This window comes from Thalia democratica, chromosome 2 (genome assembly GCF_965202585.1).
Source record: "Thalia democratica chromosome 2, ktThaDemo2.hap1.1, whole genome shotgun sequence".
NCBI lineage: Eukaryota > Metazoa > Chordata > Thaliacea > Salpida > Salpidae > Thalia > Thalia democratica.
Window position 1 is genome coordinate 45,958,341 of NC_139166.1, and position 60,948 is coordinate 46,019,288.

Here is a 60,948-nt window from a genome sequence, read left to right on the forward strand (position 1 = left end):
TATAACCTTTTTACAAAAAATTGTCATAAAAAATATTATTGCTAAAAGTTTTTTCAATAAAACTATATGTATTTATTATGTATTTCCCTTTTCGCTTAAATATTAAAAAAATAATTGTAAAGCAACATCTAAAAAATACTAAAATTAAGTTGATACATTTTTTACTTAATCAATAATTTTCTTAAAATTCCCTTACTTAATTTATATTAAGGGAAGTAAAATATAGCTATGATGAAACACGTCTAGTCAGATATTAACTACTTTTGTTTTATACGTTTTTTTAAGCTAGAAAAAAGCGGTAAAAATTATTACCTAATATGACAAACAATAAAACTGGTAGTAAAAATATGTAGAGACAGTAACTATTAGAATTTAAGTAGAAGTTTTTTATGCATTAACTAAGTAGAAACAAACTTTTTTACTAAGCTGATTTATAACTTAATTTATTTAAATACAATCGCAAAAAATAGCAGAGTCTTTAAAAATTAATGCCAATACTTTATTATTAAAACCTTGATACCAAATCACTGATAATTAACTCATAGTTTAAAAAAATCCTCTTAAAACAAAGCATTTATAATTTTTTCTGAAAATCATTTCTAAAACTAAATAAAACAATTCGCATTTTTTATTACAAGATAAAATATCATTAAAACCTACTTTAATCTAAACTGGAAATAAATATTAATATTTGTTGTTTTTTCAATTTCTAATAAAAAAGAATACTTTAATGTTTGATAAGTTCAAGGTCATAGTCATCAAGATCAAAGACTAAATTAAAAACAATCATAGAACCCTTTTAATCTAAAGTATTAATTATCTTTTGATATTTAAAACAAATTTAATCCTATAAAAAAGAAACGTTTGTTTATTCCTATTACAAAAACTTACATTTTTCTTGGAAAAAAATTATTCATAAAAAGCTAAACTGTATTTTCAATAAATTTATCATTATGTTAACATATTGAAAAACGTATAAACTAAGTTTAAAACAAACTACCTATTTTTAATAAATATAAGAGTTCGTTTTATGTAAAATTATAAAATAAAATTCGATTTTTACTTTTTATAGTTTTATTTTTCTAGTTGCAATCCGCCATTTTATTAAATAAAATGGAGTTTAATAATAAAAGATGTAGATTTTTGACTGGGCTAACTTAAAACTTTTTACACGTTGTATTTAGAAAATATTTATGATAAAAACACAAGAAAAAAGTATGATAAATAACAATCTTTTTTAAATTCTCAGCAAAAAAACTATATAAGTTAGAAAATAACTGTTTGATCGGTTTTTTTTTGAAAAAGTACAAAGCTGACGAACAAATAATCAAACCAAACTAAAAAAAGCTATTGCTTAATCAAAATATATTTAAACTCTTTAAAAAAAAAAATTCAGATAACCAACTCTACAATCTACATCTAAGCAGACTAGTGCATCAAGTATTAAGAAGCCACCTACACTTTCTAACTTCACGCTCAGAGGCAGCTTACTTTGACGGCAAGCTAAAATATTTAGATCAGCCATCAATGGCTTTTTTTTCACTTGGTGTTCAAACCAGACTGCTCGTTATAAATCTCTATTCATTTTCTGTTGTGCACTGGAGTAGGATGTTTCTCGCGCCGCTTGCCAGTACTTTCTCTCTAGTGCCTCAAGCGACTGAAAGACGCTTAAATGTTGTTGCAAAGGCTGATGTGAAAAGATTAAAGCACAGTCACTTTTGCAATGCGTCTGCTTTTTATTTCCTGTTGTAATGTGAAAATACCATATATTTTTTATTCAGCCTAAAAAAAAATTAAAAACATATGTTAACAATCAATACTTATTAAAAAAAAAATGTTTGTAAACTTTTAAATAGAAAATAAAATACAAATAAAATACTGCACTTATAGATAGTACGGTATAATAAAAATTCTTTCAAACAAAAGCATAGTTTAGCTTTTACCGATTAAAAACGTTTTTATCAATTTCAATAAGAGTTTCTAAAGTTATTTTGTCCTTAAGTTTATTTATTTATCAGTATTTTTTTAATATATAATAGTTATATACTTTTAAAATTTAAACTTTATTTATATACTAAATAGTTAAACATTTTCAATCTAATAAAACAACATTTATTTTTTGTTGTTTTTTAGTACTAAAAATTTCTATAAAATCAATAACTTTGTTTATCATACAATGCAGAGATTACATATGCTACCTTTTGAATTTTAAAATTACAACATAAAGTTTTAGGAAGATATATCTGATAAGCAATAGCTCATAATGATAATTTCCTAAACTATAAATTTATCGTTTGCAAAATAAACGGTAATAAAAAGTAATTGAAACAAATCGGTAACACAGTTCTAGTATACTTTATTGAACATTACTTTGGTTCCCAAAGTTTTTTACCAGTTTGATGCAATGAAGTTTAGTTTTATAAAGTTCGCAAACTTCAGCAGTTTGGCAAATAAACAAAGAGGAAACATCTGCTTCGTAGATTTGTGCGTATTTGCAGTTTTGTTACTTGCACAGTTTTTTTATAAAAAACTACTTTATCAATTTTGTATACATTTTAAAGCTTTATAAAAAAAACATCTTTTTTATGAAACAATAAAAAGACTTATGGCTAGAGTTGAACAGTATAAAAATTAACAGGTATAAATTACTACTTTATTTGTATTATATTTTTTATTTAAATGCATCCATTCAGTAGTCTTATTTAGTTTATAATAATAGCGGATGTATATTATAAATTTAAAATAACGTTCTTTGCAGTTGAGATAAATAGATCGTAAATGGATTAAATTCCTAAATTTATCCTTTTATTCGTTTTACAAAGCACAAATGTAGTTAATTTCCGTATAGCAGATCTAATCTGTCGTTAAACTTTTCTCAAGTGTTTTAAACAAATTTAATTTATTGATTTTGAAATTTACATGTTTGCCAATTATGTAACAAAACTTATTTTCTATGATCTCTATGACCGATCGTAGTAAAATATTCTTACTACTAAACAAAGTTATTGATTTCAATATTCTAAAATTAGCTATATAAAGACTCTAAAATTATTTAGTTTATAACAGAAAAATATCTCATTTATTATATTACAAATATAAAATGAAGAGTTAAACTGTAGGACTTTTTATGTTTCTTTAATATTTGTTTTTACGTACTAAAATAGAATTAAATACTTATTGGTCTGGATAAACAAACTTTGAAACATTAGAAATAGTTTTTACAAAAGAAATATTTCTATTATAGAAAATAAACCAAGGTAAAAACCTAAGAAGGCTTACTTTTTACGTTTTTTAAAGTAAACTTTAAAATATTTTTAATAAGATTCAAAATATGACCAAACAAATTTTTAGTATTTTGTTTTTATCTGTAAAGTTCAAATAAAACATAAAAAATGATTTTAACGATACGAATTTACCTCTCAACTTCGAAAAAAAAGGCTTTTTTAACTAATTTACGCATAAAACAAAATTTATAGAAAAGTGTTTTTAATCTACATTTGAATTAATTTATTAAGGGCGACCATTAATAAATAATTAAGTTCATAAAAAAAGTAAACTAGGCTAAAACAAAAAGAATATAACAAAATAACATGATCTGTTAATAAAGTTTAATCAATGTACGAGACAATAACAATTAACAAAAGTTTTTCCATATAATTTAGAACACAACTAAAACTATTTTAAACATTAAAAGTACAGAAAATAAACTATATTTTTTATTAACTAATTAAGCATCATACAATTTATATAACTGACGAAAATTTATTAAGATATTTACAAGTAAATTAAACAACTAGATGCAAACAGAAGCGATATAAAATTTTGATACATTAAAAAAAGTGAGAAAAATTGGTACTAATAACGCACGTGTGATAGTTTATATAGCGTGAAAAATATCTGAAAAACTTCGGTCAATACCGCCATTTTAATTTACTAGTTTCTTACGAAAACCTACACATCAAAACTATTATGACATCACAAAACTACGTGCACGATAAGCGTGACGATCAAAGAGACAACTTATACTGAACTTTAACATATATATATTTATATAAGTATGTTTATTTCTAATTCAAAATTATTTTTTTAAATGAAACATATGTTTCATGCAAAAAAGTTTTCAACCAACTGAATTGAAATTTACACTTAAAACGTACGAATTCCACAAAAACAAATTGTAACGTAACTATGATTTTTATTTAAAATTTTTCTGAAGTGGGCTCAGTAAAATATATTTTGTTAATTAAATTCAAATGCATATATATATAACTATTTTTTTTGTAAAAGAAAGATCAATAAAACTAATTAAACTCCAACAAAATAAAAAAAAACATTCAAACGATGTCATATGCTGATAACTTTGCTTAATGCGGCCACCAATAGTTCCGCTTGATTGTATTCTGTGAAAAAATATTAATGATTATTTTTATTCAAGTAGAAAAGTAAACTACTAACTTACTTTAAAGCTACAGATTAAACGTAATACGTTTAAATGACAATGTAAAGTTATATTACCTATGATTATCATAGAACATATGTTATTAATGTTATAATACACATAAAATTATTTTTTTTCCATTATTTGTTTAGAAAAAAGTATTTCATGTATGATACTTCGCATTTTTCAAAAAAAAGGGTGTCAAAATAACTTTCATTAACTGAGAATTCAAAATACAAATAAATTCATAATAAAAACTGAGAATTTTTGTAAAGAAATACAGTTAATTTGTATCGAGAAAAAATTGCAAACAATAATTTTATATTGATACTATTTGGATTAATAAATAAACTATAAGGTAAAAACGTAAATAAGTTAGGTCAGTAAACATTTTACACTGACTTAACTTTTTGCATAGATAAACACTTTCTATTTTGAAGATTTTAAAAGTTAATCAAATAATAGTGGATAAAAAAAGCTAAGTTTTAAAAAAAGTTATACTTAAAGTTAAAATAATGATTTCTAAATATTTACACTGGAAGTTTTTTATTTACCTTTTATTGTAAAAATTGTTGAATTATAGAAGAAAAAATAATCGTCTGAGGATCGTTGCATACCATTACATGAACGTATTTAAGAAAAACAAAAACTTTTCTGAAGTGTAGACAAAAAGCAGGCTAGAAACATTTTGTAAACATATGCTTGTTGTTTATAAAGTCTGTGCTACAAATTTAACAACAGCAATAAAAAGGTAGAAATGTAAGAGAAAACATCAAACTAGTACGGTATTGTTTTATTTTTGATTGAATGATGTCTAACATATTATTTCAATAAGCTAAAGAGTTTTATAAATAAAATGAACTTAAATTTTTTATTAAATTTTAGTAACAATATATATAAACTGTAATACAGTACTGATTTTAGCATGTAAACACTTATCAAAATAATAAGTTATTACAAGTAAATTATCCTGCAAAAAAAAAGTTAGAAATATAATGTGTATTTCTAAACTAAATTAAATTTTAAATTGCCATTCTTTAATATGGAGGACAATTTAACACAATAGATATTTTAGAATGGCTATAATATATACTTAGAAAAGTTTTAATTTTTTTAAATTTAATATTTGCCCGCATACTTTAATGCTTAATTAAAAAACTGATTTTTCAGGCCATTTGATTTAATCAATATAACTGTATATAGCTATGGTGTACGACTCGATAAGCGAAAGGTTCCTTTGTTCACCAGGTCCTTAGACCAAACTTTTTGAGCACTTTTTTTATCGTTCAATAAACAATATATATATATATATATATATATATATTGTGGATAATAACTTTACTGAAAACCATCCATATTGTAAAGTTTTTAACAGGAAGACACTAAAAGTGTCCTACTCCTGCATGCCAAACATGAAACAACTTATAATGGCACACAATCGAAAGATGTTAGACACGCAGTACAAAGAGAGGCGAATGTGTGACTGCAAAAAACAAAAATGCCCGGTAAATGGAAGTTGCCTAATAGAAAATATTATATATAAAGCGACAGTCATAACTGATAACCAGACTAAGTTTTATGTAGGCTCGACTGGACTATCGTTCAAGAATCGCTACACAAAGCTAAAGTACAGCTTCAAACACGAAAAACATAAAAATACGACAACTTTATCGCAGTACATTTGGAAACTAAAAAATAACGAAGTTAATTTTAAAATTCAGTGGGAAATATTAACAAGAACAAAAATAAATACAGTTTAAAAAACGGATGTAAATTGTGCAATGCGGAAAAAATCGAAATTTTAAAAGTCAAAAGATCTGAATCTCTAAACAAAAGAAACGAATTACAAACTGGCTGCATACATTATCGAAAGCAATTTATCTAAAAACTCTGTTAATAATTTTGTCTAAAATCAACTATCTATTATTACGTAATACCTAATTTTGTATAATTTTATTGCTGTACTTACAAGTTTGCTTTTCATTGAATAAAACTTGGCTGAGGACGCGTATTAAACGCAGAAACAGCTGTACCAAGCAAAAGTTTATTTTGTGTATGTTATTTCTATATATATATATAGATAACTTTTTTTTTAGACTTCCAATAAATTTCAGAAAAAGCAAATGTATTTAGAAAAAAGTTGAGCACATAGTTTTTAACCCAACTCAATTAAAATAACGTGTACAAGTTTTAAAAAATGTTTTATAACTATTAAATGACTTAACTTACTACATAGCTTTAGTAAAAATATTGAAAAGTTGTAAATACAATAAAAAAACACAGAATAACTCAAACAAGTTAATTTAAAACGAAAAACCTTTAATTTCTATCAGGTATACATTGTTATTCTACAGTTAAATTTTACAAATATTTTTGATTTTTCATCAAATTAGTCAATAGTAGCAATTTTTTTGGATATGCATAGTAGCACTATTTGACCTGACAAGATTCGTTTACTGTTATACAAAACTTTCTAAAAAAAGTTATAGATGTACTAATAAAACGCTAATAAGCATAACTTCACCGTACAGTACAAATTACAACTTTGTAATTATACATGATAATTAAAAAAAATTAAAACTGTAAATACCAAAGTTTTAAACCCCTTTTTACAATTAAATAAGTATTTACAAATATTCAATCTACAGGAAAACAGCTAACAACAAGTTGAGTTACTTCAGAAACAAAATTAGCTACTTTTCAGTTTTCATTCAAGTACTTTAAAAAAGTGCTTCCACTGACTATTATGAATATTACTGACTATTATGAATAAAGTAGTTGTAAAATTTTTAACAATCACAGCAACTACATCAAAACCAATTTACGAGTTGTGTGACATAATTTAAAATGAGTAAAATCGTTATAATAATAAAAAGATATTTATAAGAAATAAACAAAATATACAAAAAAAAAAACTAACCAAAACACCTACGATTCACGCAATTAATACCTTAATCAAAAATTAAGGGTTATTGAAGACTTTTATTATTATTTCAACTAAACTTATCTTCATAATTTACTTAACGATGTTTATACTAAATAATGTAAACTGTTTATTTTAAATTAAATTCATATTAGTTTGTTAAAGACGGAGAATAATGCAAAATCGCATTTAAAGGAAGTTTAGATAAACACAAAAAATTATAAATATACCACAAATTAAAAGTATTTGATAAACTAACAGTAAAAATATTAGTTTAAAGAGCAAGCTTCACATAAAACGAGGCTAATTGATATGCAAACACTCAAATATCTTATCTTTTGCATTGATATAAGTCAGATAGATTTCAAGTGCTCTCACGTAACGACACTACATTGAAAACGAAATTTAATTGACAAATATAAGAATAACTACTTAGTAACTCAAATTGTAAAAAATTAATAAAAACAAAAAATAAATTACGAAACTTATTTAAAAAATTAATTAATTCACTAACTACTAGCGGTAAATTAACCAAACTACTTAGAAACTAAACTAAATAAAATTCATGTTTAATACTTTCAAGTATCAATTTTTTCAAACACTAGCTGATTTAAGTAATCTGAGTATGCTATTACAAAAAAACGGTTGTATACATTTATATACTTGATAAGTTTTTTTCCAAGATAATAGCTTGAGAAAAAAACTATAAACTTTCAAAAAAACTAAAAATTAATTCACAAAATTCACGAAATGAATATTCAGAAACATTTATGTAATTGATGGAAGTTGATATTTAAGTTTCATGATTACCTATTACAAATAAACACAAAACTGTATATGAAAAACTAAAAAGTATTTTAACGTTAAATGTAACTACCTATTTTATAAATTCAGTGTAGTCAAAATGACATATTACAACCAAGTCAATATTTTAAATACGAATACATAGCGTTTTTACATCAAAATAACATTTTGATTTTAAGATACTTCTTACAAAAAGTTTTCCATTTAGTGAAAGTAAAACCTTTAAAACTAATAAAGTCAGAAAAATTAAAAAAAAAATTGAAATACATTGTTAAGGTCAGGTTACAAAACAAGAAAATGGCGATAAGCCATAGTAATGCAAGATACGTGACAAAATAATTTTGAGAGAAAATTACTTGAAAATGTTAGCACGCATCTTAGGCAAGTCGCCAATTAAAAGTTTTAGTTTATTTACAAAAAATTAAAGTCTGCAATACTGTTTTCCAATACTAAATCCGTAGATTTTACAAGCAGTTTGAAGCTTCTGAGCTAATGAACACAAATTTAGTCGCAAAACATTCATTCGTACACAAATTATTTATTAGTAAACATCTATAACAGATCGTCAATAAAGATACCTGTAAAAACAAAAACAATAAACAAAAAAGTCTATCGGTTTTATACTTAAATAAACCTATCAAATTAAGTAATGCGCAAATTTAAACATTTACAAACTTAGTTTCAAGAAATAACTTGAAATATAAAGTTTTCTTTATCATTACTCAAAATATACTAACAACAATTTAGCAGTCGTTTGGTTAAAATAAATAAACGTTAAAAATTGTAAATTATTGCATTTTACAAAATTAATAAACGTAATTTATTCGTTGGAAATTGATTAGATATTGAGCATAACTTAAGTTGTTTTAATAAAAACACACTTTTTACAATACATTTGTAAATTAATAAAAACATGTAGTTTAAAATTCTTCAAAAAACTTGATTGTAAGTTTTTTATTGATGCTTTTTTATGATCTTTGAAAAAACTGATCGAGACAAAAAATAAACAAAGTTTGGCTAGCGTCTACAAAACAACGCATTAGATGTCGGTGTACTTTAAATACTTCTAAATGAGTTATGACTTCATTTTTTAAAACTGACTTGAAAAAAAGGAAAAATTTACTGCAAATTTACAACAACTGTAAAGAACTTTAAAATTTACTTTTTAAATGTATGAAACATGCAATAACTTTGTCAACAACAAAACTAACTTTGTTTTTTGCCACAAAAGTCTCTAAGAGTACTTCAATAGTTGGTGTTTGTTAATGTTAGTACTTAGTTTTGGAAGTTAAAAAATTAGAGGCGAAAAACAACAATCAAAAAAAAAAAACTTGTATTATGCTGATTTTTGATAAAATTATAAATAAAACAACCTGTATTTATAAAAAATCACAAAACTAAATTGTGCTTACTGACAATAGTTATATCTTAGTATTAACAAGTTTTAAAATAAGTCTTTATAGCATTACTATATTTAAAAAGTAGTAAAAATATACGATCCTATCACAAAAAGTTTTATCATCTCTACAGCAAAGTCAGAATACACGAACTATTTTCAAGTCATCTTAAACCATTTAAAAACTAAATCTAATAGTTTTAAACATCCTAAAAAATAAGGTTTCATGGAGTAGTAAAATTTACTACAGTACTAACCATACAAAAGAAGCAGTAAATCAAACAAGACCGTGCGAACAGCATAGTAATGACGTAAGAGTTTTAGTCGCACAAGTTATTTCAAATATTTTGTAAATCGCCTGAACAGCCATTTTCAAGCGAAATAATAAGTTAACTTGAATGTTTTTTTAATCGTTAAATAGTTTATTACTATTTTTAAAAAGTTTTTCACTATAAAACATTTTAAAATAACATTTATAAAAAAAAAAGCTTAAAATAAAATGTTTTTATATAAACTTTAAACAAACTACTACAATAAGAAGGCTTTCAAATAGTTTTTCTAAACATTTTTTTATAGAACATAACATGTACGTAAGCTAGCATACGTACTATAGTTATTGTTTTTTTTTTCGCGTTCGTTAAGCTAAGCAATAAAAATTTCAACAAATTGAAGATTAGTTTATGACAATAAAAAACTGCATGATCAAAAAAAAATGTTTTATATTAACAAAAGCTTTACGCTCTTCTAACTAGCTTTGCTTGTTTAGGTCTTTTAGAATTAAATGTTCTATTGCGTTGTACTGAAGAAAAACAAAATAAACAAATGTTTTACCGCTAGTTAGTTTAAAATAAAAACTTTTAATCAACTTTTGCATGCATAACGTCTTTAGATGGAATAGTTTTTATAAGTAAAAAACGCAATGCGTTTTTAATAAGGAGTATTTTCAGACAGTTTAAAAATTAAAAACTATGTAAAAAATTAAATATAGTCCCTTTAATTAATATAAATATACATGAAGTAGTAAAAATCGATGCTTATATATACATGGCAAGATAGTTATCATAGAGGTGGGTGGCCTTTTTAAATGTCAATCTGAATTATTTGCGCCAAGTAAGAAGTAGTAAGTGACTTTATGTTGATTTATTTCATTAACTACATAATAACGGAATAGTTATGTTAAAAAAAAAGAATATTAAAAAAAAATTTTTTTTTTAAACTTTGTTGTCGAAAAAACATTTTCTAGCCTAATTTTATGTAAAAAAGACTATTGTATATACGTTTAATTACCTAAATGTTACAAGTTTATAGCGTTAATTTTTAAAGTCATCTGATTGCAATTTCTTTAATGATATGAAATATTTGGAAGTAATAAAATCAATAGTCTTAAAACTAATTATTATTTTAAACATTTTTAAAAATTAATACAACAAATGTTTAACATGCGTTTGACTGAAATTATAAGTAACTAAAAACTGTCTTAAGCTTAATAAAACAACAAACTTTATTTAGATGCGTAAAGTTTAACATATGAACTTAATTTTCAGAGAAACTACTAGGCGTCGATATTTGTAGAACCTATCAATAAAAACTAAACGTCAGTAAAATAGTCATGAACAGTATTTTTTATCTCTTGTAGTTAAAAACAACTGTATGTTTAAAATATTTTTGTTAAAACAGGTACTTTAAAACAGTATGTTTAACGATTTTTCTTGTTAGTTTATTAATCACAATTTATAAATACAACAACAAAAACAACTTCTACAGCATAATATTTCTTGATTTTTCATGTTTAAACACAATAAAACAATTAGAGTTGTCTACTGAGTTATTATATCTACACACTTTGAATCATAGTCAAGAGTGCGAAGTTAAAGGTAGCTTCAAACTTTGGCTTTGAAACAATTTTCAGCGAGCCTAACTGCCATTTAATAAGTGAAAAAAGTTAATAATATAAGTATTCAGTTCTAATATAAAAACAAAAACATATACAAAAACAATAAAAGCTAAATACAAACTTAAGACAAAAGCCTTATTTGGAAACTACTAAATAAGGAATAATTTCAATACTTTGTCTACAAATAAAGCTAGTCCTACAATTTCAGTTAAAAAAATAAACCTTATGACTTAAAGTTTAACTTCTCAAAGTTGACGCTAAGGTGCGATAAAGTATGCAAACGGTATAAACATTAAAATTTTTAGTTTCGCTTACTAACACACACTAAACAAGTCAACTGAGCAACACATATTGCTGAAGTTAAGTACAAAACATATTAAGTACTGAATCAATTTACACTTTGTTTTCTTATCAAATATGTTTTGAGTAAACATTACAGATATACTTCAAAAAAATACGCCGCTACTTGAACTTGGTAGAATTGCCGCGCTTCAATGAATTTTATGAATTCGTGCACTACTTATCAACTGACTTCTGATGAGTTTTCAAGAATCTTCACCATTTCTAGTCAAACTAGCTTTGTTGAATGTGAGATATTGAAAACTTACCAACACATAAACTTAATTTTACGTTAAAAATAAATGGTAAAATATATAGAATGTTTAATATATATTTTTTTAATTTAAATAACTCAAGTCTTATATGCACAGTACTACTTGAAAACATAATTTTGTAACTTGAACAACTACATAAATATCAAGTGTTTATAAAAACAGTTTCATTGTTGTTGTTTAATGTTTACCTCAGCTATCAAAGTTATATGTACACATATATATTTCTAATACTCTAGCGAGTTCATAAACTTGGTATAAAAACAAAGGTTTTGTTTAAAAAATTAAGCAATGTAAGATTTTTCAAGTAACAAATTTTTAACCTTAAATACCCCTAGAACATAAACTGTAACATGATGAAACTCTCTACAATTACATTTAAAGTAAGATTTAAAAACGACAAAAATATACTGCAATTACAAACAAAGTCTTAAAAGTATTGGGAATATGAAAACCGGGCAACGTCATACAAACGCAACCATAGATAAATATTTAAAATTATAATCAATTGAATACCATCGTGACGCAGATTACAAGAGATTCACAACAGCTACTGAAAGTTATTTGCTATGTATTGTATTACAGCGTATCTACAGAACCGCATAAGAAACTGATTTAAGAAGTAAAAAATGAAAAAACTTGTTTGAAACAAAAAAATATTTATGTTTATTTTTTATAGTGAATGTGACTAACTAACTACAATGTAAAAAAATTATAAATATTTATTTATCGGTAAATGTAGTTAATTTATAACCAGATTGCTTGAAAATTTATTTTGATATTAATGATATTTATTTTATTTTGGTAAAATAAAATCCTTTAAAAACAAATGATATTTTAAAAAGTTGTAAAAATATGATTCAAAAAAATGTTTTGTTTAACTAAATCAAAGTTATATGATTGCAGTTTAACTAAAAAATCTATTTAGATACTTTTTTTTTTAAATACAACTATTTAGTTTTCAAATTATTTAAAAGGTTACTTGGTATTACTTATCGTCATTAGTAAAACTAAAAAGCAAATAAGTTTAAAAGTTTGAACTTTAAAATTACACAAACAAAATACTAATAAGAATAACTTTGTTTCCTCAGAATTACTGCTATTATTTTACTACTTTTAACAGAACTTTTACTCAACCAGCAGTCGTGATATTCATACAAAAAAAGTCACGGTGTAAATATGAACTGTTTACACATTAAACAGGAAGTAAACGCAACAAAAAGCAAGTAAAAAGAGCAATCAGATGAAAGCAAACCGCCAAGCATAAAATGAAACACCCAAACTATATCATTTGACTAAAAACAAATTCAGATTTAAAGTTGCATGATTTGTTATTTATAATTAAGTTAGGAAATACATTTTGTTAATTCATTCAAAACATCATAACTACGTATAGTTACTTTATTAACTCGGGTATTACGATTGTATAAACTAAATGGTAGTAATTAAAATATTACAAATTCAGGCATGTATATGTGTTTGATTTTTTTTATAAAATATAATCTAAAACTAAAAGAGTTCTAAAGTAGACTTTTAATACTCAATTATTTGAAAAAATCTTAATACATATATTAAATTATGTAAGCAAAACAAGAATTACTTTTTCACAGTTACAAGATTTATTTCTGACCACAGCAGATGTATGAAATATATATAAACAAACATAAACACTTAAATATCTATTTTTACACGTTAAAAAAACCAACTTAAAGTACATCTACTTATGGTTTTTTCACTTTTATAAAACGAATTTATCAACAACTGTTTATGATCTTAAAAATACTAAAACTTTACTTATAAATAACTATACCTTTCAAAATAGCAATAACTCATGCATCGAGTTTTCGGGGGTGTATAAATACTTTATGTGAAAACAACTTTGTATTTTTTAATTTAGAGAAATTGACAATGTTAATAACTTATATTTTAAGATAATAAAAAACTAGATGTTTCGTAATTTACATGTGAAATTCGGTAAAACATAGCAGAGCCTTTTAAAAAAAGATGGTGTGTAACAAAAATAAAATGCAGATTTACATGAATGACTAAATAAATTTCTTCATTTTATATGTACTATTAATTTATTTTACACTAATGAAGTTTAAAAAAGCACGAAGTCTGGAATATGACTTTTTAAACGAATCAACTTATATTAAATAACGAATACATATCCAGTTTGAAGTTACTGCACAGATATGAAAGCAATGACAAACAGCTAAAATGTGAACTATATAAAATACTATAGTACAAAAGAATCAAGTAACTAGTTTCAAAAATTTGGAACGTTTTATTGTTTTTTAAACAACTTATTTAAAATGCTTCATTCACAAAAACTTTTATAAAAACTAATAAAACACTGTAGGGAAACAAAGTAGTACATCACAGAAATGTTGTACTATAAAAATAACAATACAAAAACTGACAAAATATTGTTCGTATCAGTAATTAAAACAAAGAGAGCTTTTCTTATTTAAATTTTCGTGCAAACTTCTTACATAACTAATTTTTGAAACAAACTAAAAAAAATAAAACTCAAGAAAAGTTTATATAAATAGAATAAAAAGTATAGAAACTTAGATAAAAGTTTAAATCTAATAGACTAACTCAAAAGAAATAAAAATTAATCATGTATGTTTTAAAATTGTTTGAATGCAATTGATTGATAAATATTTTAAATATTCTCAATACCAGTCGTATACAGCTTTATTTAGACATTTTGTACAAATTTACAACTTATACATTTAAATAAAAATAAACTTTTTAATAATAAAAAAATGACATCAGAAATTTCGTATCAAAAAAATCATTTACAATCAATATGCGACGAGGCAAGATACTTTTGCAAGGGTATCACTAAAGCTGAAGCACTTCATCAGCGATAAGAAAGCAAATTAGATGATAAAATCTCACTATTCTCTAATTTCTCTACAAAAAGATCTGATCAAAACTCCGAACAGCGGATAAAAATTATCAATGTAAAATTAAAACTATCATAAGCGCCATTTTTGTACTTATCTATAAATCGTAAAAAGTGTTAATTTGTTATAACTAATATATTTTTTTAAACAAAAAAGATATAGTACAGGGTTGCCAAATTTTTTAAAGAAATTTCTTCCAGGATTTTAAAAGTACACGTTTTTGGGTCTATTTTTAGTTTAAAGCTAAGTTTAAGGTAAAAAACTGGTCTAAGTAGTATAACATCATTGAAAACATACTGTAATGCTACTTTAAATTTTTTTCTAATTAAAAAAAAATCAAGGATGACAAAAAAGTACTATCTATATAGTAAATATTTCCTGTAATATTAAAATTTTACTACTTAACATGTAAAATACTTAAAACTCCAGGTATTTTCAGGTTTTTTAGTGATTTTTGTTCAAAATTCCAGATTTTTTTCAAAATTTCCCAAATTACAAATTTTTCTAGGATTCCAGGTTTTTTGGCAACCCTGAGTAAAACAAACTAGTCGAAAATTATGTTTGATTTGAAAAAAAAAACAGTTAATCTTTTATAAAAAATATAAAAAGGTTTTCTGAGACTGTTTATATCTGATAAGTTAAGCTGTATGTATGAATTATTAGTTATGTTCAACAGTATGACTTTATAATAACTTCAAAATAATTAACTATAGAACAAAGGTGATTAAAGATGCAAACACTCCATTATTTTTAAAAACACTCGAATAAGTTAAGTAGCTTATTAACCAAATTTAAAAGTTTATTTTGAATAAAAAAGTTTATATTTAATGGAAAATAGGAATATTTAATCAATTTTCATAGGTAAGCAGTCTAAAAGTATTTAAGGGCATAGGGGCATAGGGTAAATCACTTTTTTCACAACTTAATTTTACATTGTAGTTTTAACTAAGCTACAAGTTGCTTTTGCAATTTTTTAATTTTCAAAACTACTTATGAGATGAGTCGGTTAAAGTTTGAGAGTAAAATAGGTTCCTTATAGGAGGAGAAAACTAAAGCAGCAAATAAACAGAAATCATAGGGTTGTAAAAGGACTTTTGTAAAATTTTCCAGGTTTTTAAAAAACTAGTTTTTTAGTCTATTTTTAGTATTAAGCTAAAAAATGTCTTTAATAGTATGACAAAAATGAAAATATACTGTAAAGCTATTTTAAATGTGTTTTTTTGTGATAAACTTTAAATGATACAATATATTTTTTATCTTTTTATGGTAGATTTTTGTATCTTTTCGAAATTTTGTTACTTTACAAGTAAAAATAGTTTGAATTTCCTGGGTTTCCAAGTTTTTTTTTGCCTAAATTATAAATTTCCATGTTTTTGGGCAACCCTGAAATCACTAGAAATCTATCTTCTCCTAGGTTTTTTGAGATAAATACCTCAAATTTCAAGAAATGTTCCCTGAAATATTTTTACTGTTATTGTAAAAAGATTAGACTGTGAAAGTTTGAAGAAGATTGCTTTAAAAATGTAGGAATAGATGGATTTTAAATAAAATAGTATTTTTTCTCTGTTTTAGTTTTCACTTCCCATAGGGAACCTATTATGCAGCCCGACCTTGACTGGTAATATCCCAAACACTAATTTAAATTATTTTAAACGGTAAAAAGTAACTTGAAGCTTAGTAAAAACTCTATAAAATAAGATCAACTTGTAAAAAACAAGGGTTGCCCCCCCCTTCCCATGGCCTTGAGTATATTATGATATGCAAAAAAAATACAATAATTGTTATTTAGACCAGATATCAACAATTTGTGACCTCCAAGCTGCAGTCAAAACTTTAGCTTAGTTAATTAGTTACATCTTTGCTTTTTAAAAATTTACTTTTTAATGCAACCTTTTAAAATTAATATATGGCTTAAAAAACTTTTTTCTTAAAAACAAGGCCCAAAATAGCTTCTATGAGTTTGGTTATATGTAGCAATTTCAGATATGTATTTTAGAAGCTGCTTAGCCCTGAATAAGATGAGACAGTATTTATAAAATCAAGAAGCACCTCCATAAAACTTTCTTTAAATCCTCTTAAATTATGCACAATGTGTTTATGTGATGATTGGCCACATGTAAAAAAATCAGCTAAAAAATCTAAGTTTAAATTTTTTGGGTCCAATACAATTTGTATTGTGTTGGTTTTCAGAAAATCTAAAATAGCCTGTATAAAACTGTTTAAATCAGCTAAAGTTTTGCACAGGGTGGTTTTGTGGTATTTGCAAAAAAAAAAAAAAAAACTTAGCTGAAAACTCAAAGGTTGCCGTATTTATAAAAATCTAATGTACATTGTAAAATTTTAAAGTTTGTTAGTAAGCAACAGCATTACAGTAACTATAAAAAAAATTCAAAACTTAGTACTTTTAATAATGACAATCTGAATAATTTTTATGAATCTTAGTATGTTTTAAATTACACAAAGAAACAATTTTTTAGATTATTTTATCATTTAAAATCGGACTTAATACTAATTTATATATTGTTAAAAATTATATCCTTAATATATAATAATTTATTAGAATTACAGATACTTTAACAGTGTATAAATCATAATCTGGACTGATCTAAATATAATTTTCAAAATTAAAACAATGTTCACAGGATAAACCTGAAAGGATTTAAATGAGTAGGAAATAATTTTGATAGTACCTTTGAAATAAATTTAGATTGGAAATAGTTCAGATGGAAATTGATTTAGATATTAAATTTAGTGGGAAATGATGTGAAGTGAAAAGACCCAGTTGAAATTGATTGTGAATGAAAAATAAACTGCTTTATTTTAAAACAATTTAACTTTGTTGTTCATTGTAAAAAAATCTTCAACCTAATTGGTTGTTTACATTTTCAAAATAAATACTAACAGTTATTGAATAAAATACAATGAGCAACAAAACTTATGGATGTACAATAAACAAATTCTGATTGTATAAAAAATCTTTAAAAATTGTTAATTACCATACAAAACTAAATAAGTTTAAAAATTAAATTACAAGTTATTCTTCAATATCATTTCTAACATTTTTAAATATAAAAGTTTTTTCTTATGATTTTCCGATTTAGAGATTAAATGACATAATTGCTACCCACAGTATATATTTTTTATTTTAAGTTTTTAAGTAATGCATAGAAATAAGATAACGAATGTAAATAAAAATAAAGATATTCAACTGTGAATCTATTTATTAAAGTGTTGTATCAAATATTAAAAACAAGTTAATTTTGAAGCTGAGTTCAACATCTTTAGCTTATAAACTATAAAAATCATTTTACATACTTAAAGTATATTTAAGTAATGTAAAAGCAGTCTTTACCACAATTTACTGCTTTGCTTAAGAAGCTAGAAGATCAAAATATTTGTTAAATTTAAGGACATAGGGTGTAAGGTACTTTTTCACATACTAAACTTATATTAAAGATCTTAGCTAGCAGTTGCCTTTAGGAGTCTTGTAAAATTCAAATTAGTTTTTGAGTTATGTGGGTACAAAGTCAAAGAGCTCAATAGGTTCTTTATGGAAGGACCAAAGTAAAAAGGCAAAAAAGACTATTTCAATAAAAAAATACTTTTTCCTACAGTTTTAAAGCAATCGTTCTAAAATTTTCTCAGTTTAATCTTAACTAAACAATAAACAACTCTATTGTAGGATTTTTTTTTTGAGTAAATATATTCTTTTAAATTAAATCATTAAAAAAAATTATTTTGGTTTTAAAATTTAATTTATCTTTTAATTCTTACAAAAGGATTTTTTGTATTAGTGCAAGAAACACTTCCTGAAAACTTGAGTATAATTAGCCAAAAATGAGGAAAATATATCTTTAGTAGATTTTTCAAAATTAAGAGTAAATCAGTAATGAAATTTTTTTCTAACAAAGTTTGTAACAGAAAATTTTTACACAAATGACTATATCTCAAAAACAAATAAGTATTTTTTTATTCTGTGTAGAGTATATTACAGTATATAATTAAAGCTTTTATGTAAAGGCTAATATCAATTTTTATGGAAAAAAATTTTGGACCCCTCTCTCATACGGCCCTAAAATAAAAACAGTTTTCAAAAAAAAGTCAACTATTTTTAAATTGCAAGTTTTTCTTCCCTTTATTTATATATTAAATTTTAACAATATAGATGTTACAGCAATATAAATGAAACAAAATTACTAAAAATACTTTGATAAAAATGTCAACAAATTCATTACATTGTTTTATTAAGTAGAATTTTTTTTCAAATTACACTTATCAACTACTGCTGTGTTTAAAACTAAGCTATAAAATACAATTTTAACATGTACAAAAGCTAGATAATGGATACGTCATAATAAGTTTAAATAAAAAATTTGGAATTAATAGTGTTTAGATAAGAGTTTAGTAAAACTAAATACACAAGACTTTAAAGCATAAGTAAGTAAATAGAAAACTTTAGATGGTAAAAGGATATTACAATAAAGTTTATACATATAAGTTTCAGAGCTATACAAACGTAAATGTTACTTATGTTTAAAAGTATTGTGTATTTAATTTTACCAAATTCTTATCTAAACAGTATTTATTCCACATTTTTTATTTAAACTCATTATGACGTATCCATTATCTAGCTTTTGTACATGTTAATATTAATTTTTAAGCTTTCTTAAACAAAACAGTAGTTGATAAGTGTGTTTTGAAAAATATTTTCTACTTAAAAGTTATTTAAAAATACTTTACTAAAGGTAAAATTTTAGTATCATTGAGTAGCCATTAAAGTAAAAAACATCACTACTAATTTTTAAAATTCTATATTTGTGCTTTTAAAACAATTCAGCTTCAATTGTTTTGCTACTTTTAAATTTATATAAATGTTGAGTCAACTCAATTTTTTTCTACAAAATTTTTACTCAAAATATTCTGCAAGCAAATTTAGGAACAAAGGAAATTTAAAAAAAATAAGTTGTTACAAGACTATTTACATAAAAACTAAAGTAACTCTGTTAATAGAGCTCGACATAAAAGCTATAAATTAATTTTAAAAAACAAGATTAAAACATGTTTTAATTAGTTTTTAGATTATGTTATTTTTATAAAACCTTTATGATAAATACCTTCAAGCCATATTTTTTCATGGTCAACTTATTTTGAGATTTAGAAATTTACTAAAAACCTTTATTATTCATTTTTTTAGCAATTAACCTCAAATTACCAGGAAATTTTTCTGCAGCATAATAATAAATTGTATTTATTATGACCAGATAAAGATTAAATTGTTCATAGAAAAATAATAATTTTACTCAAATTAAAAAAATAGTCCTTAAACAAATAAGTTTATTAATAACCTTTTTACTAAGACTAAGAAAGTTTTAAAATAATTGCTTGTTAACTACGGTAGAATATAGTTTTGAATAAACTAGTGTTTTTGTGTTTTTAATTTGGTCCTTCTATATAAGAGCTATGAAACAATTCAGGTTTTAACCCATTGTCTCAAAAATTAGTTTTTGAAACATAGACCGTAAAAAAAGCTGTTAGATAACTAAAAGATCTTTAAAATAAGATAAACATGTAAAAAAGTGCCTTAGTCCCTATGCTTTTATCTCTTAAAATCAAAATAAATAGTTTTTATTTTATGTTATAGTCAAGTGCAGTTTTATAATTACATAATATTAAATAGTTTATAATACTGATAATGTAACAAATATATAACTGATAATAAAAAACTATTTGAAATAAAAGTCAAATTACCTTTGTTCAGTGGCTTTAGTCTTAAAGCCTTTGCTTGTTGTGTGAACTGGTTCATTGTCTCTCCTCAGATTTATTCATGTGTGGCTGCAGAAGCTGATCATCTTATTAGTGAGGCTTCTCAAGAAATAATAGATTCTTTTTATTTTCTTTGAATAGTTGAAATTCTCAAATTTCAACTAGCAACTTTTTATATAGGGGGGATCAATTCCAATCTTAAAAAGAAACAATAAATAACAATCTTTTAAATACTGTGTTTAGAGCTTAATGATTTGGGGTAAATAGTTTTTAAACTAATTCATTTAAAATATTTCCATCAGTATTACAGTTACATATAAACGACTAACAATATTTGAGTAAAAAAAGCAGTTAAACTCTTTTAAGAAAAAAATATTTCTCCTTAAAATTTAATCTTAATTTTTATGAAAAGTAGCATATTTTACTATCAAGTTTAGATTAGACTGAGAAAATTTGAAAAACATTGCAAATGCTACATTACTACTAAACTTTTGAAGAAATAGATATCTTTAATTATAGCTAATTAGTATATAATTCAAGAAAAAGTAATAACAATAAACTATTTAAATAATTAAAGAAAGTTATTAAACTGTTTTTCAAAAGAAAGAAATTGAAAAATTTAAAAATAAGCATGGTACATAAAAAGTAAAACTTACCAAAAAGTATTCACTTAAACTCAATTAATTAAAGCATTACATGCTTAATTAACTCTGTGTTAATTTTATATTTGTTATGAATGGCTACTTTACTATATAAAAATGTAAGTCATTAACAACAAACTTTTTTCGAGCATTTAATTTGTTAGTAAGATTTATTTTATAGTAGCACTATTTGTATGTAAAATATTTTATTTAATTCGACTTTAAGAAAACTTCAAAAATTTCAATGGTTAAACCGGGGACAAATCTGTTTTGAACGAAGGGTTACTTTTGCACGAAAACACTCTTAAACGGCGTAACTATGCACGAGTATCCAGTTTTGCTATATTCATAAATTTTTCATGGATTCAATTTTGCACGATTGCCCAGTTTAAGTCACTGCTGCAATCGTCAACCGCCGCTCACCAAATTGGCAGAAGATACCGGTTACAGTCCAAGGCCAAAGGATAGCAGTAACAGTGATAGTAAATCACCGCTACAATCGTCATTCGCCGCTTACCGGGCCGATAGATGGAACAGCTTACCGGCCAAAGGTAAGTATTAGAAGTAACAGTGATAGTAAACCACCGCTACAATTGTTTCCAGCCGCTCTCCAAGCCGACAGGAGGAACCGTTTAACAATTACCTGAAACTAAGTTTAAACCCATGCTAAACTGACAAGGTACAAAAAAATTAATCCGTGTTAAAGCGACTACTCGTGAAAAAGTGACTTTGTGCAAAAGCGTTACATCATTCAAAAGTAACTCGACCAGGTTTTATTACCAGTGAAATAAATAGGAGTAAGAAAACTGCTTGCAAAAAAAAAAGTTAAGGTTAAGATGAGCTTCCTGGCTAAAATTAAACTTATGCAGTTAAACTAAATTTAAGCTTTCTAAAAAAAAAAATTTTACAAACAAGATTCTTTTTTGCCTTTGAGTAAACTTATTACTATTTATGTTTGTTTTATTACACATATGTTTTATTTATTTATTTAAGACAATTCAACATTTAGAAAAGAGCATTTTTCAAAATCTTACAGTGCTATTTTTGGTAATTTTTTTTTTGTAGATTTTAAACAAAATAATTATTTTTCAAGTTACGAATAAAAAATAAATAGAAACATGTTTTAACAAACAAAATATACAAAAACAAACGCGATAACTAAGTAATGTTCGATATAAAAACTTAAACTGTACAATTTAGAAACTTTTAGCAAAGACAGATGAAAAACTAACAAATCTTAAATTTTAGGTTAAAATAAAAAATTACATTAATAAACAAATATTTCATTTTTTAATATATCAATATTGAGATCGAAAACTTAAAATATAAACTGTACCTTATTTACCAGCTATGAAGTTTTTTTTTGAGTGATAATATTTTTGATTTACTACTTGTATAATACTGGTTAGTTAAATTTAGTAGAAAAATACCTGTTGTTACTACGCGTGTAAATTTTAATATACTTACAACTTGTATAAAAGTTAAATTTATAATAATTGGAGAGTTGGTATCTGTCGTTTATTTGGAACAATTTGTTTTTTAAATACCACTTTTAGTGTTACAGTTAATAAAATTTAACTATCTTTTTAAGTTACTTTGTAAAATATTAATATGAGTATAAGCAGATTAAAAAGTGTGCTTAGCGTTTTCCAGGACATACTTTTGCTAGCTCAATGTTTATTTTTTTTAAAAAATGATAGGTTTTACATGATTAGTACATAATTTACGAAAGTGCTACATATATTTAAAATGTTTAAAAGTTTTTTGTTAAAATACCTATCAAAGCAAATTAAAATTAATACAAAAACAAATACGACATTTATCTCTTTACAAGTTTACAGAATAAAGCTTCTAAAAGGCATTTAAAAGTTTGCGTAAAAACATAAACTTAGCCTTATTAACTTTATAAAAACTCATACAATTGATTTCAAACTGTAACATTTGATAATTTTACGATTAACAAATATACTTTAACGTCATTTTACTACTGTAAATATACACCTAAACCTAAAGATTTAACTTGTAACAAAATAGTCAACGTTAACAAAGATAATAGAGTTTTCAACTGTAAATACATTTTTATAAAAATAGAACAAAAATAGATGAATAATGATCGACTTTGAATTTTACCTGTTACTTCAGTTAACGCTTTAACAGTTCAATTTTATAATTTATGTTAAATAAAAGTTCTATAAAAATCAAGTAGAAATAGAAAATAAAATTTATGTAAAAACCTAAACTAAATTTTATTAATATGTTTCAAATTCTAAAAAGAAACAAAATTTAACATTAAATATCTATGCACTAACAAAAAAAATGTAATTTCAAACTATATTGTAAATTTATGTAAATACATAAACCTAAAAATATAATTATAAGAAATTAGATAATGTCAACTTACACTAAAAATATATTATTACCCTAAAAATATACTAACACTATAATGTAAACATCGGTAAAAGTCATCAAAGCCAAAATCTTGACTTTTTTTACTGTGAAAAAAAGCTCAAGCTAATAAAAAGTTTAGATAATGAGTTTAGGTCAATATGCAGCGTTTTTAAAAGCTCAAACCAAATTATTGGAAAACAAATTCTATTCACACTAGACTATAAAATAATATAAGTCTAATTTTTTTTTTAACGTGTCTCGATTGCCTTATTATAAAAATAATGGGTTTAAACTGTTATTTAAGTTTTAATTTGGTTTTTGTAGTTGAAAAATTTAAATAAGCATCATTAGAAAAAAAAAACTTTTAGTTTAACATAACTATGTGTGCACACTAGAATACTTTTTATACACACGAGTCATCTAGACAGAGTTTATGTCACTGGTCATAACAGCAAGCAGTAACTTCTTGGTAAAACATCATAAACTTTTTTAATTGACGACTGCAAGTTTCTTCTGTTGCAAATGACTGATAACTGCAATGAGAACTTAGCCTCGATCTCAGTCTACCGAAAACTTGTGGTCTGGTGATCCAAGTTCTAAGAAATTAGTTCGTTTCTGAGTAAAAAAAAATATTCTAAGCTTTATATTTAATCAGTTAACTTGGCTAATGCATTTACTATTTAAGTTTTTTTAATTAACTAAAAAAATAATTATAAATTTTAAGTTATAAATGATGAGTCTTATTGAGGTGAAACATTGTTTTAAATCTAAAATCTATTAGAAACTTTGCAAAGAATGTATGTTTATTAATAAATGCAATTCTTTACTGATGGTCTAAAATAAGATAAAAACCTCTATAGTTCAAAATGTACCAATACTATAATTAACTAAACCTTTAAACTCATCAATAATCAATTAAAGGTTAAAATAGCTATTATACACTCCTAAAATTACGTTTATAGAGTTTTAATGCATCTTATTTGGTCTTTACTTTTTAAGTATTTTAAAATTTTGTCTGGTACTTTCCAGAATGAACCAGGTCTTTTTAATATACAGGTGGCTCAGTCCATAGTTTATTATCTCGATAAGATAGTGATTTATTATCATGTGTACTATTAAATCTCGAATATAGATAAAATGCTTATCCATTATTACACTTCGAATCAACTACAAAGCTCAGATTTGAAATATAAATTTCTTCTAAAGTCTCTAGTTTAAATAAGGTCCTTTGATTATTTTATCTATTTAAAGTTTTCCACGTTGTAGTTTTAAAAGCCACCTAGATTATCATTAAACTGTTTTCTTTCCCGATTGCTGTGCTACTTTAAATAGTTTTCTGCGCTATTTTATTTATTTTAAAATATGATTTTGTTCAAAAGTTTTTTGAATTTTAAATTAATATGTTTTTTAGGTTATTACTTGTTCTACTCACGTATGTTTGTTTACAAAATCATACAAATTTTTAGATTACACTGCTATCATTGTAGATGGGTAATTTTTCTTAGTTTATTTGTTTTTAATAAATTTTTTAAACACGGTTCTTAATTTGTTGATTAAGAAAATCTTAAATATTCTTAGACTATTTTGTATAACTTAGTAAAACTAAACGGTAAGTTTAAATATTTAGGCAATTTTAGATTTATATTTCTACAAATGTAATACGTTTTTTGTTTTTCCAATTGCAGAATTATTAACATTTTGAGAGGAATGCAAAAAAGTGTTTTTTTTTCATATTTACCATTTCTACTGTTAAATATCTGTCCGAGCAGATTTTTAGAGTTTTGTATATAATGCGAACTATTAGATTTACTTTTTGTTTAATGGGGTTATATGGTCTGTACGGAACATAGATACTACTATAGATACGCTTTCCACAAATATTTATAGTCTTTAAATAGACTAAGATGTCAAAAAACGCAAGTTTTTCTATTGTTTACTCCAAATTTGTGTGATGTAGTTTAAACTTTACTACTAAACTAAAAATTGATCGAATTAATATCAAACATAAAAGGCCTTGTTAAGATCTGATTTTTATTGATTGTACCGAAAAACAGGAATTGTTCTTTATGATATAAAAACAATTATATCTACTGTTCTACTTCATCTGATTATAAAGAAAACTACTAAAATAATAAAATACTATAAAAACCTTTGGTGTGCAAAAACTTTTTTTATACGGCTCTATTTCTTTTTTGATGAAGATTTTAAACTGTTTTAGTGTTTGTTGTATATTTGCTATCTATTTAAATTTTATTAAAAATATTAATTAACAATACCTTAACAAGCATGTTAGTAACTTTTGATGCAACTTTTATAATGTTTGTTGTTCTGAAAATTAAATAATATTTGAAAGATTTAGTTTTAGAAAAAAATAATGTTAAAAACTTTATATTATATAGATGTTTAAGTAGTTTAGAACGAAACAATACTAACTTCTTGTTTCTGAATGAAAACACTTTACAACTTATTTATTTATTTTTAAACACTGTAAAATAATTTTTACCACAAGTTTATAAATTAATTTTTTATCAGAGTTGCCAAATGTTTATTGTAAATTTCTTCAAGGTTTAAAAAAAACAAGTTTTTTGGACATTTTCTAGTATAAAATCATAATAAGTAGAAAAAACCTATCTAAAATAGTATAACAACATTGAAAAGATACTGGAAAGCTACTTAATTGTGTTTTTTAATGAAAAATAACACAATTTTTTTTTAAATCTTTACCATAGATTTTTCTTATGTAATCAAACTTTTGTTACTTTAAATGCAAAATTTTTTAAAACTCCGGGTTTTTCTGTGATTTTTGTTTTAAATTCCAGGTTTTTCGGCAACCCTATTTAATATGTAACAAATAAGGTAGATTTTATAAGAAACACTTTAAAAGAGTAAAATAAAATAAAATTTGAAGGTAATATCTAATAAGCCTAATAGTATATGCTCTAGTATATTAAAATCATGAATACTTCATAATTACACGATGTTTTTGTAGTAAAATTTATTATTTTAGTACATACTGAATTGTTGTACAACACAATTTAATAATTTAGGCAAAATTTTTTTTTTTTTTTCAAGTAACATTTGTTGATATATATATCAAACTAAAACGAACCGCAATATTTACTTAAATAAAATATGTGCAACTTATAGTTTTTAAAAGTATGTATATACTCTAGTTAAAATCTTAAACTATTTGAACAATACAATAAAAACATAAAAATATGAAAACAGAGCTAAGTGAAGAAAACAGTAATAAATACGCAATACATGTTGATTATACAAAAATAGTTCTTAATGTAAATTTTCTATAAACTCCTACATCAAATTTAATACTTCTACTCAGATTGAATACCAAACAGAACTCCCTCAAACTTATCTCCTCTTTACACGACAACTCGTCAGCAGCTACTTGGATTTCTTCTCTTCTTCTGCATGCTTGACCGCATCAGAAGTTTCATTGAGCTGTTCATTCCACAAGTTCGAATAAGTTCCGCCAATTTCCAACAGCTCATTATGGCTGTTCAAAAGTTTTTACGTAACAAAAAGTAATTGATTATACGGTTGAAACAGATTTAACAAAGGAATTAATTCAAAAATGAACTTAATATTGAAAAATGTTTATATCAAAACAGGTAGTTACTCAGTTTCACCGCTGGACAAATTTTGAAGCTGCGATTCATATTCAAACGAATGTTCTATTTGAAAGGAATCACAGCTTCAAAATCTGTTCAGCGATGAAACTAAGTAACTATCTGTTTTGATATGAACATTTTTTCAATATTTAAAACTCCATTTTTGAAACCAGAACTTTGTGACATCACAAACCTGCCACGCTCGATTATTTCTCCTTCTTGCAACACAAGTATCTGATCACAGTGGACGATGGTCGACAGTCGGTGCGCCACCACAATGGAAGTCCTTCCCGCGCAAACTGTTGCAAGTGAAGTTTGAATGTTCCTCTCTGTTGCCGTATCCAACGCTGAAGTTGCCTGTTTTGTGAATGCTACTTTTAAATGTATTATAATTGCACAGTTAAAATCAAGACCAAGTTGGTAAATCAAAACGTAATCTTTTAAATTTCTTACAATGGTATTTGTAAATTAATAAATACTAGACAAAGTTCAACTAATTTAACAAAATTTGTTTAACTCAATTATATACCTTAACAATGTTTAAAAATCCTTATAACATGAGAAAAAGCCTTTAACTTAAAAATAAACAATAATTATTATATAGATGGTGCTGATAGCAGTTTGTATAAACCAGGGTTTACCTTAGGGGCCACTTCAGAAATATAGGGAGCCAAAGGGGGGCTGAGTAGTAAATGAGCCATGGAGCCGTAATTTGAAAGTTACACAAGATATTCTGGAGTTGATTATGAAGAGTAAAAAACAAAGGACTTAGACGTAATTAAAATTAGTTTAATGAGAAATGTTGTTGGAGAAGGCCATAGTTTTTTAAATTAATTAAATTCAGGGCCTTATGAAAAAAAATAGAATATTCAGGTATAAACGTTTTAAATGGGTACTTATAATGTTCAATTAGTATGAATTGCACTTATACTAAGCATTTTTAACACTTTTTTTTTCAGGATGACAAATTTTTTTTATCTACATGATAGACCAAAATTCCAGGTTTTTAAAGTTTTTTTTTTCAAAATTTCAGAAATTCTAGGTTTTTTCAGTTTTATTTTTACCCTAAATTTTCAAATTCTAGGTTTTTCCAGGATTCCAAATTTAGTGGCCACCCTACCTATCGAACGTACCAACTTTTTTTTTGCGGAAATAATTTGCACTTGATAAAAAATAACATACTTTAATGTTTTAAAGTTTATAAATTTAATGTACCCCGTATTTATATATATAACTTATACATAAAATCTACTAACTAAGTTAATAATCTTTTGCCTAACCTTTCAGTAAAAATATTAATACTACGTTAAATGTTCTTTAAATCATTAACCCAGCTCACTCAAAGTTTTAAATTATTACTTTTATCTTTATTTTCAGGTAGGTAAGGTAAGTTTGAGATAAAAATACAAAAAATAGATAATGTATTTTTTATGGTAAAAACAACGTGTGTGCATTTTCTAATTCTATAAAGAGCACACTAATTTGTGAGTAACAAAAAAAAAAGTAACAAAGTTATAGCTATAAACTAAAAACTGTACTAAAATTAGTTTGTGTTAACTATTCTTAAAAACAAAAACAAACTTAAACTAGTTTTCTTAAAATAAATAAGTTACAGACAAAACAGCAACAAACTTCATCTAGCAGCACTATGTTCGGAGATTTGAGCAGGGTTCTCGCGATTGCAACTCGCTGTTTCTCGCCTCCGCTCAACTTCAACCCTCTCTCACCTACTTTTGTTTGGTATCCGTCCGGCATGTTGACGATCCTGTGGTGGATGTCTGCCAGTTTGGCGGACTCCATCACTTCTTCATCACTGGCATCAACTCTCCCGTATCTTATGTTGCTCCTACATGTTGAGAGTGTTTACATTTTTCGTTATTATTAACAAAAATGACTTATTAAGATAAAAAAATAGTATATAATAATAAAACTAAGCCTGAATTTTGTTTGTTACTAGCAAATCTAGAGCAAACTATTAATATATAAATCTAATACACTTATACGAAACTAGCATCAAAATAAAAGTTTTTAAGCATTAGGTTATTGACATTACATAAAAAAAAATCTTACAAGTTGTCTTAATAAAAAAAAAAAAAACATTATATCGTCGTTGAAAAGTACGGTGTCTTGAGGGACAACCCCTAATCCGTTCCTGAGCGACTTTTGGGTCACGGTGCTGATATCCACACCATCGATCTCGATACCTCCCGAACTTATGTCGTAAAATCGAAGCAGCAGTCGGATAATCGTACTTTTTCCTGACCCAGATTGGCCTACCTGGAGTTTAGAAAATTAAAAGTGGTAAAAAAAATAATTTCCAAATAAAAGTATAAAGGGTTTAATTTAAAAGTATTAATTTAAATAAAAACAGTATTAACTTTTTAGTTATTTAAATAAATCAACATTTTAAAGAATACTTAAAACTTTTTTTGCAAAAAAAACAACGGTCTTGTAGTTAATAAATATTTTTAAGAGCTATGGTTTATTTACTAGTAAAATTATATTTAAAACATGAAGTTAGTTTAAAAAAGAAATAACACACTATTTATACTATATGATTTGATGTATTGAAAAACAATAAACAGAGATCTCAACTTATTCAAGGAGAATCAATAAAACTTAAATCTTTTTAAAACACTTTTTTAAGCAACTTTTTTTAACTCAAATTTCTAGAATTCAGTATAAGTAATGTTGTCTTAAGTTGTGACAAAAACTTAGAATTATAAAACTTAATTAAAACGTTTACAAACACACTCAAATAAGAATGAATCTTTAAAAATAAAATTGTCAAGAAAAAAAAATTGAATGATGAATTTTAATCGAAGTCTTAATTTGAATACTCTCTACAGTTGTTAGATGGAAACTAACTTCATTTCTTACCTATGTCAATAGTCAATAATAATTTTGAATCAATATAATATTTCTTTTTAGTATGGGTAAATTTTATTATCATCTTAACTAAAAAAAATATTAAACATTTTTATACAACTATGTAGTTCTAAAGTTAAAATTATATGTTTGCATAAAACATTATTTTGCATAAATTTAAATACTATTTTAGTTTCAAAAAAGTTTCTCAAAAACATTTCATTCTTCCTGACTTCAGCAAGTTTGTTAGTACTCAACGCAGCAGGGTACACTAAAAATACCTACAACGTAAAAATGATACAAACCAAAGCAAGCGACTGCCCCGGTTCCACGGTGAAAGTGACGCCCTTGAGAATCTGACGTTCAGGTTTGTAGTGGAAGTAGACGTCTTTGAAGTCGACGCGTCCCATTCCCAGTGGCAGTTCGTCAGCGTCCTCATCATCCACCACTTCACTGTCCTGAAGACGTTTTTGTTCAAACTTTTGTTTTTTATGTTGACGTTTAAATTCGAAAGTTTTAAGTTGAAAAATAAATATACGGCTTTTGATTAAAGAGATTTGAGAAAATTCCAAACTTTTAAATTAAATTTCAATAATATTGCAGTTTACTTAAGAACTATAAAAGACTAAAATTTTATTTTATTTAATATCTATTAAACTGTTTTTGTTCAAAACCAATCAAAGAGTACTCTATTTTAAATAAACAACTAGTGAAAAATATTATTGTAAAAAACACTATAAACATTTTTTTTAATTAAGTTACCAATTTTACTTTTTAAGTAAGAAAAAAGCTGAATAATCTTTACTTTACTCAATAAATCAATATTAGAAAAATATTTGCATAACTGTATGTATATAAGTTTAAAACAATACTGTAGAAAAAATGTTACAAACATTATCGATTTTTTAATTTGTTATTACTGGAAAACTGTGAATAAGTTTATTAAAAAATAACAATAAACTTCTATTTACATTTAAAACTTTGAAAAAACAAAAAAAAAACTCTTGTACTGCGATAATGTTCGTTGACAACTAACTTCTTTAAACAAATCAAACATGTTTTCCATGTCAATGAAAGCGCTTTGTATCATTCTGTAGTAAGTTCCAAAGTAACCAAGTGGGGTGTATAGCTGGATTATGTATGTTCCAAACAGTACATAGTCCCCTACCTATGTTGTACATTAGCTATGCGATGTTACAAAAAAATTAAAGTCTTAAGTTGCTAAGTACAAGATTGTTGAACGTTTTAGAATATTTCAAACTGAAAGTAATCGTACATTTTAAAGACAAAGCACAAACATTTTTTACTACCCTTAAATCTAAGTTATTTAAGTACGACTACGTTTGATGATCTTATAACTAAAAATTAAGCTCTTTAGATAATAATTTTTGTAAACATAAAAAGTATTGAAAGTCATATGCTAAATGAAAAATATTTCATTCAGACAAAAAATGTTACGTTAAGCAAATTTTTTTTTTAAATATCTAATAAATGCTTTTAGTAAATCTGAGAGTTAAAAAAAGTATTATTATTTTCTCAAAGTTGTGGTTAATACTGATCAATATTTCTTTTTATTATTCACAAAATATAACTTTAGTTCATAATAATTAAACAAAGCTTTAAAAGTTATAAATAATCGAGACAACTTACATTGAACTTGTCATCTAGCACAAACTTTGCGCACAGCAAGCTCCCAGCCAGCAATCCTAAATTTATGATGGTGGCTTGGCTCATGTTCAGAAAAACTAACGAAAACCCGGTCTTATACTCTGAATCTTGGTAGTCCAAAATTGCTGTTTCGAATTTTTTCACTTCATAAGACTCAGCGTTGTAGTATTTTACCTGTGAAATTATTTGAAACCTTGTAAAATTATACAGTAATGTAAACTGGTTGAGAACTCATTTACACATATAGTCGTTGTGCAAAAACTGTTTTTTGTGCAAATTAAACCACAAGCAAGTAATACGTAAATGTAAAGCATTATATTTTAAATACTTATACTAACAGACTAGTTTAGTTTAAAAAAAAACTGTTATTTTTATTTTCTTATATTTTATATAAAGAAATATTTAAACTTTACTTGCAAATTTTGAAACATAAATATACTTACAATTAAGACAGTACACCGAATTCAACTAAAACTTATATAAAAAGAAAAATCTTTAAACTTTAAGCTTTTCTATAAAAAACTATTGATGCCTTTAAACCTCATAAGACAGAAACAATAACTTAAACAAATAATGCGTACGAACAGTTTCGAAATTGAGAAGTGAATCGATGGCACGTTGTTTTGCTTTATTATCTTTCAAGTTCATGTTGCGTCTAAATTTTGTTCTCCACTCAGTTATTACAATGGTACAGGCTGAAATTCACAAATGCATTATATGTATTACAAACTTTAAAAAAAATAAATAATTGAATGTTTATAATGTTGTTTAAAAAAATATCTTACTTATAATTGTTTTTATTTCTAAAAACTCAGATAATTCTAAATTTGTTATACTTTATATATAACTCAAATTAACAACAATTTTTAAGTTAAACTGCAAAAACTTGGGAATCCTTAAAACTTCAAAAGAGTCATTTTTAAACAACTTTCAATAAGATTTAAAATATTACTAGACATCATCTTCCCATTTAAACATAAAAACAAAAGGCACAAGTTAACAAAAACTTCCACGAAACTCACTGAGATACAAAGCGAGGCAGACGAACACGATGAGTCCGAACCAGGCGTTGAAGGCTGTGATGAAGTACACGACGGCGATTATGATGTCAGCAAAGGTCGGTATGATGCTGAACACTACATAGGAGAGGATGCTGTTGATAGATGACGTTCCCCTGTCGATCGACCTCAGCACCTCACCCGTCTTCCTGCCAAGATGCCATCGCAGCGACAGCGAATGCAAGTGAGAGAACAGCTTCAACTGTATGATTAAGTTCTTTGAATATAAGATTACACTAAAAAGTAAATATCAGCTAGTAAAAGTGCAGAAATTTTTTAATATCGTTTATGTGACCTGTTTAACCTGAAAACGCTTTTCTTGAAAGTCTGAGACCTTCGATTAACATATACTTATTAAAGCTATCGTCTAGAAAATTTGTAAGAAAGACAGTTATTAAATATATAGATCAACCTTATTTTTGACAGGTTGATGCTAATCTGTAATTAATTAATCTAATTCAACAACTTATTTCTACATATAAGAAAAAATTGAGCTATTTTTTTTTATTAAATACAAAAAATTTAAATTGAACAATTCTATAAGCTCTATTAGATGCTGATTAAATACACAAAAAAGACTAATTCCTCAAAATCTAACACCTATCAAAATTTAAAGCTTCGAATATTAACTTAATTCTTTACTGATATTTAAAAGTTGTGCATTTAGTTTTTATTTTTAAGAAAACCTTTATTTTCTTTTAAAAGATAATATATATTTTACTTATTACTACTTGGAAATTTACTTTTTGAAAAAAGAGGAAAAAGAGATGTTTACAGCCTTTATGTCCGAATTGAAGATAGAAAGTGCATCCAATAAGCAGATCTCATGTTTATGACTTTTACACACTTAAAATCTTATGATAATCAACTTTTTTTTTTAACTGATTTATATATATTAAAGACTTTTTTAATTTAATTCAAGTTAAAATTTTATACAAACAATAAAAAAAAAATGAGAAAAGTTTTTTTAAAATCATTCTTACTTAATTGATAAAAGCTAAACAAAAACGTACTCTTACTTAAATCTATTTGAAAAATTTAAAGAAAAAAGTTTTGCTGACAAGTCCATTTAACCAAAAATTAAGATACTGGTATACTGTATACTGGTAGTTGCTTAAAAAACTGGTAGGTAGTCTTAGTGGTAAAAGTCGAAAAGTATTCTTGATGTAAAACTTAAATGGAATAACTATTAGTTAAATTTTCATATCCAAAAAGAAAAACTTAGCTTTTTTTATACTAGCAACTTAAAATCTTTTTTATGCTTATTAGAAATTGTATTAACTTTTAAATCAATATTTAACAGTGTAAGTAATTTTTTATAAAGCTAGTACACTAAATTTACTTCGAAAGAAGCTTTTATCTACGTTTATAGCAAAATAATATCATTTTTCACTTGAAGTACTACACACAGGGTTGCCACACATTTTTTCAAATTTTTTTCCAGGTTTTCCAAATTTCTTCCAGGTTTTTAAAAGTACACATTTTTGGGTCTATTTTTAGTCAAAAATTAAGTCTAAGGTAAGAATAGTAATATATAGTATAAAAACATTGAAAAGATAATGTAAAGCTACTTTAAATATGTTTTCTAATAAAAAATGTTTGATGATGAAGAAAATTTTCTATTTCTATGATAGATTTTTCGTGTAATACCGAAATTTTAGTACTGAACATGTGAAAATTGTTAAAACTCCAGGTTATTTTAATGATTTTTGTTCAAAATTCCAGGTTTCCAGTTTTTTTTCAAACTTTCTTAAATTAAAGGTTTTTCCAGGTTTTTTTTTGTCTAAATTGTCAAATTCCAGGTTTTTCCAGGATTCTAAGTAAAGTGGCAATCCTGTACATATGACAAACATTAAAATATAGTTAAGTACCATGAAAAAAACTTTTGGTAACTGAAGATCATAGACTAATGCAAGAAGGATTTAGTAAAAATATATGCAAACTTGAATATTTCTGTTAGTGTACTGTTGAACTCTGATCCATAGAAAAGACCGCATGCTGTTGAGAAGACCAGAGCCACCACCGCTGCCTTGCAAGTACCTCAACAAAGTGTACACTACAACTTGAACAGCAACAATGTTCCACGATGACCCTTCACTCAAGCTATTCACTGTTTAATTCACAGACGGGTAATTCGAAATCAAATAAGTAACATCTGTATAACTACAAAATTAAATTCATTATAAACAAAGTATTTAAAGATTTATTCAAACTGATTTTTAGAAAAAATTATAAGCAGTTTCTTTTGTTCGTTTTAATAAAAAGACTTTAATTTGTTTAGGGCAAATCAAGGTTTACCAAAGTCTATTTTTGGCTACCAAAGGGAATAATTAGTAAAGCGGCGAAAAATTAAATTGGTAATTGAAAAATAAAGGGGAGATGCTTAACAAAGAAAGATAATTATTTTTAAAATTCCTGTTAACTGTGCGATAATGAAAAGGACTTTTGGAAACTATGGTATAAATAGATGAATTATACCGAAACTTTTCAAAAAAAAAAATTGGATAAAATATTTTAGTAAAAGATTAAAAGTGTTTCTGTTATTAGCTATCACCTATTGAACAACCCTGGATGTTCTAACCATTATGATGATAGATTAAAGGGTTTTCGGTTTTATGACAATTTAAACTCTGGAAATTTAATTTTTATAAGAATTTTAAGAGGCCTCATCTCCAAAAAAAAATTTAATTAATTTAATTAAACTTGAAAAAAAAAAAAGAAAATGCTCGTGTAGTTCTAATTAATAAGAATACGATTGTAAAATAAATGAAAAAATATTTTTGTAAATAGAAAACTTATAGCTACTTTAAATGAACATTGCTTTAATTGTTTTAAAATTTTATTTAGCCATATATCAATTTTTTTTTTTTTTATTATTAATCAACTATGGTAGTGATAATTTTATTTACATTTATCAACAAATAATAATAAAAAAACTAAGATTAATTAAAACTTGAATATTTGTAATTTGAATAGTCAGTGTTTAAATAGTTAAGCACTTAAGTTTTAAGTATTATTTAAGCCACGCAAATTATATAACTTGAATTTAAAAATAATTAATCATAAGATAATACACAGCTCTATAATTATCTTTACTAGAACTTATAAACTTTTGTGTCAATTAGCATGTAATTTACATTAAGACAATATTAAATGTTGTGAAATATAGCAAATTAAAATTATAGTTTGCATGTAGATGTAATCGAAATTACTCATAAATTCTAGACCAACAAAAATTTAATTGATATATTTTTAAAATTGTATGTGATTAATTAATTTGCTAGAAGTAAAGCCTAAAAATTTACAACAAAATATTGAAACCGCGCATTAGAACGATTTTAAAAGATAAAAAAAAATATCATTTATGTAGTAAATACTATGTGCAAAAATAGAATGTTAAACTACAACGATTGACTATATATGTATAAACCTATTGATAAAAAAATTAACTTGTCTTTGCACAAAATTGCAAATTAATACGGGAACCGCAAAGTTTCAACCCGCGTACAATTCCCACCCGCCCGATTAAATCCGAGAACCGCTTACCGACCAAAGGTAAAGCTTAGAGGTAAAATTGATAATAATAATAATAATAAATTAATATTAAGTTAATTAAAAAAAAAGAATAAAAATTAAAATACAATAATTGTGCGCGAGTGGGAATTGTGAGTATACCAATTAATACATATTTAAATTTAAATTAATAGAGAAATTTAATCCAAATATTACAACATAAAAACTATCTAAAAAGTAATTCTAGTTGAGTAATTTATCATTTAAACCGTAGTCAAATGCATATAAGGATAACTTTGAAATAAAAAAGTAAAATCTTGTAAAATTATACAACTTCTTCTATGCTTTTGCATGTTCTCAACAATTGTTTTTGTTTATTAAATAATGTTGTAAATAAAAAGTATAGCTAATGGTATGTTAATTTAAAAAAAAAACACTTTATACAGGGTTGCCAAAGCTTTTTGAGAAATTTCTTCCAGATTTTCTAAATTTCCTACAGGTTTTTAAAAGTACAAGTTTTTGGATCTGTTTTTAGTATAAAATTACTTTAATAGTAAAAAACTGTTTTAATTAGCATAAAAATATTGAAAAGATATTTTAAAGCTACTTTAAAAATGTCTTATAATTAAAAAAATAATAACTACAAAATAAATTATCCATATGACAGTTTTTTTTGTTAAATCGATATTTCATTACTTTACATGTACATTGTTTAAAATTCAAGGTTTTTTTAGTGACTTTTGTTCAAAATTCCAGCTTTTTTATCAAAATTAATAAGTTTTTATGTTTTTTTAGATTGTACTGTCAAATTCCTAATATTTTCAGATTTTCCAGGATTTCAGGTTTCTTGGCTACCCTGTTTAAACTACAAAAACATGACCTACCTATATTTTTAGAATAAATAGGCACGTAAGGATTAACAACTCGACCAGCAACAAGTATTAGCAAGCATAGAAAGACACGAATCTGAAGTGAAATGCTTTTTGAAGGCCATACACTTGGTAAAAGTAGTCCTAGCTATAAGAATTTTCAATTATTTAACTACAACTTTATTTCTTAATGTTCCATCAAAAAATCAACGATATACGATAAATAAGTTTATTATAATTTAAAAAGCAAAAATAACTCAAAAGTTTATGACGATAATTAAAAAACTATAAAATAATTAAATGGAATTTTTAACAATTGGTAATAATCACACTTTCAAACTATATTTGATATAAACTTTATTAACGTTATGCACAAATATCTGAGCAAATTTTTTTTAATTTGTATTCCAAGTTTTGCGATTTATCAACGTAATTAGGAAATTATGTCACTGTGTGCTTGACTAATCAAATTCTAACAATTGAAATGTTATACATTTCAGTTATTGTTAACTATCTTTTTCAATAAAAGTTCTTATAAAAATTTTTTTACACTTTTGTAAACTTATATAAACCTACAAGAGCATCTTTAATTTTTGCAAAATTTTAATTAGTCATTGAGGTTTGGCTAAAATGAGTTTTAACATTTAGTAATTATTTAAAAAAAAATCAATATTATTTTACTATTATTATCAAAATCCTATTAATTAGACTTACATGAGCTTTTTTATAAACATATATTACTTTTTGAGAATTGGCTCCTTAATTATTTTTAAAGAATTCGAATTGAATAAATTTGAATGGTCATGTAATCTACAATACTACATAAAAGTTTTGCTTACTCATACTACAACAAAAAAAAACTTTAAAGCATAGATTTTAAAGATGCTGATGTAACAAAACTGTGTAAACAATAACCAAAACAAATTAAGGTTCAAAATTACTTAGTTGTGTTTCTTAACTATCGATAAATTAACAACAAAATTAAATTTTATGGTAAACATAATGTAACTTATTTAAATGTTTTTTATTATTTATAAAGTTGCAAAACTAATCAAACCTTATATAAAAAGTACGAACATAAAAATAAAATGTTTACATATACAAATTTTAACAAAAAAACTTGAAACTATTAAAAAGTTAAGTATAGCAAAGTAGCTATTACACTTATGTATAAAAAAGCGAATATAGGTTATGCAAATAAAAGTGTTATGTTTTAAAAACAAGATTTCACACTTTCCTAAAGCATTACAAGGATTTATTAAAATTTATTATTTAAAAAATATCTATAAAAATTATAAATAAAAAAGAAACAAACTTTAGTCTTTAATCCTTTCCATGTTGATTGATTTTCTTCATTGTTTGTTGTAACATTATGGTTATTCTGAATTTGTTTGCATAAGTATTAAAAATCAATACATTAAAATAATTTGTCATTGACTTGTGTAAAAAAAATATATTTAGAATATGGTTAGTGTACTATTTTTTTATTTGTTTCAGTTGTTAATACATACCACATAGATAATGTGCACGTGCTCTAAAATTTGTATATTTTTAAACCAATCTTATAAGATTATCAAACCCTTATAAATAAACAAAGTATACCGTGTTTATTACCCAAATTGACAAATTGTCTTTTACACAGAACTACTAACTTTTGTTATGTAAATTTCTAATTTTTAATGAATAAATGAACACTCAAATTTTTTCTTTCCAATTTATTTCGTCAAATTCTCTTCAGGGAAATTACGATTGAAACAAAACAATAAAACACAACAAGTATATATACAAAAATTTTACAAATTAATTAAGTAAACGTAAATGTAATCAACAAAAACTTTAAAAATCAACACAAAATGGTCTTAAATAAATAAGGCTAAGGTGTAGTCAAATTCTTTCTTTTTACATAAATTTGGTTTATTTAAATGTATTAAAATGGCTTCAAGTCTAATTAATTCCAATGTATTTGAACATTGTCGCATTACACTGAAATTAGATAATGCAAACTTTTTTCCACAACTTGGATTATTCACAAGGTGTTCTGCTATCGCAGATTTTTTTATTGCATTTTTGATTGCAATACTCTTTTCGTCTTTTTTGTCTTTAATATACGAAGTGATACACTTGGGAACATGTTCCTTTATTCTATTTGTGAAGTGTCGAGAAGTTTGACCAATGTAGCTGCTGTCACAGCAGCATTTAAACTTGTAAACTACAAGACGTTTTTCTTCAGTTGTCATTAGGTCTTTTTCGGGAAAAGAGTATTGCAGTCAAAAATGCAATAAAAAAATCTGCGATAGCAGAACACCTTGTGAATAATCCAAGTTGTGGAAAAAAGTTTGCATTATCTAATTTCAGTGTAATGCGACAATGTTCAAATACATTGGAATTAATTAGACTTGAAGCCATTTTAATACATTTAAATAAACCAAATTTATGTAAAAAGAAAGAATTTGACTACACCTTAGCCTTATTTAGATAAGACCATTTTGTGTTGATTTTTAAAGTTTTTGTTGATTACATTTTTGTTGATTACATTTACGTTTACTTAATTGATTAGTTTATTAATTTGTAAAATTTTTGTATATATACTTGTTGTGTTTTAGTGTATTGTTTCAATTGTAATTTCTTCAAGAGAATTTGACGATATATAGTAGAAAGAAAAAAATTGAGTGTTCATTTATTCATTAAAAATTATAAAATAAAGTCTGATGTTTAAATTACTATAAACTTCTAATTGTTTTTTTAACTTCTGAATTTTACAAAATAAGAAGAATAGCACTGATTCTGAGATCAGCAAACTGATGCCCACTGGCTGATATCAAAACTTTATCTTAATTATGAAATAAATATTCATTTTTTAAAATTATTATTACTTTTAGTGTTATCTTTTGAAACTAATATGTCCGCTAAATTTTTTTTAGATAAACGGAAATCATTAGATATTTTCAAGCATTTTTTTTTATACTTGCCAACCGCTACAATAATCATATAAAAAAACTTTATGTAAGTGTTGACTTGGTGTGATACAGTCTTACCAAACAAAAAAATTAATAATAATAAAATATAAACCCGATTCGTAATTGATATACCACATTTGTTTTTTACTAGTTTTTAATACTAGTTTCATACAAACAGTTTTTTTTTCTTTGTAAAACAACTAATTACATACATTATTACCATTTTCTACATCACGATCAAGATCATTGTTATTAATCATGAGATAATTATGCAGGGTTGGAACTCCTGGATACCACAAACCAATGAAAAACAGCAAAAAACTTGTTGTCAATCTAACTATCCACAAGTAAAAGTCAACCTGTTGTATCAAAATAAAATGTAAAATACTTATAAACTTTGTTAAACCAAGATTAGGTTTTTTTTAATATCTATGTAAATAATTTAAATATATTTTAAATATGATTAGTTTATAAATAACTTTAATAAGATAATATATTACTTTTGGATATTTAGTAGTTTCTTAAATTAAAACTGTACAAAACAAATTTCTAGTAATAAAAACACTTTTCATTTTCAAAACAAGTTGAAATGTACAGAAATTCACAAGGTTTATTAAAATACTTTTTTGTAAGACTTAGAGCTCAGCAATAAATGTTGTTTCAATTAATAAAAACTTTAAAAAAGTAGAATAACACCTAACATTATACAACAAATATTTTAAAACTCAACAAGAATCAAATTAACAAAATATTTATATATGAATATTTTTTTTTATTTGTTTAATGTCAAAGAGTTATACCTTTTGCTAGAATTGTATTGTAGTTAAAAAAACACTGAAAAAAAATTGAATTCATACGTAAGAAAATATGTTTTGTGGAACTACTTATTGTAACTATGAACAAAAAAATAGTAGTTCAGTTTACTGTTTTCTAAATGTATTACCAAAAAAATATTAAAAAAATTAAAACACTACAACTTAATAGTTGCCATAATTAAGAGCCTTTTTGTAATTTAGTCTGTAAAGTACGTAAGTGAAAACAAAACCGTTCTTATTTAAGGGCATAGGGGGGATAAACACCTTTTTTTTTTTTGAAACATGATCTTAATTTATTTAGTTTTTACTAAGCTAAAAGATGCTTTTTACAGATATTAAAAATTCAAAATAGTTTTTGAGATATAGCGGGTCAAAGTCGGAGGCAACAATAGGATCCTTATGGGAGGCGCAAACTAAAACGGCAAAAATAGACTATTTCACTAAAAATCTATCTTCTCCTACGCTTTTTGAGATAACTACCTCAAATTTTAAGACATGTTTCTTGATATATTTCGAAAATTCTTTCAGAATAAATTTAAAAAAAAATTTAAAAAATATATATATATAAAAATAAATAAAAAACGGTTTTTTTTTTTGTTATAAAATTTTTATTTTTCAATTTTTTTAAATCCTGTTCCGACAGAATTTTCTTAATATTGCAAGGAACATTTCCAAAAAATTTGAGGTAGTTATCTCAAATAACGTAGGAGAAAATAGATTTTTAGTGATTTCTAGTTATTTGCTGTTTTAGTTTGCGCCTCCCATAAGGAACCTATTGTTGCCTCCAACTTTGACCGGTTATATCTCAAAAAATATTTTGAATTTTTAAAATCTGTAAAAAGCATCTTGTAGCTTAGTAAAAACTATATAAAATAAGATCAAATTTCAAAAAAAAAGTGTTTACCCCCCCCCCCCCCCCCTATGCCCTTAACTGTGCTAGTAGTTAAGGTCAAATTATAAAATAATTTTAAAAAGTAGACACTGAATCAATTATCAGAAACCAAATAAATTTTTACCAGGTTGCTTTTTGTCAATCTTTTGAACCACCAATTAGTACTATTCCATGAAACAACACTCAAAACTTCAATTATCAATAGCACAGACCAACAGCTAAGGATTGTTTTAGAATGGCCTTTGTAAAATGATGATAAAATTTTCATAGTTCGTTCAAGAAACAATAGCCAAAAACAGCACAGTACAGAGGTTAATCTGTTAAAAATAAATGACCTGTTAAATTTATTCTTACTTTAAAATAAAAATATTGACTCAACAGCTTTACTTATCATTCAACTTCAACAGTGATCTACCAGATCCACTAAATGGACGAGACAATTTATATTAAATTACACTAGTTAAAACAAAAAAGTAATCTTGATTAGTACAAAAATGTATTCATAATCACTATGTAATAAAAGTTTTAAATTATTTTAGTTTTTTTCAGTGTTCATTGGTCAGAAAACTTAAAAAAAATAGAAAAATAATAATATAAAAGTATTAAATAATTAATTTAAAAATATTTATAAACAGCATAAGCTATGATATTATATTGAAACACAACAAATTAAGTATAAACATGATAGCAAATGACTTCTAAGAGGCTGCTGGTATTTGACCAGTGCATGAAACACTGTGTATTCTAATAAATTTAAGTGCACAATTATAGTTTATAATTTTGTAACTATACTGAAATAGAGTTTTTAATTTGTCTTTTCACCAAACTGTTACATTGTAACACAACAATTATTATCACTGCTTTTTCTCAATTTAGTTTTTATCATACATATACATTTTTGTGCTAACAATTTCTTTTATATCTATGTTTAATACAGAAGTCTTCCTCTTGAGTTCGCACTTTAAACAAAAGTTGCTTTAAGTGTGAATCCTACAAGAAGAGCAAAATTTTTAAAAATATGATCATTTTTTTACTAAATGGATAACTTAAATTATTAAGTAGTCAGCACTGTTGTGAAGCGGTATAAGCTACTTTAAAAATCTGTTAGCTGTTTAAATAAATATTCATTAAAAAGCTTCTTTCTATTAAAACTATTATATATGTTTAAGCTACATATAAAAGTTAAGATTTTTACAAAACTTATCAACACCAAAAAGTGACTGTCAGACTTAAAAAGCAAACTAGTATTACAGATAGGTTTTCTAAAGCATCTACTTTAAAGTAAAACTCATTGTTTGTTATTTTGTTTTAACTTTTCAAACTTTGTTTATTAGACAGCTTTTATATCATAAACTATCTAAAAATGATACCTATGTTAAAAACATTGACTACTTTTTAATGTCTAACTTTCATTAAGCACATTTTACAATTTTTTCTATATTTAACCATGAAAATTTTAGATGTAGGTCGCAGTGTTTTTTTTTTTTTTTTGGATTTTACAGCATTTTTATTTATCAGTATATAACAATTTTAATGTTTATTTTACTTTTTTATATATTTTTACTGCTTCTAATTACAAATGTACTACAGACTACTAAAAAATCAATTTTTATAAGTCAACAAAATACAACAATAAAATTACTTTATAAGTAACTAATAAGAGATCAAGTAAAATAGTAATAAACGCATAAATAATTATTAAGTTATGAAAACACAAACAAAACAAGTTGGTCAATAAACAGATAAAAAACCAAGTTTTAAGTGTAATTAAACAATAATTTTTCTAAATTTAATTACCTTGATCAGAATCAAGCCAGGTCTTAATTTAAAAAAATATTTTGATCTGATAGATAATTATTATGTAAATTTCCACTATTTTTCAGTGTACAGAAAACTAAAAAAGTTTATATACCTGGAGAACATATTCAAAATAGCTAGTCCAGATGTGTGATGATGAGTAAGACCAAACTGTAGACCAAACAATACAGGTACCTCTAAGACCAACAATATCATACAGAAAACTTGAAGGTAGAAAAATGTTGACTTTGGTATGTACTTTGCCTCAACAATAACTGCTTCCCTGTACCAAAAAACATTAATAATTAAGTATAAGTAAAAACTAATTGTTTATTAACTTCAGAACTAAAAGTAATAAAATTAATTCGAAAAAGTTAAGTTTAAAACTCATCTTTTAGTTTTAAACTGTATAATAAAATTAATATCAAAGAAACTAAATCTCCCAAGACAAATACCCTTTTCCTAAACAAGACTTACAAATGAAACAAAACTTAATCTCTTCTAGGTGGAATATAAAAACTAAATTTTTGTTTGAATTTAAATTAGAAAAAATATACTATGATTTAAACAACTTTCTAAAACTCTATTGAACTTTGGATTAATTTTTGTTGACCCTGAAGAAACTGAAATTGCTTGAGTTCATCAATTTTACTGACTCATTAAATTTAGAACTTATTAAATAAGAGATATTTTGTAGCTAATGAACTCTTTTGAGTAAATCCTGGTGTTACAATAAGATTTAATATAAATAATTTTTGTAAAAGCTTTTAGCAAATAAAACTATTTACTGTACATTTACATAAAACAATTCTATATGTTGAAGTGTTTATGAGACATTAAATAAGTATGTAGTAAAATAAAAATGTTTATCTTTTTATAATAAGTGTTACAGAAGATTTAAAATTCTATGTATAAATGTTTACTTTTTCATTTTAAAAATTCTTCTTATCAGTATACATGAGACTATCAAAAGTAGTGCATCTGACACTGTAAAGTAGAGACATCTTGAAAATCCATCACTAATCCAGGCAGGTGTTACATTTTGATTTTGTCCACAATATGAAAATGATAAATTTTGATCCATATAGTGTTTATTGTATGTAACTCTAAATTTTAATTTATCAAGAAAAGAAAAATAATCACTTTAGAAATTGTATCAAATTCGTTGTAGTAATTTAGCTATTGAAAAAAATATCTAAAATCAAATTAAACACAAAAAAAAAAGTTATTTTGCTAGTAATTGTTTATGTTAATTCTTAATAAGAGTAGACAAGTTTAACTTTTTTTTAATGTGAAATCACAAAATATTTTCGAATAAAAAAAGTAAATTAATTATAGATGAAGCTTTAATGGTAAATAAGCTGTTTTTGTTTATTTTATTACAGATATAGCAAACACGAGTCATATATTAAAATATATAAATAAATTTATCTACTATTGATAAAAGAGTTTATCGAAAAAAAATCAAACACTCATAATTATTATCAATTAACTAGTTTAGAAAAAGACTTTGTAGTCATCATGCAATACATCACTCATTTAATTTAATTAATTTAAGCTATAAAATTTAATAGTAAAGTCTTAAACTTTAAAATAAGGTACAACTTAATTAAAATTTTAAAGTAATAAAGTGGTTTTAACCTTGTGAGTGTTTGCTAAATGACGTGTCACCAAGGGTTTTTTTCATTAAATTGTTAGGATTAGTTTTTATTACAGTTAGTTAATTTTTTTTTACTTTATAGACAGATTTAATTTTATATTTTGTATAAAGTGATTTTGTATAAAGTGTATTTAAGTTTATATAACTCTTTCTTGATAAATTTAAAGATAGGGCGGGTGTGGAATAACACGTGATGAGACAAACTCACTCACTTGACCTTCAGAAAACGTTTATCATTGCAAAGGGGAGAGTAAGTTCTGATGTTTTTCTGCCATTAAAATAAAATAAATAAAAAACAAAAAAAAAACTAAGTACTGATAATACTGGTAAACGATTTTGTAACAATTGACTTGTTTTGTTAGGTATAAGTTCAGCTTTTAACTATAGTGTATTTTTGATTTAGTGTCATTTCTATTAACTTATTATTATCTTAAAAGAAAATTTAAAATATAAAAATAAGGCATTGTTAAAATAACACTGTTACTAACAGTTAAAGCAACACCCAAGTTTCCAGATTAGATTACATTCGGTAATATATGTACATTAGCAGAGCAAAGCCCTGGTAATGCTTTTAATTCAAAAAAGCTGAAATTTATTTAAAACAAAGCTGAAAAAACTTCTGTAAATTGAATCAAAGTGTGCACATAAAACTATGTAGAACCAAAAAAAATCCATACGTTTATTAGAACATTGATTCTTATTTTTTACATGTACAATTAAGTATTATTTAATTAAGCCTTTAGACATCACTTATAAGGTACTCAAGATAACTTTAATCTGTTTCTGTTACTATTGTAACATATGGTATTTGGAACAATTATATAAATTATAGACTTAAGATAGGGTATTTTTTAGTATTAAACTCTGTTAGCTGCAAATTCTAGGCGCTTCTGATTAGCTAAAATTTGTTTTTTTTAGTTTAAATTTTTATTATGTAAACTTTTTATTGAACTTTCAAATATATGTTTGGGTAAGGGATAAGGATTTATTTTAGTATCTGAACTTAATATTTTATATATGTAATGCTGTAATATTACTTTATCACATTTGCAAATTATTTTAGTAGAAAAAACTTCTAAAAACTCTCTACTGCAGTCGACCCTCTTTAACCAAGACATTTAAACACTTATAATTTTTTTAAAACCGTAAAGCAATAACTTTTCAACTTTCTTCAATATTTTTTACATTTTATTTTAGTGCTATTAAATTTGTGTACTGATCATTATTTCTTGTCTTTTATTATAATCTATATTCTCTATACTATACGTCGTTAAAATGCATATAAAACTTAATGGACGACTCGACTACCAAACAAAGTTTTCAGTATAAACAATAGTATCCAATCACTATTATAGATCTGCTCTTTACTATTAATGCTGTATTAGTATCTATATCAATCAAATTCTAAGGGCACTGTTAACTCAATTTTCATCAGCAATCTTAGACTTGGCCTCATTATCAATAAAGAAAAATAAATCTTTAGGACGGAAAATATATTTCATTAGACATCATTAATTAAAATCAATAGACAATACGTTACAATAAAAACTAAATCTTTGTAAAGTTTGACTGAAGTATTTAAATAATAAATAAATGATAACTGTAAATAGTTTTAATTTTGCCTTAGCTGTTTACTAGAGTTTAGCTTCCAGATAAACCGCATCTAAATATCTGCACAAATTCGGCTGTACATCGTGCCTGTGTATGCAACAGAATTACTACATTTTAATTTTTTTAAACTAAACTGCTGCAAATACTTTTGGTTTTAAAACTTATATTGACATGTGTGTTGTCTTAACGTACTAAGTGCAAAAAAGGTATAAGTTTTAAAACCGGTGAACTCTAATTTATAACGACTATGCTTTAAAATCCAGTTTGAATTTTACATGAAGTTTTTGTTAAACGCTATCTCTAGTATGCAGCAATTTTTAGACACTGTAAAATTTTCAAAAAAAAAATTATGTAAAAGATGTTGTCTTCGAGTTTTTAGAACTAAGTGGTAACCAAAGATTAGCAACAAAGATTTGCTAAGACATACTTTTCTTACAACTATGTGCATCGTACATCGCACTTAACCAAAGCAGGGTAAACTTGCTTAGTAATACTAAAATTAAATGACAAGAAAATTAAAAGGAGATATAGCGAAATGCTTGTTGGCAAAAATAATGTAGTTCACCCAAAACTAGCAACAAAAACGTTTGAAAGCGCAATAAATTGCAAAAATGATGTGTGTTAAAAGCTAGCTGATTAACGAAACAAATGGCGCTCTTTGGCCAGCAGAAAACTGTATGAAAAAAAAAACAGTTTATACAAAAAAATTAAATTAATTAAAAAAGAGTTTTTATTTTCTAAAGTTAATTATTTAATTGTTTTAAGTCTTAGGTGTTCATTGTTGTTAATACCAATCAATGATTTAGAGAACATAACTACTTCAAGAATTCTTAGAGTCGTAGATTACACATTATTGCATAAAATACTTGAGCAAAAAATATAGCTAGTTTTAATAATTACACAAAAGATAGTGCTAGTTTTAATTGAAAATTTATAAAATGTATCAAATTTATTTTAAATAAACAAGTTAATATTTTTTTTTAATTTAGATGCAGGCTTTTCACTCAGCCAGACTTTAAAAAAGGCATAGTTTTAGAAATTATAGGTAAAAAGATCATAAAAAAGGGAGTCAGCTATAAGTTTTTTAGTTAAATAATCAATAAATCTAATTGTCAACTGATGTAGAAAATATAACTACTAAATTAGTAAGGAAAACAGTGTTCTATATACAACAAGGTACTTTTATCTTCACTAAGTATGTTTTTACTCTTTATGAGACATACTAATTAAGTTTTGTTATAATAAGTTAAGATATAATAAATAAAGCTAGGATTTATGAAATAAATGTACTTGTTGATAGAGCTTTAGATAAATATGCGACCCGCAGTCCAAATACTGCCTGCAAAGCAAAAATATGCGGTCTGCGTGGTAACTTTGTACTAAAATCAATTAAAAAACAAAGTATATAAAGAATAACATTAATAATTCAATAAAAAGACTTACCTTTATGCTCTTAACTTAAAAATACACTTTATTAGTGATCTAAAATTGCTTTTTTTTGTCACGCTTTTTGTTTAAATATTGTTTTTAAAAGACTAACATAGTTATTTTAGTTTAACATCGGCTCGGAGAACAGTTTTTGTGTACATTGCGGCCCGTGAGCAACTATTTCTAGATAATTTTTCCTGCGACTTATAAAACGCTGCTTACTTTAAGACTTAGATGTATTTTGTCTTATTGCAATTTTGCTTATAGTATTGGTAATTTGATTTAGTTTCGTTTAATAACTTTAAAGTTTTATACTTTTTAAAACTTAATATTAATATTAATCTAGTTAAGGGCTTCCCAAACTCATTTTCGCAAACGCCCCTTTTTCAGAATTAAAAAAAAAAGATTGCACCGATCACTAGAAACCCTAAGATATCTAGTGTATTCTTCGTATTTCTGGTGAAGTATACCTAGACCTTTATTTTGTTGTTCATTACACACCCAAGACTATCTAATAAAAACTTTGAATTTCTCATGTAACGTATCTAAGTAACCTCTTCACTAGGCATGGCTCTTACTCGGCCACTTTGAAGTTTACCCCCCTCCCTGACTTGCTAAGATGGCTTCGAAGGGCGTCATATGAACAACTATGGGAAACCATCATCTAATTCTTAAATAAACTCAAAATGTACATAAAGAATTTTTACATTTGTTACGTCATTTTAAGAGGCTAAACTCTAAATGTTTCGATTAGATTATACTTTACTTTTATTATTATATTGCCAATCAATTCTACTTATAAGAAAGGGGCAAAAGCAATACAAAAAAAAATATAATATTTTTACAGTATCTTCAATACTTATCAAGCAGACTAGGTATCGATATTTTTAAAACCTACATTTGCTTAAAGTTTTATAGTTTGATATATTAAACAAAATATTTTTTTATATTGTGAATAAGATACAATACATTTTGTTAGATATTTTTATAAACATATAAAACTTTTAAATATTATATTCTATCTGTAGCAGATTTTATCTATATGTCGAACAAAAGAGTTTTATTTATAATTGAAATGTATAAAACAGTGAAACAATTAGTCACGATCCAAACACAAGTTTAAAAAAACAATTTTATTATTAGTTTTTCATCAAAGTTGTTTTTAAACTATGCAAAAATTTAAAAATTTGTCGATTCTTCTTTACTAAAGGCAACATTAACATAATTGTTATCACCTTCCTGCTGATTAAGCGACTGGTCTGCATTTGTTTTAGTTTCATATGTGTTGTGACGATCTTTTCTGTCATTATAGTACACATCATGCTTTTCAGAATAGGAACTCTCGGTGTTACTTGTTGATAGGTCTTCTACATTATATTCGTAATATTTTTCGTCTTTTTCAGTTTTTGCTGGAACATTACTAGTTTTTTTCCCATTGGGAAGCAAAAGTCTAAAGAGTTCTTGAAAAGGCCATTCTATGAGTAAAGCAAGAAAAAACGCAATGGTGAATACAAGGACAATCGTAGCTGTAAATGTTTTAAAATAATTATCAAATATTTCGTGTTGCTTTGCACTTTAGCACTTAAGTTAAGATATTTTGTTTAACATCTACAGCACAGCATAGGTTAAAATAACGTTAACTTTGCCAAGTTCCAAAGCATATTTTTATACAACTACTAAAAAGTTATTAATACTAAATGGTTTTACTCATATTTCACGAGACAATATAATCTTTATATTTAAACTTACTTGTGCAGATTGTTAATTACAACAAGTACAATTTTCAAAAAATAGAAAAGCTCACCCATATAAATGTATACAAAAGCAATTTCAGTGAAATGAATTGGCTGGTCGGAAGTGCCTGAATACCACCAAAGCACAAAAGGATGGACCAAGTACGCTGCATACGTCAATCTGCCAAGTACCCTGAACGCTTTTAAATCAAGAAACTTCGTTACTGGACCTACAAAATAAAATATGCGTATCAAAACTGTCTGAAATTTTAGACTTTTAAAAGTTTTGTTTAAATAAGATAAAATTTACAAAAATTGCTGAGATAAATGAATTAGAAAATAATAATAATATACTATTAACGATCAATTTAAAAAAATACTAAACTGGCATTTTTTAACAAGCATCAATTTTTATCTAAAATATTGGAAATAAAAATATATTAAACTTTACAATATTTAAAAATATCTATTATTATTTATTATAGTTTTATGTTTAAATTCAGTTAATAAATTTTGTATATCGTTAACTTGTTATTTAAAGTGTTTGTTAATTTTGTGTTATTGTTTAGTTTCGTGATTAAAAGCCACAACCGCTATATGTTTAAAATTTCTTTTTAAAAAAGCCTGTGTTTATTTTTTTGTTATAACTTATAAAATATGCACAAAAATTTAAATATAATACTTATTAAAACATAAATCTTAACAGTTTTATTATAAATTAAAGAATGCTAATTTATTAAAATATAGTTTAAAGTTCACGTAGTTGTTATTTACTTTATTATTTATTTAAATTTTAAAACTTAAACATTTGTAAACATGAGTAACAAAAAAATCTTTTCCTGGTTTTAAGTAAACTAAAGATATAAATTTAAATTCTTTGTCATGTATTATGTAATGTGTAGTATAAAACTATTTGCAATGATATTTTTTGTTAAAAATATTAACTTAAATTTTCATCAAGTCACCAGACACAGCTAAAACTTTACTATCTATAATAAACTAGTTATGAAAAGTATAAGCTCAGACAAAAAAACTTTTTTTTAAACAACAAACCTCCATAACCGGACGAGCATGCAACCACAACCCACGCAACACAGGCGGCAAATGCGGGTCTTGTCACCCCATTGTAGAAAGCATTGAGCTCAGCTCTCATGAACTCCTGATCTTTTGTGTATCCGTACAAACCGAATACTATCAGCAATCCACAAGCGACAGAAGCCAACCAGCCAAAAAATACCACAACCTAGTTTTTAGAAGCTGATGTAGTACTTTTTTTGGTAATAAAAAGACAAAACTTGAACAAATGATGACTAAGTTAATGTAAAAATCCTTGTTTACTTCTTTTTTTTTTAACAATTTTTTTAAGTTATACTATTTTATACTTCATTAAGTAATGATAGTTACTCGTCTGCTAACTGTTCCTATGAAATATTTTCGATAAACTTTTACTACAAGCTAAAAGATAAAGCTAACCTTGTGCATTTTGACTTTTCTATTTTTGTAAAAAAGCAGGATTCCCGCCAGCATGCCCACAACCCAAGCTCCGATTCGACAGTAAAAGCTGTAGTAGTTGTCCCTTTTGAACTTGTTCGCCCAATCCTCTTTTGTTGGTGGTTGTGGTGGCTCACCAGAGGGAGGGTTGATTAACAGTCTGTACCATCTGTTAGTATTATTATTTTTGTTTACAACTGTATACGTTGTTTAAACAAGTTATTTTCATACGCTCTTTAAAAAATTGTTCACGTAATTATTAGATACTTAAAAATTTATACATGTAAAAGTTAATAAAGTTTTGTTCTTTAAAGGATTAAAACGTTCTTAGCTGATGTTTTTATTAAAATTTATATTAAATTTGACGTTTTAAAATTTTGTTTGAAATGTGCATAACTAAAATACACGTAACAAAGTTTACAGGTTTTCTATAAGAAAAACTTAGTTAAATTTAGTAATTGAAAATAATTACACAAAATGTTTTGTACAACTTAGGCGTCAAGAAAAGGTTGTAGTTTTTCAAGCTATTTAGTACATTAGAGCTTTTAAAATCAACCGCTAGTTGTTAAATAAAACTTACATATTTGCAAATGTATATTAATTTCTTTATATTAAAACTGTTTTCACAACTACTATAGTTTATTTAAAAAAAAGCTAAAAAGAAATAGAAACTTGTACTTTATATAAAAACAGGCTTGTTTTTCTTAAGCAAAATTTTTATTTTTTTGTTTCATTATATTTTATTCAAACTATAAACATATTAAGTTTTAATATGATGCATATACTAAGCTTTAAAAAAAGTTGACTTATAAAAAAACAATATTACAATTATTTAAAGTTTCTAAGCTTAAAAAATACTTTTATATATTGTTATTTGAATACATTCTTTTTAATTATACAATTTTACTTAAGTTTTGTCACAAACTCACAGCTTAAACGATTGTACTTGCCATATTGGGGCTGGAGCCAGGTCCCCATCCACTGACATCCAGACATTCATTGTTATGTTCATTGCTAATAACGACAATAAAACTAAAACACCGAATCTTTTTGAACTGAAACATAAGTGAATGTAAAAAATTGTAGTTTGTTATGTTATGCATATATCAGAGTAAAGAAAAGAGACTATGAAAAACATCTTTATTTGAAGTTGTTCGGAAAAACACATAGTTGAATAAATTTAAAATTATTTCTCATTAAACTAGTATTTGGTGTTATAACTAACAATTTAACAGCCAGAATGCAAAAAGGTGCAAGTATGTAAAAAATCATGTCATGACAAAGGTACCACGCCCAACCGAAACACTGTGTAAATTAAAAACATATTTGATAAAAAAAGTGAATACAAATATTTAATGTACTTGAATTAAATACTCATGTTTTTTTAATATAACTGTATGAAATTAAACCAATATGAATTAGTTTTAAAGAAACAAATTAATTTAAGGTATTTCAGCTGTAAGAGAATCTTTTTATAATACATGTACAAATTGCACATAAGTATATAAATTGTGAAATTATAAAACATGTTAGTTATTCACAAAATGCGTTTGTTAAATAACTATTAAAAGAATAAAACTTACTCCGTTTGAAATTGGGTACAGAGTGTTTATGTACAAAAGGTTAGACCACCAATAATCTTTGCAAGCATCCACTTCAACTCTCTGTACAACCGTCTTCCAGTATGGACCGTCGCCAAAGTATTTGTATAACCCAATATTGAACAGAATCAGAAAGGCGTACAAAGGAGTCAAACTGATTTTTTTTTTCTTTTTTATTAAAGTAACTATATATTTATGTACAAACAGCAACTTTTTATTAATCAGAAGATATTGATTTAATGATTATTTATTTATATGTATTACAGTTAGCTGTGTTTTCTTAAATGGTCCTTTTATACAATTAATAGCTTATATATTTAAATAAATTTGTGAAAAAAAACTTAGAGTATAAATCAATATATATTTTTTTTTTATAAAAATCATTTACAGAAACTTTAAATAATAACTCACTTTTATAAGTTTCCCAACGAAATTGTACTAAAACACTTTAGAAAAATAATAAGCGTAGTGATGACCTTATTTTTTAAATTTAAATCTAGCTAATTTAATTCGTTGTATTGAAAACTTGACTAACACTTTTCAAAATTTATATTTTACTTTTTTATAACTTTTATATATATAACTATGCGTATCAAGTGAGTATTAAAACAGTGTTTTCATACAATAGTTTTTATCTTATGATAAATAGAATAAAAAAAAAATTTAGGAACATTTTTTCTTGAAACATTTTATAAAAAAAAAATACATTATAATAAATAACAATATATATTTAAAAGGTTGTTGACTACATGGTAAAGTTTAAAGCATTTTCGTCGCTTACTTTTGTACTTCAGTTTATTTAAACAAACTAACCGCAAATAACGTTTGAGATACATTATAGGAATAAAGTTCATGCTCGATGATTTATAAACTTGTTTCAATGTAAGATATGCTACTAGTATGCCACCAATGCAAAAGAATGAATCGACACTAAATGTTCCGTTTAACATTATCAAGTATAAAAATCCAGGGACAACTGTTTTCCCAACCACTACTGTATTCTCTAAATTGGATTAATTTTTAAGAATTTTAATTTTTATACATAAGTATTTATAAACTATTAGATATCTCTACAGTTTGCGAGCCAGATATGGTCTGTTAACCAACTCTGGCTTACAATGTACTTTATAGCTTAAAAAACAATTTACACAAAGCAACTAAAGTTGAGATTTTTTTAAATAAATGTTTAAAATTTGTATACATTTGAATTTTGGGTAGACATATGTGCTTATAAAATAATTTTTTTTTTTTAAATAATTTAGCTTTTAAAAATGCTATTTTAGTAAATTTTTTTCTAATAAATCTGATTCTTCACTTATAAATGGTTACTCACGCTTACATAGTGCCTAGATAGTTTTTAAAAAATTTCAATGACATAATGAATTTATATTTTACAGCTTCATTAATTTTTTTAAATTATATATAAGTGAATTTTGACCAATTGAGATGTTTTTGTTAAATCAAATTTTGATAACTCTAAAGTGAGAAAATTAAGTGTAAATAAAGTAACCAATAGTGAATAATTTTCACATACAAATAACTGATTTATTTTTTATGGTAAGGTTAAAAGATTTAAAGTATTTGTTTATTGAGATTAGTTATTAACTTGATCGAAATTGTTTGAAATTTTTTATCAAAAAGAAAACAAAACAACTCTTAAAGCTATCCTATTTTTGCACTTTTTGGTCCTTGCAAGGTAAGTAGTCAAAGATTGTGAAAAAATATCACATATATAGCCTATAAATTTATAATTCTACAAAAGCTTTGATTTGGTAGATTATAATAAACTTAACAGATAGTTCACAATTTATACCGGTTTACTGATTGATAAGACTTTACTTCTTTTTTTTCATGTACAATTTTAACTGATGTGTACAACTTTATTTTTGCTCATCAAATTAAGTAGAACGATTTTTACTAAAGTTTATAAACCCATACTTGACATCTACATACACCTAGTATAAAATTATCAAATCATATATTTACCTCTTTTTCAATTTAAACACACCTACATTTCCAAATAAAAATATTCTATAAAGCTGTTACATAAAGCTTAATAGTTTTTGTTCTTAAAGACATTATGAGTTTGAATACATAAACAATATACCTATGTTAGTTTGAAGAAACAAGTATGTATGACCAAGAATCACCCACAATGTGCTGATGAACCTGATACCATCTAATGCCCGGATAGCTGCTGGGTTTTCTCTATCGTCACAAATTTTTCGCGCGTTTTCGTAAGGTGAAAAGCACATCGTATACTTGCCTAGAGTTTTCAAAGTATTAAAAGTTGTTGATAAACTTAAAGTATAACTTTTGTAACTTACATCTGTCTGCAGCTTCTATTTTTTTGTAATGACAATAGAAGTGGTAGGTTAGACCTAAACAAGCAGCAAAAGCAATCAAGACGGACACAACGCTGTAAAAAAGGTTAAGAATCAACTTTAAAGCTTCTACAACTAACTTTAAAAACCCAAAAAAACATACATGCCAATTATTGTCGGTGTGTCGAACGTTCTATCCCACTCTGAGTCGAGGGTTCTCAGTTTCGGTATGCCAAGAAGAGGAGGATTCAGCTCGTGCGCTGTTTCGTTACTGCACGAACTTGGGTAGCATGTTCCAAAAGCAACATCGATGGGGTAGGTTGGCGCAATCGGCTGCGGTTTTGTTACAAAAACAATTTGTTAAGATTTGTTAAGTATTAGCTCGTTTTATTCTTAGAAAAAAAAAATAATTAAGTTTTTTTTTTTTAAACTCTACTATAAAAAAATACAAATGAAATCCGAAGCATGTAGTTGGTGGTCTCTTGAATCAAGCTAAGTTTTTATAAAAAATTGTGTTTGGAAAGACTATGAAAAAGCATACTTCCAAAGAAAGGTTTTGGTAAAAAAGTACCTTTATTTTTGATTAATGATACAAGTTATGGTTAAATAAATTAATTTATCAAGGTTTAGCAAAACTAAGCGTTTTGAGTATAGATATCATGCTACTTTAGACTATTCATAAATTATAAAACTAAAAATAAATTAAGTATAAAGATATTTTTATTACAATGTATAACAAATGTTTTGTCGTTATAATTGTATCTTATTTTTGTCAATAGTTCATTTGTTAATTTCAGAAAAAAAGTTTTAAAACAATTTTGTTGTATTCAGTAAAAAAGAAAATTTTACGCATAGAAAAAACATACTTAACAATAAAGTAAAATAGTTTGTAACAACATTTAATTACAAATAAACGGCGACCCTGGTAAGAACTTACTAGTATAACCCGGTGCTTTAATAAAAAGCTGCTGAACCATAGAAAATTTAGCAAACACTAAAGATTATAAAATTAATCGCTGATTTTACAGCAGTTTATTGATTTATCGTTGTAATATTAACGTAAAAAAGAAAGATTTAAAAATATATTTTAACTAACTGGTTCACACAAAACTAATTTTTTCCTACTAATTGCAAGTTTTAAATACTAAAAGATATATATTTAAGTTAGTTTTCCTAAAATGACGTTGATAACAAAAGTATTTTTAGATAAACGTTATGAAGTGTTTTTTAAACTTGTATTGAGTTAAAAAACTTTTTTTTTTTTTTAATTGTTAGACAAATATTTTAAAAGAAATCAGACACACTTATATTTTTTAATTTGTTTTAAAAAGTCAAAATCTATACTCAAAGTTAACCTTTTAGTTTTGTGTATTTTATTAAACTAAATTCTATAAAGTCACTTTTAAAACGTTAGTAAAAACTAAAACGTTTACAACTTTAAAATAGTACTTTGATCGAAATATGAAAGGTCATTTAGTTCGCTTGATACTACTTTTTTCAGCTTCATCCATATATGAATTTATTAAAACATTTTATTTTTGAGCATATATTTTTTTAATAAAAGGTGTAAGAACACCTCTATTTATGAGCCACAATTCTTTAACTTAGCACATAATCTCAAGTATAAACCTAATACTTTAAAATTATTTTTAAGTTGTAAAAGACGAATATAAAACAATTTACGGTCAGGGCATATATTATTTTTTCACTCATTTAATTTCCTCAAATACAATAACATACTACTAATCTTTGTATAAGATTTAAACAAAACAACAAGACGTTATGAAATTAACAAAACAACAGCTAACCACAAACTTGAATCCATAGAAAGTAGTGTAGTATTTACCAGTAAAGTTTGGACCGACAGAAGTTATACACTCGTAATATCTTCCAGGCCATCTAACGTTTCCCTCAAGTATGCCACTTTGTGGTAATGCGAACGCATCAAACACTTAAAAAATACTTCTTATTAAAATACTATTGTTTAGCGTATAACTTAATTCATTTTAGTAAAAAAAAAGATAACATGTTGCGCTGTAGAAAAACATATTCAATATGTAAATAAATTTCTTAGTGAAACAGTTTCAATCAAACAATTTAGTTAAAAATCATAAGAAAATTATATTTTTGAAAAAAATCTAATAGCAGACGTGAAGAACTATTTTTCAATTTAATGAAAAAATAAATTGTAAAACTACGGTTTCTCTAAAGTTAAAAGTAAAAACAATATGTCATTTAAAAATTCAAACATTATTAGCTTATTTATTTAAATGCATAACAGATATATAAAACACTCTCCAAAGTTTTTCTGTGATAGTTTAATACGTATTTAACTACTTTTCGTCAGAACCTAACAGCAGAACAAATTTAAAATTATGAATAGTTTGTCATATTTCCTAGCACAATCTCTATTATTGACTAGATGGTCTGCAACTGAATATCTTTTTGCTGCGTTTTTTTTTGCCATAGTGAATAGTTGTATATTGTACAAGTTTAATTGCTCTTGCGAAAAGAGCTATGTTGGTCAGACTTCGAGGCACTGAAAAACCAGAATAAAAAATCATCTACCTGCTTGTGTGTTGAAGTTCATTGAAAAAGAACCTGAAATTAAGACAACGGCAACAAAAAAACGCAGAAAAAAGATCTTCAGTTGCAGAACGTCTAATAAATAATAGAGATTTTGCTAGGAAATATGACATATCCAGAATTAGAATAATCCATCATTGCAATAGTGTATTTGATCCCGTGAAATTGGAGGCTATCTCCATTTTTTTAGAGAAACTAGAATTGTGCAAGCAAAAGGAATTCGTTAACGCTACATTTTACTTTCTGTAAGTATAGGTAACATCCAAACATTAAAGTATGTATAGAGCTTTTTTTTTAGAAAAGTATTCTTGTCTCTCAACGTAAGCACATTTTGTTTTACATTTATAACATATTTTGTCTTATTTTCGAAGATATATTGCTTATATCTTATTTAACTTTTGAAATTGTTTTTATTTTAAAAAACATAAACAGATGCATAAAACAATTATTTTATCCTTAAAAATATTTACTTTGTGAGTAACAAGAGAGGGAATAAAAATCTAGACATCGACATTAAGCAAAATACTAGTTAAATAACTTCACAAATCTTTTACAGAATTAAACATAAGTCAAAAAGTAGGTAAGTTTTTGTAGAAACATTAGTAAACTAAATGTTCATAAAAATTTAAAGTTTTTTTTTTGTAAACTAGAAACTTAACACCAAAAGTAAAACTTTTTTGTTTATTATTCCTTTTTTTATAACTTGCTAAAGTAAAGCTGTGCACAAATGCTTTTACACTTTTGTGTAAATAATAAGTATGTTCTAAAATAAATGTAAAAAAGTTACAAACTCACTTCTAACAGCATAAGGAACACCAAGCTTGTAATCAGCATGAACTCTAAGCAAGTCATAATAACATTCTGGGCTTATAGCTCTAACTTCATCAGCATCAAAATTCAAAACTCTAAAAAAATGTTGAGGATAAATCTAAAATTGTAGTAAGTAACAAAATTAGCCGGAGTTAAGTATTTTTACTTTTTAAATAAACTAAAAATTGATAAAAGTATTGAACATTAACAATTTTTTGTAGAAAATAAAATATTATCTTCAACAAGCTACTACTTAAAACAGTATACCATTTTTTTAAATATTTAGTTTCAACGTGAAAAACTATAAATTAGTTTTATTTTCTATAAAACTTACTCTTCTAAGCTTTCATAATCTCTAAGGTTGAAATGAATGTTACTTAGCACTGTAGCAATTTCACCCAACCCTCTGTTAAATTGCTGCTTTTGGATATTGTAGGCTTTTTCATCGACAGTTGTGTTGTATCCAACTGAAAATTTCATCGCATTCATGCCATCTTGCCGGTAAAAATAAAATGGTTTCTTCTTGTTTTCGCTTTTAACTTCCAAACTTAAGCAGAAAAGTGTTAAAATAAATAATTTAAAGGCCATGGCCCTGAAAGGTAGTTTAATTTTCAGAGTTTAGTTTAAAGCTATTTTAGTGAAAAACTGCTTAGTTTCGTTATGTCAGAAAACTAAGAAACTGCTAAAACAGGTTACGGAATGAAAAATTAAAACTGATAAGTTAAATGTTGTCAAAATATTGAATACTACTTAAAAACTAGCAGAATATTGATAAGTTAGTGTTAGCAATTAAAAATTTTCTCATCACGAGCTAGATAATTGGATCTGAAACTTAAATTAGACTTAAATCATGATCTGCTTTTATTTAAACTTAACTTATAACCTTAACAGTTTTTTATTACTTTGAAAATTAAAGACAAAAAAGGTTTTAACTATAAATTAAGTTAGTATTCATTGTGCATAAAACAGTTTCGTATGCTATGGATTAAACGGTGACATTTAAATTTTGCCAGTTTTTAGTAAAAACTATACAAAATAAGTTTAAGATGCTGATACATAAATTTCTTTTTTAAGTACTGAGTTGTATTGTATTTGAACAATAATTATAGTTAGTTATCTTTGGCTAATTTTTCCAATTACAAACATTTTTGTTGTTATTCTATTGAACATAAAATCTATGAATATAACATATTGTGTACATGTATATTGTGTACATGTATAGTATATATGTTTGTTAATGAAATTCAAAAGCACTGAAACGGATATTATGAATTAAATATTTGTTTAAAACTTATTTTTGAAACTTTATACATAAAAGCATATATCTCAAATAAGTAACTGTGTAAATAATGAAACTTTAACTAAATGATTTTCTAAAATTTTTGTTTTTACATTTGTGAAACTACAAAATGACCAAGTTTGATAAACATGAACCTTGTAAACTTTATGTAAGTGATAAAGTCAATAAGTAAATGGATGATTTGTATAAAACTCTAACTAAATCAAAAAAAGCTTTAAAGAATATAACAGACCTTTTTAATTGATTGCACTTACATTTAACTTTTTTCAAAGCTGCAAGTTTTAGAATTTGTTATAGTTTAATCGGTCATAGTAAACTCGCTTGATAACTGTTTTATAAGATAAATACCTTAACTTAAAATAAAGTACAAAACTAAAGTAAACTATATTGATGAAAGCCGGATATCAACAAAGATATTAGCTAATAAAGTCTAAACGATCTTTAAGTATAATTTTACATTAAAACTGAGAATATAAAATAAGACGTTGAGTTAGGATGATATTTTGCGTCAGTTTTTCCGACTAGGTACCATTTACAGGTGCTTTAGTGCTAACGTACTTTA

General features: G+C 25.2%; 2 protein-coding genes and 1 long non-coding RNA gene across 3 annotated transcripts; all 3 read right to left on the minus strand.

Annotated features, from left to right (window-relative positions):
* Positions 1-3,591: 3,591 nt before the first annotated feature.
* Positions 3,592-21,473, minus strand: LOC145829773 (uncharacterized). Its single transcript, XR_014369579.1, has 3 exons — positions 21,404-21,473; positions 20,733-20,944; positions 3,592-4,400 (listed from the first exon to the last, which is right to left on the minus strand). It is a non-coding gene; the product is annotated as an uncharacterized LOC145829773 (long non-coding RNA).
* A 5,297-nt stretch (positions 21,474-26,770) lies between these two features.
* On the minus strand, positions 26,771-44,941 carry LOC145830170 (ATP-binding cassette sub-family B member 6-like). Its single transcript, XM_082938071.1, has 16 exons — positions 44,766-44,941; positions 43,958-44,125; positions 42,170-42,362; positions 40,551-40,697; positions 38,697-38,762; positions 37,397-37,529; positions 34,943-35,109; positions 32,964-33,201; positions 32,527-32,636; positions 31,924-32,115; positions 31,310-31,441; positions 30,579-30,731; positions 29,504-29,682; positions 29,038-29,251; positions 27,599-27,762; positions 26,771-27,290 (listed from the first exon to the last, which is right to left on the minus strand). The coding sequence occupies exons 1-16, from the start codon at positions 44,924-44,926 to the stop codon at positions 27,179-27,181; spliced, it is 2,529 nt and encodes an 842-aa protein (XP_082794197.1). The 5' UTR covers positions 44,927-44,941; the 3' UTR covers positions 26,771-27,178.
* Positions 44,942-49,720: 4,779 nt separating this feature from the next.
* LOC145828617 (nose resistant to fluoxetine protein 6-like) lies at positions 49,721-59,575 on the minus strand. The gene is made up of 14 exons (XM_082936373.1): positions 59,421-59,575; positions 59,072-59,181; positions 57,499-57,641; positions 55,854-56,023; positions 55,694-55,785; positions 55,474-55,632; positions 54,180-54,369; positions 53,349-53,520; positions 52,991-53,070; positions 52,695-52,820; positions 51,748-51,934; positions 51,328-51,517; positions 50,346-50,504; positions 49,721-50,067 (listed from the first exon to the last, which is right to left on the minus strand). Exons 1-14 carry the CDS (start codon positions 59,573-59,575, stop codon positions 49,721-49,723), a joined length of 2,280 nt encoding a protein of 759 aa, XP_082792499.1.
* Between the last annotated feature and the right edge of the window lie 1,373 nt (positions 59,576-60,948).

Excerpts from the sequence above, each read along its gene's own strand:
- LOC145830170 (XM_082938071.1), bottom strand. The coding sequence starts at position 44,926 with ATGGATCAAAATTTATCATTTTCATATTGTGGACAAAATCAAAATGTA. Across the intron at positions 35,110-37,396 it reads TATTTATTCTAAAAATATAG|TGAATAGCTTGAGTGAAGGG; the intron begins GTAGGTCATGTT and ends TGAATTAAACAG. Across the intron at positions 29,252-29,503 it reads CTTTTCAACGACGATATAAT|GAGCAACATAAGATACGGGA; the intron begins GTTTTTTTTTTT and ends CTCAACATGTAG.
- LOC145828617 (XM_082936373.1), bottom strand. The coding sequence starts at position 59,575 with ATGAATGCGATGAAATTTTCAGTTGGATACAACACAACTGTCGATGAA. Across the intron at positions 55,786-55,853 it reads ACACCGACAATAATTGGCAT|CGTTGTGTCCGTCTTGATTG; the intron begins GTATGTTTTTTT and ends CCTTTTTTACAG. Across the intron at positions 50,068-50,345 it reads TTTTGTATACATTTATATGG|CTACGATTGTCCTTGTATTC; the intron begins GTGAGCTTTTCT and ends AAACATTTACAG.